General features: G+C 41.4%; 1 protein-coding gene and 2 non-coding genes across 3 annotated transcripts; 1 reads left to right on the plus strand and 2 right to left on the minus strand.

Annotated features, from left to right (window-relative positions):
* Nucleotides 1–21,488: 21,488 nt before the first annotated feature.
* Nucleotides 21,489–22,133, minus strand: LOC130963004 (uncharacterized). Its single transcript, XM_057889154.1, has one exon. It carries the CDS (start codon nucleotides 22,131–22,133, stop codon nucleotides 21,489–21,491), a length of 645 nt encoding a protein of 214 aa, XP_057745137.1.
* A 2,546-nt stretch (nucleotides 22,134–24,679) lies between these two features.
* On the plus strand, nucleotides 24,680–24,785 carry LOC130964005 (small nucleolar RNA R71). The gene has a single exon (XR_009080119.1). It is a non-coding gene; the product is annotated as a small nucleolar RNA R71 (small nucleolar RNA).
* Nucleotides 24,786–33,023: 8,238 nt separating this feature from the next.
* Nucleotides 33,024–33,131, minus strand: LOC130964442 (small nucleolar RNA R71). Its single transcript, XR_009080537.1, has one exon. It is a non-coding gene; the product is annotated as a small nucleolar RNA R71 (small nucleolar RNA).
* Between the last annotated feature and the right edge of the window lie 38,958 nt (nucleotides 33,132–72,089).

Raw genomic sequence — 72,089 nt, forward strand, 5'->3', positions numbered from 1 at the left:
ATAACACTATCTGAGTTCTGAGTTCTTATAGATGCCAATCATTCTGAACTTCAAAGGATAGAGTGAGATGCCAAAACTGTTCGGAGGCAAAAAGCTACTAGTCCCGCTCATCTAATTGGAGCTATGTTTCTTTGATATTTTGGAGTCTATAGTATATTCTCTTCTTTTTATCCTATTTTGATTTTCAGTTGCTTGGGGACAAGCAACAATTTAAGTTTGGTGTTGTGATGAGCGGATAATTTGTACGCTTTTTGGCATTGTTTTTAGTATGTTTTTAGTATCTTTTAGTTAGTTTTTAGTATATTTTTATTAGTTTTTAATTAAAATTCACTTTTCTGGACTTTACTATGAGTTTGTGTGTTTTTCTATGATTTCAGGTATTTTCTGGCTGAAATTGAGGGTTCTGAGCAAAAATCTGATCTAGAGACTGAAAAGGACTGCAGATGCTGTTGGATTCTGACCTCTCTGCACTCGAAGTGGATTTTCTGGAGCTACAGAAGCCCAATTGGCGCGCTCTCAACGGCATTGGAAAGTAGACATCCTGGGCTTTCCAGCAATATATAATAGTTCATACTTTGCCCAAGATTTGATGGCCCAAACCGGCGCTCAAAGTCACCTACAGAATTTCCAGCGTTAAACGCCGGAACTAGCATAAAATTTGGAGTTAAACGCCCAAACTGGCATGAAAGCTGGCGTTTAACTCCAGAAAAGGTCTCTACACGAAATTCCTTCATTGCTCAGCCCAAGCACACACCAAGTGGGCCCGGAAGTGGATTTTTCTGTCATTTACTCATTTCTGTAAAACCTTAGGACACTAGTTTACTATTAATAGGATCTTTTGACATTGTATCGGTACCTTATGACCTCATGACATTTTTACACGTTTCTTTGTACTTCCACAGCATGAGTCTCTAAACCCCATGGTTGGGGGTGAGGAGCTCTGCTGTGTCTTGATGGATTAATGCAATTACTACTGTTTCTTATTCAATCATGCTTGCTTCCATTCTAAGATAATACTTGTTCTTAATCCGGATGAATGTGATGATCCGTGACAATCATCATCATTCTCAACCATGAACGTGTGACTGACAACCACCTCCGTTCTACCTTAGATTAAGTAGTTATCTCTTGGATTCTTTAATCGGAATCTTCGTGGTATAAGCTAGAACTGATGGCGGCATTCAAGAGAATCTGGAAGGTCTAAACCTTGTCTGTGGTATTCTGAGTAGGATTCAATGACTGAATGACTGTGACGTGCTTCAAACTCCTAGCAGGCGGGGCGTTAGTGACAGACGCAAAAGTATCGATGGATATTATTCCGGCCTGACCGAGAACCGACAGCTGAATTCCGCTATGCTGTGACAGAGCATATGCAATCGCTTTCACTGAGAGGATGGGAGGTAGCCATTGACAACGGTGAAACCCCACATACAGCTTGCCATGGAAGGAGCCTTGCGTGCTTGAAGAAGGAGACAGTAGGAAAGCAGAGATTCAGAAGATGGAGCATCTCCAAACCTCAACCTATTCTCCATTACTGCAATACAAGTAACCATTTCATGTTCTTTTGCTTTTTACAATCAATCCTGATAATTTCTGATATCCTGACTAAGATTTACAAGATAACCATAGCTTGCTTCAAGCCGACAATCTCCGTGGGATCGACCCTTGCTCACGCAAGGTATTACTTGGACGACCCAGTGCACTTGCTGGTTAGTTGTGCGGAGTTGCAAAAGTGTGATTGCAATTTCGTGCACCACTTCTCTTGATTCCAAAGTGGTTTTGGAATATTCTCTTTCTTGCCTCTTGAAGTGGTTTGTTTTTCCTTAGGTGCCATGATCTTGATGAGTTTTAGCTCAGTGATCACAGAAAAACACACCAAACTTAGAGGTTTGCTTGTCCTCAAGCAAAAGAAAGGAAAGGAGAGGAATAGAAGGAGAGCTAGTATCGAATGGTGGATGAGAGGAGGGAGGCCGAATGTGGATTTAAAGGGAGGGGTGGGTTTTCGAAAATTCTCCTCCCCACAATCCTGGCGTTAAACGCCCAAACGCTGCATGTTTTGGGCGTTTAACGCCCATTTTTTGCCTCTCCTGGGCGTTCAAGGCCCAGCTGTTGCTTCTAGCTGGTGTTGAACGCCAGGAACTCCTTTGTCACTGGGCGTTATTTTTGAACGCCCAGGACGCTATAAATCTGGTGTTTAACGCCCAGAAGGTGCTTCTTTCTGGCGTTCAACGCCCAGAAGATGCTTCTTTTTGGCGTTTAACGCCCAGATGGCTATCCTTACTGGCGTTGAACGCCCAGTAGATGCTTCTTTTGGGCGTTCAATGCCCAAAACAGCTCTTACTGGCTTTTTTGCACCAGTGGGCTTTCTTTTTGCTATTTTATCCTGCGAATCCTTCTGTAACTTTGTGAACTCAAGCAATTGCTATTTTACCTTGAAGATAATTGACATAAACCTGTAAAAATCAATTAATTAACAAATAAGCTTTGTAAATGGCTGGGTTGCCTCCCAGCAAGCGTTTCTTTATTGTCTTTAGCTGGACTATTACCGAGCTTTAATCAAGTCTCAGTTTTGAGCATTCTTGCTCAAAATTGCTTTCAAGATAATGTTTAACTCTCTGTCCATTAACAATAAACTTTTTGTTAGAATCATTATCTTGAAGCTCCACATATCCATATGGTGACACACTTGTAATCACATATGGACCTCTACACCGGGATTTTAATTTTCCGGGGAACAATCTGAGCCTAGAATTAAACTGCAAAACTTTCTTCCCTGGCTCAAAGACTCTGGATGATAACTTCTTATCATGCCATCTTTTTGCTTTCTCTTTGTAAATTTTTGCATTTTCGAAAGCATTGAGTCTGAATTCCTCTAGCTCATTTAACTGGAGCAATCGTTTTTCTCCAGCTAACTTGGCATCAATGTTTAGGAATTTGGTTGCCCAATAGGCCTTATGTTCTAGTTCCACTGGCAAGTGACAGGCTTTTCCATACACAAGCTGGTATGGAGAAGTTCCTATAGGAGTCTTGAATGCTGTTCTGTATGCCCATAGAGCATCATCCAAGCTTCTTGCCCAATCCCTTCTATGGTTAATCACAGTCCGTTTCAGAATTCTTTTAAGTTCCCTATTAGAGACTTCAGCTTGCCCATTTGTCTGTGGATGATATGGAGTGGCCACCCTGTGGCTAACTCCATATCGAACCAAAGCAGAGTAAAGTTGTTTATTGCATAAATGAGTGCCCCTATCACTGATTAGTACTCTAGGGATATCAAATCTGCTGAAGATGTGTTTCTGGAGGAATTTTAGCACTATCTTAGTATCATTAGTGGGTGTTGCTATAGCTTCTACTCATTTGAATACATAATCCACTGCCACCAGAATATAAGTGTTTGAGTATGATGGTGGGAATGGCCCCATGAAGTCAATACCCTATACATCAAACAACTCAATCTCCAAGATCCCTTGTTGAGGCATTGATGCCAAGGCATCTTAGGCTAGTTTCACTAGCATTTTTCTTTTAGTTTTAGTTGTTTTATACATTTTCTTGAGCTTAAAGTAACCAAGAATGGTTAATTGAACAACAAAGCAATGAACCATCCAAACATTATGATTTTGATGCAATTTTCATGAGTTTTTAGTGATATTACTTGAATGCTATGAATGGATGAATTCTCATGAATTTTTGCAAGACTTTGATGCAATTGTTTGGATGATTTCAGGGAAGAAGAGGCTAGGCAAGGAAGCAACAAAAATCAATAAAGGAAGCTTGATTATTAAATGGGACGTTTAAGCTCCAGTTTAAGGTTAAACTGGAGCTTAAACGCCAAATTCATAAGAAGAAAGGAAATGCTGTAACTGGCGTTTAACCTCCAGTTTGACCTCAAACTGGAAGTTAAACGCCAGGATGAAAAATGGCACTAATGAGCATTCCACGTTTAACCTCCAGTTTGACCTCAAACTGGAGGTTAAACGTGTTCGATCCTAATTCCCTCCAGAGCTTGCTTTCTTCATTTCCAAGTTTAACCTCCAGTTTGACCTCAAATTGGAGGTTAAACGTGTTCGATATATTCACTCTCTTGGGTTGCTTTCTTCCAATTCCACGTTTAAGTTTTAGTTTGACCTTAAACTGAAACTTAAACTTCAACTTAAACACCACCATTTGAAAAGGTTTCTGGGCCAAATATATTGAAGTTTAAGTTAGCAATTGAGCACAAATACTAACTTAAACGTATTATGGTGTGAAACCCAAGTGAATATCATGGTTTATGAGATTGGGCCTGAAGAATTGATGAGTCTGGAATTCAATTTGTTGAGCCGTGTGTCATTACTTGTTTATCACTAAGTTTGCTCAATGAATGTTGCAGAATTGGATCACAGTCTCATCAGAATTATGGACCATAAACCCAAGGCAAAAGGAAATCAAGGAAAGGCCTCAAAGCCCAAGAAACACAACAGAAGCTCAATTTAGAAAGTGTATAAATAGGATAGAATTGAAGTTAGTTGAAACCCTTTGACACTTTAGAATTTTTTTCATACTGTAATTGAATTGAGAGCTATGACACACTAAACCCCTTTCATTGGGTTAGGGAGCTCTATTGTAATTCAATGAATCAATAATAGTTTTATCTTCTTCTTCAATCTTTTCTCTTGAATTTTGTTAGAAAGCTTCTCGATCTAATTCCATTGGGTAATTGTCTTGGGAAAGAAATTACCCATAATTGGAATCCTTCGGAACCTTGGGAAAGGAATGGAGGATTCATGCTAGAGAAGCTTTCTCACAGTGAATTGGATTGGGGTTTGGATGGATATTGTGACATGTAATCCTACCAAATTGTGGTTCATGAAGCTGTGTGGTATAATCAGTGATCGAGCTTCATCTCTTCTTATGAACATTTAAACCAAGGGATTGGGAATTTGTTTGTTTTTAGAGAGAATTGGTGAGCCAAGGGATTGGGATCCAATCATATAAGATTGCCAAGCAAAATTCAATGAATGCATTGGTTGAGGAAGAGATAAATGTTTTGATTCGGAGATCTCAATATCTCCTAACACCCAATGAACTCCCCATCTCTGATCTACACTTTCTATTTACATTCTGCAAATTTCAATTCATGCAATCACCCCAATTCCCTTTTAATTTCAGCAATTTAATTTCTCGCACTTTCATTCTTGCAATTTAAGATTCTGTCATTTCCATTCCTTGCAATTTATATTTTCCGCCAAATTTACTTTATGCAATTCACCTCCAATTCTTGATTCCGCTCAACTAACCAAACTTCTAATTCGAATTGCTCATTCAACCAATCCTTGTGGGATTCGACCTCACTCTATTGTGAGTTTTTACTTGACGATAACCGGTGCACTTGCCGGAAGGAATTTTGCCGATCTGTGCAATTTCCTTAATCGTAGCTATACCCAGTTATAGCATCATCAAGTTTATGGCGCCGTTGCCGGGGATTGGTTTTCGATTGACAATTCTCCAATTGGAAGTTAACTAGATTGAGCAATTTTTCTTTTCTTTTGTTAATAGTTTTTGTTTCAGTTTATTACTGCTAATTTCTGCAAATTTTAATTTGTTTTCTTTGTTTATTCACTTGTTAGCATACTAACCACTAGCTGTTTGTGATATTGCCTCACTATGGAATTTCCACTAATCTTTGGATGAGTATTGTTTGAGACTGAGCACATTGCAAAAAAGAAAGGAGTATCCATCATCTTTTGGTCAATCAAAGTTCATGAGAAACTCTCCACCACCACAGAATGATTCATGTTATTATGCTCATGGTGGGTGGGAGTATCAGGAACAGGAAACGGGGTACTTCCCAGAGCCACAAAAGGGTCCATGTTTTGGTGAATTTGATCACTACTCAAGTTGTGGCTGGGAAGATCAAAACCAAAGAGATTTCACTTATTCACACCCCATTCATCAAGAGCCATCACCTCTGAATTATCCAACCTCACCTCCTAGTTTTACATATCCAAATTCTTCATCACTTGAGCATTTCTCAGCACAAAATTCCTTCTCAAATTCATACAATTCATTTCACTATCCACAAGACTCATTCCACTACACACAAGAGTCATACTACTACCAACACTCCAACCAAGGACTCTATCAGCCCACACAAAACACATACTCCCAGCCACCATATCACAGCCAAGATAATCAACCTCATCAACCCAATCCGAACCAACAATTTCAAGATCAATTAAACAGGATAGAAAGAATGCTTGCAACCATGAGTCAAGACATAACCGAATTGAAAGCCTTTAAGGAAGAAGTAAATTCCAACTTGCAAAACCAAGGAGCTGCCATCCAGAAGTTAGAAAATCGAATTGAGTACTTGTCTAAGCAAACTCAATTAAACATGATAGAAGGAATGATTGCAACTATGGGCAGAGATGTGGCCGATTTGAAAGGCTTTAAGGAAGAAGTGATATCCAACTTACAAAATCAACGTGCTGCCATTCAAAAGCTAGAAGAACAAATTGGATATCTATTAAAGCAATTCCCTACTCACAATTCTTCTAGTGATACCATGGCAAACCCAAGGGAGGAATCAAAAGAACAAGAAAGGGAGAAAGTCAATCAAGGGAGATCACACTCCAATGAAACAGAGAGTTGCAAAGAGGAAGGGTTCATTGAACCACAAATTCAGGAAGCTTTTGATGAACAGGATACTCCAACTGTCCAACAACAACCAAGTTCTGGGATCAAAGATGTGAAGGCAGTAGAAACAAGCACCAAAATGAGGATTGTGACCGAGAAACAAAGGACCATATCCATGAAGAAGAGAAGGTCGAAGAACAATCCAACTCCTGAGCCAACAAGCAAGTTCACTCAAGCCAATCACAAGGGAAAGCTTGCTGGAAAGAGACATTCACAACAAGGGGCACTAACTAGCTCCTTTATCCACTTGAAGTCATTCCTCTTAACAAACTGGAGGAAGAGGAAGAAAGTCAGGAACAGCATGTCAAGCTAATGACAGTAAACGAGCGCTTGTTGGGAGGCAACCCAACCTGAGGTAATCCTCTTTTGCTGTTTCTTTTATTTGTTTCAATAAAAAGGTGAAGTAAGTTCTGTGCATTGCAAAGAATTAAGTTTGGTGTTTCACACCAAACAATGAATTTGTGGATCAATAATTCAAAGGGGAATGTGTGACTCTAAGTTTGGTGTTCCACCATACAGATTAACTGAACACAACAACCTTTGAATTATATGAAAAGAACAACCATTCTAAGCAATCACAGAAATGCTTAAAATCCTTAACAGCAACTTCATTCCAAGGAGAATTCAAGGATTCAAAGAGCAGAGGAGTAAGTAGGAGACTAAGTTTGGTGTTCACACACCAACTTAAGACTCAGACACTTGCCCATATATAGTGAGCTAACCATTCAAGTGCTTGAGAAGCAAGCAACTTCATCACTCCTTGCAGGAAAGGAAACAAGGATCTTAGAAAGAACATGAATCAACAACTAGGAGAAGAAGGAGAAATCAAATTGTTTCCTGGCAACAAAGAGAAAACAAGAAATCTCACAAGGTGGTGTTGTTTCTTGACCATTTTCTAAAAAAAGCAAACAAGAGCATGCTTGTTCTGGTTTAAAGTGTAATTGTTGAATCTTTTTGGAATGTGAAGTTTTTAGTATGTTTGTCTGTTTATTGCTTTGAATAAAGTGAAACGCCTAGATGTTTGGATATAACTCACCTTCTTAAACAAATGCTTGCCATGCTTGTTCTGTTTCCAAAAATAAAAGAAAAGTTTGAACAAAAGTAACTTGGCTCAATTAGTGACAAATTAAATAGCATTAAGTGGTGGTATGCATGCTTGATTGTTTAGTTAGCTCACTGAAAATTGAGTGTAGAATTATCATTTTTGTGTAGAAGTTGAATACTGTCTATGGATCTTGATGAATAAATGTCCTGGGCCATGAAAAAGAAAGAAAAAGAAGAAGAAAAGCCACTGAAAAGGGCAACCAAAAAGCAAAAGAATTAAGAAAATAAGCTAGGCACCAATGGTTTGAACTTCTGAGACATATGCCTGTGGTGTTTATGTACTAGGATCTGCTTGGATGAATAGGTTCTGTGGAGTGTTTCAACACTTGGTAACTTGGGTTAACTAACCCGGGATTATCGACCAAAAGTCCATTATCAAGAGCAACCTAAATACAAAACATTTAGTCACACAAAGAGGTGCTGGGCACCAATGTCTCAAGAAGAAATGTGAACTAAAATGCCTGTAGTGGATATGTGTAATGCACTGATAAGAAAAAGAAAATGCCAAAGGCTTGTGCAACACATGACACTGAGCAAACAAGGAGCAAAGAGCTCTAAGAAAAAGAAAAACAAAGAAAGGAAAAAGTGCCAAAGACATAAGAATAACAAGAGGCCATAGCAGTGTTTGATGGATGCAATGAAAAAGTGATAATTCTACCTGATGAGAATGAAAAAGTGATGCTGCAACTTTCTGCATAAAACCCTTCTGATGAACTTCAAGTGCTTGCTAATGTAGCCAATGTAATTGCTTCCTGTTTCATACTTTCTTCTCAAATAACTCAGGACTTGCTTAGGGACAAGCAAGTATTAAGTTTGGTGTTGTGATGCCAAGGCATCTTAGGCTAGTTTCACTAGCATTTTTCTTTTAGTTTTAGTTGTTTTATACATTTTCTTGAGCTTAAAGTAACCAAGAATGGTTAATTGAACAACAAAGCAATGAACCATCCAAACATTATGATTTTGATGCAATTTTCATGAGTTTTTAGTGATATTACTTGAATGCTATGAATGGATGAATTCTCATGAATTTTTGCAAGACTTTGATGCAATTGTTTGGATGATTTCAGGGAAGAAGAGGCTAGGCAAGGAAGCAACAAAAATCAATAAAGGAAGCTTGATTATTAAATGGGACGTTTAAGCTCCAGTTTAAGGTTAAACTGGAGCTTAAACGCCAAATTCATAAGAAGAAAGGAAATGCTGTAACTGGCGTTTAACCTCCAGTTTGACCTCAAACTGGAAGTTAAACGCCAGGATGAAAAATGGCACTAATGAGCATTCCACGTTTAACCTCCAGTTTGACCTCAAACTGGAGGTTAAACGTGTTCGATCCTAATTCCCTCCAGAGCTTGCTTTCTTCATTTCCAAGTTTAACCTCCAGTTTGACCTCAAACTGGAGGTTAAACGTGTTCGATATATTCACTCTCTTGGGTTGCTTTCTTCCAATTCCACGTTTAAGTTTTAGTTTGACCTTAAACTGAAACTTAAACTTCAACTTAAACACCACCATTTGAAAAGGTTTCTGGGCCAAATATATTGAAGTTTAAGTTAGCAATTGAGCACAAATACTAACTTAAACGTATTATGGTGTGAAACCCAAGTGAATATCATGGTTTATGAGATTGGGCCTGAAGAATTGATGAGTCTGGAATTCAATTTGTTGAGCCGTGTGTCATTACTTGTTTATCACTAAGTTTGCTCAATGAATGTTGCAGAATTGGATCACAGTCTCATTAGAATTATGGACCATAAACCCAAGGCAAAAGGAAATCAAGGAAAGGCCTCAAAGCCCAAGAAACACAACAGAAGCTCAATTTAGAAAGTGTATAAATAGGATAGAATTGAAGTTAGTTGAAACCCTTTGACACTTTAGAATTTTTTTCATACTGTAATTGAATTGAGAGCTATGACACACTAAACCCCTTTCATTGGGTTAGGGAGCTCTATTGTAATTCAATGAATCAATAATAGTTTTATCTTCTTCTTCAATCTTTTCTCTTGAATTTTGTTAGAAAGCTTCTCGATCTAATTCCATTGGGTAATTGTCTTGGGAAAGAAATTACCCATAATTGGAATCCTTCGGAACCTTGGGAAAGGAATGGAGGATTCATGCTAGAGAAGCTTTCTCACAGTGAATTGGATTGGGGTTTGGATGGATATTGTGACATGTAATCCTACCAAATTGTGGTTCATGAAGCTGTGTGGTATAATCAGTGATCGAGCTTCATCTCTTCTTATGAACATTTAAACCAAGGGATTGGGAATTTGTTTGTTTTTAGAGAGAATTGGTGAGCCAAGGGATTGGGATCCAATCATATAAGATTGCCAAGCAAAATTCAATGAATGCATTGGTTGAGGAAGAGATAAAATGTTTTGATTCGGAGATCTCAATATCTCCTAACACCCAATGAACTCCCCATCTCTGATCTACACTTTCTATTTACATTCTGCAAATTTCAATTCATGCAATCACCCCAATTCCCTTTTAATTTCAGCAATTTAATTTCTCGCACTTTCATTCTTGCAATTTAAGATTCTGTCATTTCCATTCCTTGCAATTTATATTTCCCGCCAAATTTACTTTATGCAATTCACCTCCAATTCTTGATTCCGCTCAACTAACCAAACTTCTAATTCGAATTGCTCATTCAACCAATCCTTGTGGGATTCGACCTCACTCTATTGTGAGTTTTTACTTGACGATAACCGGTGCACTTGTCGGAAGGAATTTTGCCGATCTGTGCAATTTCCTTAATCGTAGCTATACCCAGTTATAGCATCATCAGGCATGGCATAACTATGAGGTAGATTGCCAGATCATTGGCAACTGTCACAATTAAGTACAAACACTCGGGAGTCTTTATGGAGAGTAGGCCAGTAGAAGCCACATTGGATGACTCTTGTGGCTGTTCGCTCACTTCCAAAATGTCCTCCATACTGTGATCCATGGCAGTGCCAGAGGATCTTCTGTGCTTCTTCTTTAGGCACACATCTACGGATTACTCCGTCTGCACATCTCTTGAAGAGATATGGTTCATCCCAAAGATAGTACTTTGCATCCGTGATCAATTTCTTTGTTTGCTGCCTACTGTACTCTTTGGGTATGAATCTTACTGCCTTGTAGTTTATAATGTCTGCAAACCATGGTACTTCCTGGATGGCAAAGAGTTGCTCATCCGGAAAGTTTTCAGAGATCTCAGTAAGAGGGAAGGACGCCCCTTTTACTGGTTCTATTCGGGACAGGTGATCTGCTATTTGGTTCTCTGTCCTTTTTCTGTCTCTTATTTCTATATCAAACTCTTGCAGAAGCAACACCCATCTGATGAGTCTGGGTTTTGAATCCAGCTATGTGAGTAAATATTTAAGAGCAGCATGGTCAGTGTACACAATTACTTTTGATCCTACTAAATAAGATCTAAACTTGTCAATGGCGTAAACCACTGCAAGTAACTCTTTTTCTGTGGTTGTGTAGTTCTTTTGTGCGTCATTTAAAACACGACTGGCATAGTAAATGACGTGCAGAAGCTTGTCATGCCTTTCTCCCAACACCGCACCAATGGCATGGTCACTGGCATCACACATCAGTTCAAACGGTAATGTCCAGTCTGTTGCAGAAATGACTGGTGCTGTGACCAGCTTAGCTTTCAGAGTCTCAAACGCCTGCAGACACTCATTATCAAAGATAAATGGCGTGTCAGCAGCTAGCATATTACTCAGAGCTTTGGCGATTTTTGAAAAATCTTTTATAAACCTCATATAGAATCCTGCATGCCCCAGAAAGCTTCTGATTGCCTTAACATTGGCAGGTGGTGGTAATTTTTCAATTACCTCTACCTTAGCTTGATCCACCTCTATTCCCTTGTTCAAAATTTTGTGCCCAAGGACAATTCCTTCAGTCACCATAAAGTGACATTTCTCCCAGTTTAAAACCAGGTTAGTCTCTTGGCACCTCTTTAGAACAAGTGCTAGATGGTCAAGACAGGAGCTGAATGAGTCTCCAAATACTGAAAAGTCATCCATGAAGACTTCCAGAAATTTTTCCACCATATCAGAAAAAATAGAGAGCATGCACCTTTGAAAGGTTGCAGGTGCATTGCACAGGCAAAATGGCATCCTTCTATATGCAAATACTCCGGATGGACATGTGAATGCTGTTTTCTCTTGATCCTGGGGATCTACTGCAATTTGATTATAACCTGAATATCCATCCAGGAAGCAGTAGTATTCATGACCTGCTAGTCTTTCTAGCATCTGGTCTATGAATGGTAAAGGAAAATGATCCTTTCTGGTAGCTGTATTGAGCCTTCTGTAATCAATACACATACGCCACCCTGTAACTGTTCTTGTAGGAACCAGTTCATTTTTTTCATTATGAACCACTGTCATGCCACCCTTCTTAGGGACGACTTGGACAGGGCTTACCCAGGGGCTATCAGAAATGGGATAAATAATCCCAGCCTCTAGTAATTTAGTGACCTCCTTTTGCACCACCTCCTTCATGGCTGGATTCAGCCGCCTCTGTGGTTGAACCACTGGCTTAGCGTCACCCTCCAATAGGATCTTGTACATGCATCTGGCTGGGCTAATGCCCTTAAGATCACTGATGGACCACCCAAGAGCTGTCTTGTGTGTCCTTAGCACTTGAATTAGTGCTTCCTCTTCCTGTGGCTCTAAGGTAGAGCTTATGATTACAGGAAAGGTATCACCTTCTCCCAGAAATGCATATTTTAGGGATGGTGGTAATGGTTTGAGCTCGGGTTTGGGAGGTTTCTCCTCTCCCTTAGGGATTTTCAGAGGTCCTATTATTCTCTCTGGTTCCTCCAGATCAGGCTGAACATCTTTAAAGATATCATCTAGCTTTGATTCAAGACTCTTAGTCATATTGACCTCTTTTACCAGAGAATCAATAGTATCAATGCTCATGCAGTTATTTTGGGTGTCTAGATGCTGCATAACTTTGACAACATTCAACTTAAACTCGTCCTCATTGACTCTCAGGGTCACTTCCCCTTTTTAGACGTCAATAAGGGTTCGTCCAGTTGCTAGGAAAGGTATTCCTAGAATGAGAGTTACACTCTTGTGCTCCTCCATTTCCAGCACCACAAAGGCAGTGGGAAAGGCAAATGGCCCAACCTTGACAATCATGCCTTCAATCACGCCTGATGGGTGTTTAATGGAACCATCAGCAAGTTGGAGACATATCCAGGTTGGTTTGACTTCATCAGTCAACCCAAGCTTTTTGATAGTAGATGCAGGTATTAGGTTGATACTTGCCCCAAGATCACATAGAGCTTGCTTGGTACAAGTACCTTCTAATGTGCATGGTATCATAAAGCTTCCGGGATCTTTGAGCTTCTCAGGTAAGCTTTTCAGAATGACTGCACTGCATTCTTCAGTGAGGTAAACTTTCTCAGTTTCCCTCCAATCCTTCTTATAACTTAAGATCTCTTTCATGAACTTAGCATAAGAAGGTATTTGCTCAAGTGCCTTTGCAAACGGAATCTTTATTTCAAGAGTCCTGAGGTAGTCTACAAAGCGGACAAATTGCTTATCCTGTTCAGCTTGACGGAGTTTCTGAGGATAAGACATTTTGGCTTTGTATTCCTCAACTTTAGTTGCTGCAGGTTTATTGCCTACAGCCGTGGGTTGGTAAGCCTTTTTAGAGGGGTTGCTATCAGCACTTGTATGTGTATGATCTCCCACTGGTGTTTGAATGCCAGGGGTGGAAGCTGGAGTGGCGTTAGACGCCAACTCCTTACCTGTTTCTGACATCTGAACGCCAGAACTGTGCTTCCTTTGGGCGTTCAACGCCAATTCCTTGCTTGTTTCTGGTGTTGAACGCCAGAACTGAGCATGGTTTAGGCGTTCAACGCTAGCTTTCTACCCATTTTCTGGCGTTTGAGCGCCAGAATTATTCTTCTCTGGGCTCTTACTGTCCTCAGATGGATTTTGGGTAGTTTGCTCATTTCTTGGCTTCTTGCTACCTTGAAGTGAGGTATTTAATATTTTCCCACTTCTTAATTGAACTGCTTGGCACTCTTCTGTTATTTGTTTTGATAACTGCTATTCTGTTTGATTCAACTGTACTTCCATATCCATATTAGCCATTCTTGTTTCTTGTAGTATCTCCTTGAATTCGGCTAGCTATTTTCTTAGAAAATCCAGTTGCTGATTGAATTCAGTAACTTGTTCTGTAGGACTGAGTTCAACAGTTACTGTTTTAGCCTCTTCGTTGATGGAAGGTTCACTGCTTAGGTATAGATGCTGATTTCTGGCAACTGTATCAATAAGCTCTTGAGATTCTTCTATTATCTTTCTCATGTGTATAGATCCACCAGCTGAGTGGTCTAGAGAAATCTAAGCTCTCTCTGTAAGCCTATAATAGAAGATGTCTAAATGCACCCACTCTGAAAATATTTCAAAGGGGCATTTTCTTAGCATCTCTCTGTATCTCTCCCAGGCATCATAAAGGGATTCATTATCTCCTTGTTTAAAGCCTTGGATGCTCAGCCTTAGCTGTGTCATCCATTTTGGAGGGAAGTATTGATTCAGGAATTTTTCTGACAACTGTTTCCATGTCTTTATGCTAACTTTAGGTTGGTTATTTAACCATCTTTTAGCTTGGTCTTTTACAGCAAATGGAAACAGTAATAATCTGTAGACATTCTGATCTATTTTTTTATCATGTACTATGTCAGCAATTTGTAAAAATTGTGCCAGAAACTCTGTAGGTTCTTCCTGTGGAAGACCGGAATACTGGCAACTTTGCTGCACCATGATAATGAGTCGAGGATTCAACTCAAGACTACTAACTCCAATGGAGGATATACATATACTACTCCCATATGAAGCAGTAGTGGGGTTAACATATAACCCTAGAGTCCTTCTGGACTGTTCATTTCCACTTAAGTCCATGATGGAGAAAGGGGAGATGATGTGAATTTATTTTATTTATTTTATTATATAAAAAAATTTCGAAATAATAATAAAAAAATAAAATAAAATAAAGACGGCAATAAAAATAAAAATAAATAAAAATAAAAATAAAAATAAAAAAGAATTTAAAAATATTTTATGAAGATTTTCGAAAAAGTGAGGAAAGAGAAAGTGGTTAAGATATTTTCGAAAAAGATATAAATTTTTTTTAAATCTTAAAAGGATAAGATTTGAAAAATTTTGAAATTGAAATCTGAATTTTTATAAAAAAAAATTCGAAAATATGGCTTAAAAATAGTTAGAAAAGATATTTTTTTGAATTTTGAATTTTATGATCAAAGAGAAAAATACACAAAAGACACAAGACTTAAAATTTTTAGATCTAATGCTCCTTGTTTTCAAAAATTAACACCAAGAAATACCAAACTTAAAAATTTTAAGATCAAAACACAAGGAAGGCTCAAGAACACCTTGAAGAACCACAAGAACAACAAGAACAAAAGAAAGAACACCAAACTTAAAATTTTTAGAAAACCACAATAAAATTTTCGAAAATTTAAGAAAGATTAACAAGAAAACACCAAACTTAAAGTTTGGCACAAGATTTAATCAAAGAAAAATTATTTTTGAAAAAGTTTTAAAAAGAAGATACCCAATTGCTAAGAACATAAGCCAATGCTCTAGCGAATTGAAATATAAATTTAACGTGTTTTAATATTGTATAAAAATTAATATTTTTGAAAAATGATACTTTGAAAAAGCACAAGGAAAACACGAAAACACATAGAACAGGAAAAATCAAAGATCAAACAAGAAAAATTGACAAGAACAATTTGAAGATCAAGAAAAAAATAAAGAACATGCAATTCAAAAATTGAGACAAAGAAAAGCATGCAATTGACACCAAACTTAGAACATGACACTAAACTCATAAAAAAAATGAAAATTCAATTAAAGAAAAATAATATTTTTGAAAAATTTTTAAAGGGAATAATAGAAGATGCAATCCTAGTGACTCTAAACTAAAAAGACCAATTTTTCCTAATCTAAGTAACAAGAATCACCGTCAATTGTTCAAACTCAAACAATCCCCGGCAACGGCGCCAAAAACTTGGTGCACAAAATTGTGTATGCCAATATTAATGGACTATTTATCACAGCTTCACACAACTAACCAGCAAGTGCGCTGGGTCGTCCAAGTAATACCTTACGTGAGTAAGGGTCGAATCCCACAGAGATTGTTGGCTTGAAGCAAGCTATGGTTATCTTATTAATCTTAGTCAGGATACCAATAGGATTCTTTAGCCTTGATTGTAAAAGATAAATAAAAGAGTGTAAAAGGAGTAATTGTTACGCAGTAATGGAGAATATGTTGGAGTTTTGGAGATGCTTTGTCTTCTGAATTTCTGCAACATAATGCTTTCTCACTTTCATAAATGCAAGGTTCCTTCCATGGCAAGCTGTATGTAGGGCATCGCCGTTGTCAATGGCTACTTCCCATCCTCTCAGTGAAAATGGTCCAAATGCTCTGTCACAGCACGGCTAATCATCTGTTGGTTCTCGATCATGTCAGAATAAGATCCATTGATCCTTTTGCGTCTGTCACTATGCCCAACAATCGCGAGTTTGAAGCTCGTCACAGCCATTCAATCCTTGAATCCTACTCGGAATACCACAGACAAGGTTTAGACTTTCCGGATTCTCATGAATGTCGCCATCAATTCTAGCTTATACCACAAAGATTCTGATTAAAGAATCTAAGAGATACTCATTCAATCTAATGTAGAATGGAGGTGGTTGTCAGGCACACGTTCATGGATTGAGGAAGGTGATGAGTGTCACGGATCATCACCTTCTTCATAGTGAAGCGTGAATGAACATCTTAGATAGGAACAAGCATGTTTGAATGGAAAACAGAAATAATTGCATTAATTCATTGAGACGCTGCAGAGCTCCTCACCCCCAACAATGGAGTTTAGAGACTCATGCCGTCAAAGAGTATAAAATTCAGATCTAGAAATGTCATGAGATACAAAAATAAATCTCTAAAAGTTGTTTAAATACTAAACTAGTAACCTAGGTTTACAGAAAATGAGTAAACTAAGATGGATAGTGCAGAAATCCACTTCTGGGGCCTACTTGGTGTGTGCTGGGGCTGAGACTTAAGCTTCTCAAGTGTGATCGGTGTAAAACTTGTCTCTCAACAAATTCCCATTTGGCAAGTGTATCGAATTTGTCGTCAAGTAAAAACTCACAATAGAGTGAGGTCGAATCCCACAGGGATTGATTGATCAAGCAACTTTAATTAGAGGAATGATCTAGTTGAGCGAATCCATGAATAGATTTGATAATTGCAGAAATTAAAATGGCGAGAAAGTAAATGACTGAAAGTAAATAGTAGAATTGTAAATGGGAATGGGGGAATTGCTCATAAAAGTAAATTGCAGAAAATAAAGAGAATGGGTAAGATCAGAAATGGGGAGTTCATTGGGCTTAGGAGATGGTGCATTCTCCGGATCAATTTCATTTTCATCTCTTCCTCAATCAATGCACTCATTGATCTCCTTGGCAATCTTAAGTGATTGAATCACAATTTCTTGCAATTCAATCTCTCAAATCTTGATCAATAGCCAATTTCTTGGTCAATTGCTCATGAAAAGAGATTAAGTGTGGTCACTGATTATACCACATGCACTTCCCAAATCAAATGCTTAGAGGGTTATAGCCACATACCCATCCACACTCAATTTGGTCCAGCATGAGAAAGCATTTCTAGCTAATCTCTTCATTCCTCTTTCAAGGATCCGAAGAGATCCATGTTTGAATAGCTTCTTTTCCAAGATAACTATCCAATTGGATGAAGATCGAAAGCTTTCAAGTAAAATCAAAAGGAAAGATAGAAGAAGAATAAGAAAATTAGTATTGATCCATCAAATTACAACAGAGCTCCCTAACCCAATGAAAGGGTTTTAGTTGTTCATAGCTCTAGAAATCAAAATCAAAGATGGAGAATACATGATAAAGCTAGAAGTACAAAGAAAGTAAATACAAAGAGTAGTTCTCTGTCCTAGCTCCTTCTAAAAGGCTCTCTCTCTTTCAAAACTACTCCTATATATACTACTCTTCTCAGCTTCTAGTTAGCTCTTCAAGTCTTGGGCCTCTGGATCTTTGAGCTTAAAGCAGTTCCTTTCTTCAATTGGGCTTGGCTTACTTGCAGATAGATAGTGTGAAGTGGGCATAGACTTTAGCTCAAGACGTTAGGGGTTTTTATCATTTAGTGAAAATACAAGTTCGAGAACGTTAGTGACACTTAACATTGTCACTAACATTGCCATGCACCCCTTTGCCTCACGTTAAAGCCCACGTTAACTGGGTTAACATGGCTTTTAACGTTGCCTTGTTAGCCTTCGAGAACGTTAGTGACACTCAACATTGTCACTAACGTTCAAGTGTGCCCCTTCTTGCTTCACGTTAAAGCTCACGTTAACTAGGTTAACGTGGCTTCTAACGTGGCTTTTGCCAACCTTCGAGAACATTAGTGACACTCAACATTGTCACTAACGTTCAAGTGTGCCCCTAGGTCTCACGTTAGAGTCCACGTTAACTAAGTTAACGTGGCTTCTAACGTGGCCATTCTTAGCCATCCCAACATTAGTGACAATGTTGAGTGTCACTAACGTTGGCTCATTCTTCATTCCTCGTCGTTAGCTTCCACGTTAACCAAGTTAACGTGGAAGTTAACGTGGCTCTTGGGGGTTGTGTGGTTGCTCCAACATTAGTGACAATGTTGAGTGTCACTAACGTTGTCGACAACTCTCCATCTCTTACGTTAGCTCCCACGTTAACCAAGTTAACGTGGGAGTTAACGTGGCTCTTTGCACCTTAGGCCAATGCTAGTGACAGTGTTGAGTGTCACTAATGTTGGCTTCTCTTCCCCCTTTAACGTTAGAGGCCACGTTAACTAGGTTAACGTGGCTTCTAACGTGGCCATTTGTGAGCAATTGCCAACGTTAGTGACAATGTTAAGTGTCACTAACGTTGGCTCAACTTCTCTTCTCCACGTTAGAGTTCACGTTAACTTAGTTAACGTGACTCTTTAACGTGGGCATTGATGGTTTTTGAGAGTGTTTTTGGCAATCACTTTTCTCCTTAACTTTGCAAGTTACCTCCCATTCCTTGCTTCCTTTGGTCCTGAAATCAAGCAATAGAGTGCATCAAAGTTCTAGTCCAAGTCATGAGTAATGCTATATACAATTTTGTCATTAAAATCATGCAAAATCCACATGAAATAATGTAAAATGCACAATGTATGCTTGAATCAAGATCTGAGTGAATATCTGCCCAAAACTAACTTATTTCCTAAGAAAATGCATGAAATTACCTAAAAACAGTAAAGAAAAGGTCAGTGAAACTGGCTAAAATGCCCTGGCATCACAACACCAAACTTAAAGCTTGCTTGTCCCTAAGCAAGTACTGGAACAAGAGAATGATGAATGGAATCTCCAGAGAAATGAGTCATTCATGTGGAAGTCATATTACTGATTTTATGGTGGTTTCATGCATAGCAACTTAGGTTCATTCCACTACTGGCTTTCAGACCTTTATCATCTCCTAAAATACTCACTTTGTTATATCCCATGAGACCTTTATTTATTGATCCTTTTATTGTTATTTCAAGTGTTGTTTGTGTTATTTAGGCTAAGTGTTTTGTAAGGGGACAACTCTTTAGGATAAGCTTTCAGCCAACACTCCCGAACCAGTTGGATCAAGGTGCTAGGTGTTGAAGCACCCCTAAGGACTTACTTACTCAAGTCTCTCCCCCATACATACACACCACAGGCATATAGTTTATTTATTTTCTTTCCTTCAGACCTTGGTGTTCAGCACCTCTTTGGGTTACTAAATGCTCTGTGGTGAGGGTTACTCTTGATAGTGGATTTTCAGCTGATAATCCCAGGTTAGTTAACTCAAGTTACCAGGTGATGAAGCACCCCAAAGAGCTTATTCATCCAAGTAGATCCCTCACACAGGAGCACCACAGACACATGTCTTAGGGTAGACCATTGGTTCCTAGCCTTATTGCTTACTCTTTTTCTTTTGTTTTTCACTTCCCTTGTTCTTTCCTTTTTCTCTTATTAGGATCTTGTTGTTATCTTAGTCTCATGGGTATATCAAAAGTAAAGCATTCAAGATAGATAGTTGTCATCCTAACCTTGTGGTTGAACCAACTTAGCTAACTTATGACTACCCCCAAAGATTCATGAATGCACTTCCACATTATGAACTCCTTTCTGGTCTTTTAAAACATAAAACATTCCCTTCTTCAAACAAATAGACAAGCTTACAAGTAAATAAGGGAAAGATGCAGTGACACTTAAACCAGAATCACAGACCATGCTCAACAACAAGGTAGAGTAAAAAAAAAATGTTTAGGCCTCACTGGTAATCATTAATCAAGATTGCATTTGAGCTTCCAATGTTCGAACTGTAAATATATGGAATTAAGTGACAATACAACCTTCAGGTGACAACTTCTAATCGCCTTCTTTTCGTTCTCCTCTTGGTCTTTGCTTCCTTGAGCGAAGGTGCACCATAAGGTTCCTGTAAAGTTATTGGAAGTTGCTTGTTCCCAAAGCACTTGAGGAATAATTAGCTTGCATGTGCTGGTGTCTTATGAACTTGATTTGGTGTGTGAACACCAAACTTAGTTCCTTGTTTAGTACACAATCTTGCACATACGCTGATAACTCATATCTTGTTGTTAACAGAACAATGATTAACTAAAGTCTAACTACATCTAAGTGGTTTCCCTCAATTGGTTAGAGCTAGCAATGTGTTTTGGGAGCAGGTGTAATTCTAACTAGATGTCCTTTTGGTGGAACACCAAACTTAGAATTACACTGTCTCTTTTGATTGTTCTAGTGTGAAACACCAAACTTAGCTCCTTGCAATACAGGGGGAACAACTTGTGATTTTTATTGAAATGAAGATGAAAATGTCTACCTGAGGTTGGGTTGCCTCCCAACAAAGCGCTTCTTTAGCGTCACTAGCTTGACGTTACCCCCTTATTATGGTGGTTGGTAATGCTTGAAGTCCTCTCCTCTGGCTGTGGACTTGTATCCATTGGTTGTATCAATGATCTCTACATGCTCCAAGGAGAGAACTCTGTTGATGGTGAAGACCTTAGGAAACTGAGATGGTACAGTGGGGAGATTAGGGGGGATATCTGTGAAGTAGGCTGAGATTACTTTATCCCATGGAGAGAAATCTTCCGTAGGAATCTTCTTGTTCCGCCACCCCCTTGGTACCTTCTTCTTTGCCCCTGGTGCTGTTTTCTTACTCCTGGTGGCCACCTTCTTTGATGAGCTTTTGTTAATGTCCTCACAAACTTCTGGTGGCTTAGGTTCCTCCAATTTTTCCTTGACCTGTGGCACTTGCTGCTGGCCTTGTCCATCAACCCAGTGAATCTCAGGATGAGCTGGTTGTGCTTCAGTGCTTGCTTCTTCCTTTAGTATCTCATGATGCCCTTTGCTCGGTTCTTTATCCTCTTCATCTTTTTCCAGTGAGAGTTCGAAAACACTGAAGCTCAGTTGTTCATCATGGATCCTTAATATTAGCTCTCCTTTCTCCACATCTATGAGTGCTCTAGCAGTAGCTAGAAATGGTCTCCCCAATATGATTGGGTGCAGGTGACTCTCTTCCATGTCCAAGATGACAAAGTCTGTTGGGAGAAAGTATTTTCCAACTTTGAGCAACACGTTTTCCACCATTCCTACTGCTTACTTTTGAGTCTTGTCAGCCAGCCTTATGACTACATCTGTAGGTAGTATCTCATTGATCTGCAGCCTTTTTACCAGGGATAGGGGTATTAAGTTGATGCTTGCTCCCAAATCGCAAAGTGCTCTATCAAAATTTGTTTCCCCTATAGCACAAGGGGCATGAAAACTCCCTGGGTCTTTTCTTTTCGCAGGCAATTGTGTTTGAATGAGGGTGCTGCAATCCTTGTTCATCACTATAGTCTGGCCCCCCTTGAGTGAGCTCTTCCTGGGAAGTAGTTCCTTCATATACTTGATGAATGCTGGCATTTGCTGAATGACCTTGATGAATGGTATGTTCACATTCAAAGATGCAAACGAGTCTAAGAACCTTGAGTACATTCTCTTTCCCACAGCACCCTTTAGCAGTTGAGGAAATGGTACATATAGTCTCAGCAGCTCTTGTTGTGAGATTTCTGGTTCTTGTTGGTCTTTCTTCTCCTTCTCTACTAAGGTATTTTCAGGTTGTTCTGACAGCTTGCTTGGCTTGTCTTCAGTCTCCTTGTCATTTGTAGTGACCATATTGCAGTCTTCCCATCTTACTTTCTTCGCTTCACTTCTCGGATTCTTCTCCGTGTCACTTGGAAAGCTATTAGTGGGTCTGGGCATCTTCTCAGACAAATATCCCACTTGGGATTTGGTGGACGAAATTGTGATTCATTATTTTCACTTCAACAATCCAAGGTAATGGCTCCAAAGACTTGGTGCACAGAACCATGGTCCAAAATTAACTTCGCAGTTTTGCTCAACTAACCAGCAAGTGCACTGGGTCGTCTAAGTAATACCTTACGTGAGTAAGGGTCGATCCCACGGAGATTGTTGGTATGAAGCAAGCTATGGTCACCTTGTAAATCTCAGTTAGGCAGATTAAATTTGTTTATGGGTTTCAAAAATTAATAATAAAATAGAAATACTAAAAGGGATAGAATACTTATGCAGATTCATTGGTGGGAATTTCAGATAAGCGAATGGAGATACTGTATGGCTCAAGAACGCCTACTTTCCTATTGCTTCAACTCAATCTTTCTTACTCCTTTCCATAGCAAGCTGTGTATAGGGGTTCACCGTTCGACGATGGCTACTTTGTATCCTCTCTGGAAAATGGTCCTCTGCGCTGTCACTCGCATGGCTAATCGCCTGGAGGCATCACACTGGCCGAAGGCTACATCCCATCCTCGCAGTGAAAACTACGCTCACGCGCTCTGTCACAGCACGGCTAATCACTGGTTAGTTCCCGCTCCTACTGGAATAGAATCCCTTGATTCTTTTGCGTCTGTCACTAACGCCCAGCACTTGCGAGTCTGAAGCACGTCACAGTCATTCATTACCGGAATCCTACTCGGAATACCACAGACAAGGTTAGACTTTCCGGATTCCCAGGATCCTACTCGGAATACCACAGACAAGGTGAGACTTTCCGGATCCTCATGAATGCCGCCATCTATCTAGCTTATACCACGAAGATTCTGTTGTGGAATCTAAGAGATACACATTCAAGCTCGGTTGCAAGTAGAACGGAGGTGGTTGTCAATCACGCGCGTTCATAGGTAAGAATGATGATGAGCGTCACATAATCATCACATTCATCATGTTCTTGGGTGCGAATGAATATCTTGGAATAAGAATAAGAGAGATTTGAATAAAAAGTACTAGTAATTGTATTGAAACTTGAGGTACAGCAGAGCTCCACACCCTTAATCTATGGTTTGCAGAAACTCCACTGTTGAAAATACATAAGTAAAAGGTTCAGACATGGCCGAATGGCCAGCCCCCTGAATGTGATCACCAGATTCAAAATACAATCCAGGATGATAATATGATAGTAAAAAGTTCTATTTATAATAAACTAGCTCCTAGGGTTTACATGAGTAAGTAATTGATGCATAAATCCACTTCTGGGGCCCACTTGGTGTATGCTTGGGCTGAGCTTGATCAATCCACGAGCTGAGGCTTCTCTTGGAGTTGAACTCCGAGTTATGACGTGTTTTGGGCGTTCAACTCCGGATCATGACGTTTTTCTGGCGTTTAACTCTAGACAGCAGCATGTACATGGCGTTCAACGCCAAGTTACGTCGTCAAATTCCGAATAAAGTATGGACTATTATATATTGCTGGAAAGCTCTGGATGTCTACTTTCCAACGCCGTTGAGAGCGCGCCATTTGGAGTTTTGTAGCTCCAGAAAATCCATTTTGAGTGCAGGGAGGTCAGATTCCAACAGCATCAGCAGTCCTTTTGTCAGCCTTTTTCAGAGTTTTGCTCAAGTCCCTCAATTTCAGTTAGAAATTACCTGAAATCACAGAAAAACACACAAACTCATAGTAAAGCCCAGAAATGTGAATTTAACATAAAAACTAATGAAAACATCCCTAAAAGTAGCTTAAACTTACTAAAAACTACCTAAAAACAATGCCAAAAAGCGTATAAATTATCCGCTCATCAGGATTCCAGCTTCTTGATTGCTTCCCCCCGATTCTTCATACTGGCTCTCACCTCCTCTTTGAACACCTTATTGTCTTGAATTTCTTTGCATATGCTTTCAAGTAAGGTTTCAATCTTTGAGATTCTGTCATCAAATGATGGTATGTTGGGGGTAGAGGTAGAAGAGTGAGATGTGTTGCTGTGGTTTTGTTGGTATGTCCTCTGTGTGAATTGTTGGGGAGCTGTGTTGTTGGGGTTGTGACGTCTCTGATCTTGGCCTTGGTCTTGTTGATTCCCCCACCCAAAGTTTGGGTGATTCCTCCATCCAGGGTTGTAGGTCTTGGAGTATGGATCATGGTTGTATCTAGATGAATTCCCAATGTAGTTGGCTTGCTCCTGAGTGCCTTCTTCCTCTTCACTTGCTTCCTCTTGAGTTGAAGTGGTGATTGCTGCCACTTGACTTCTCTCCATCTTCTTGGTGAGGTCAGCTAGCTGCTTGGTGATGAGCTTATTTTGAGCAAGCAGAGCATCTACATTGTTCAGCTCCATTACCCCTCTAGTGTTCCCTCTTTCGGAAGCATAGAAGTAGTCATTCTCAGCTACAGTTTTAATAACATCTAAGGCTTCCTCAATGGTCTTCTTCTTGTTCAAAGAACCTCCGGATGAATGGTCTACGGCCTTCTTAGATTCATATGACAGTCCTTCATAGAAGATGTGCAGCTGCACCCATTCATTGAACATATCAGATGGACATCTCCTTGTTAGGTCTTTAAACCTCTCCCATGCTTCATATAAAGTCTCACCATCTTGTTGCCTGAAAGTTTGGACCTCAGCTCTCAGCTGATTGACTCGTTGAGGGGGGGTAAAATCTTGCTAAGAACTTGTTCATAACATCATCCCAAGTTGTCAAGCTCTCCTTTGGAAAAGACTCCAACCACTTGGTGGCCTTGTCTCTGAGAGAGAATGGGAACAACAACAGTCTATAGACGTCTGGTTGAACGCCATTGGACTTCACTGTGTCACATATTCTCAGGAAGGTGTTTAAGTGTTGGTTGGGGTCTTCTTGGACACCTCCTCCGAACGAGCAATTGTTCTGAACAAGGGTGATGAGTTGTGGCTTTAGTTCAAAGTTGTTGGCATGGATGGTTGGTTTTTGGATGCTACTTCCGCAATTCCCTGGGTTTGGGTTGATGTAAGAGCCCAAGACTCTTCTATCTTCCCCACCAGGATTTGCTCTACCTCCTCCACCATGGTTGTGCACCTCTTCCTCACAATGGTCTTCCATGGTTGTTTCAAAGTATTCTTCACAGTGTTCCTCCTCTTCTTCAGCACCCACTACACGTTTTTCTTTTGCCTCCCTTCTTAATCTTAAGAAGGTTCTCTCAGGTTCAGAATCAAAGGAAGTTGAAGCTCCGCTTCTTCTCCCTGTCATACAACCAACAGATTACAAGCAAGAAAAGTAATGCAGAAAGTATCTTGTTAGAATAGCTTGTTAGTGTCAGTGATGCAATATATCAAACAGTTAGTGGGTTAGTGAACTGAATTGTAAATAGCAAAGAAAAACTCAGAAACAGGGGAGGGGAAGAATTAAACTATGACGGAAAGCAAATTAACCAAACAGAAAATTAAATCAAACAAAATACAAATGCTCAATCTAGTGATCCTCTAATGTAATCATTGTCGATGCACAATCAATCCCTGGCAACGGCGCCATAAACTTGATCGGTATAAAACTTGTCTCTCAACAAATTCCCATTCGGCAAGTGTACCGAATTTGTCGTCAAGTAAAAACTCACAATAGAGTGAGGTCGAATCCCACAGGGATTGATTGATCAAGCAACTTTAATTAGAGGAATGATCTAGTTGAGCAAATCCATGAATAGAGTTGATAATTGCAGAAATTAAAATGGCGAGAAAGTAAATGACTGAAAGTAAATAGCAAAATTGTAAATGGGAATGGGGGAATTGCTCATAAAAGTAAATTGCAGAAAATAAAGAGAATGGGTAAGATCAGAAATGGGGAGTTCATTGGGTTTAGGAGATGTTGCATTCTCCAGATCAATTTCATTTTCATCTCTTCCTCAATCAATGCACTCATTGATCTCCTTGGCAATCTTAAGTGATTGAATCACAATTTCTTGCAATTCAATCTCTCAAATCTTGATCAATAGCCAATTCCTTGGTCAATTGCTCATGAGAAGAGATTAAGTGTGGTCACTGATTATACCACATGCACTTCCCAAATCAAATGCTTAGAGGGTTATAGCCACATACCCATCCACACTCAATTTGGTCCAGCATGAGAAAGCATTTCTAGCTAATCTCTTCATTCCTCTTTCAAGGATCCGAAGAGATCCATGTTTGAATAGCTTATTTTCCAAGATAACTATCCAATTGGATGAAGATCGAAAGCTTTCAAGTAAAATCAAAAGGAAAGATAGAAGAAGAATAAGAAAATTAGTATTGATCCATCAAATTACAACAGAGCTCCCTAACCCAATGAAAGGGTTTTAGTTGTTCATAGCTCTAGAAATCAAAATCAAAGATGGAGAATACATGATAAAGCTAGAAGTACAAAGAAAGTAAATACAAAGAGTAGTTCTCTGTCCTAGCTCCTTCCAAAAGGCTCTCTCTCTTTCAAAACTACTCCTATATATACTACTCTTCTCAGCTTCTAGTTAGCTCTTCAAGTCTTGGGCCTCTGGATCTTTGAGCTTAAAGCAGTTCCTTTCTTCAATTGGGCTTGGCTTACTTGCAGAGAGATAGTGTGAAGTGGGCATAGACTTTAGCTCAAGATGTTAGGGGTTTTTATCATTTAGTGAAAATACAAGTTCGAGAACGTTAGTGACACTTAACATTGTCACTAACGTTGCCATGCACCCCTTTGCCTCACGTTAAAGCCCACGTTAACTGGGTTAACGTGGCTTTTAACGTTGCCTTGTTAGCCTTCGAGAACGTTAGTGACACTCAACATTGTCACTAACGTTCAAGTGTGCCCCTTCTTGCTTCACGTTAAAGCTCACGTTAACTAGGTTAACGTGGCTTCTAACGTGGCTTTTGCCAACCTTCGAGAACGTTAGTGACACTCAACATTGTCACTAACGTTCAAGTGTGCCCCTAGGTCTCATGTTAGAGTCCACGTTAACTAAGTTAACGTGGCTTCTAACGTGGCCATTCTTAGCCATCTCAACGTTAGTGACAATGTTGAGTGTCACTAACGTTGGCTCATTCTTCATTCCTCATCGTTAGCTTCCACGTTAACCAAGTTAACGTGGAAGTTAACGTGGCTCTTGGGGGTTGTGTGGTTGCTCCAACGTTAGTGACAATGTTGAGTGTCACTAACGTTGTCGACAACTCTCCATCTCTTACGTTAGCTCCCACGTTAACCAAGTTAACGTGGGAGTTAACGTGGCTCTTTGCACCTTAGGCCAACGTTAGTGACAGTGTTGAGTGTCACTAACGTTGGCTTCTCTTCCCCCTTTAACGTTAGAGGCCACGTTAACTAGGTTAACCTGGCTTCTAACGTGGCCATTTGTGAGCAATTGCCAACGTTAGTGACAATGTTAAGTGTCACTAACGTTGGCTCAACTTCTCTTCTCCACGTTAGAGTTCACGTTAATTTAGTTAACGTGACTCTTTAACGTGGGCATTGATGGTTTTTGAGAGTGTTTTTGGCAATCACTTTTCTCTTTAACTTTGCAAGTTACCTCCCATTCCTTGCTTCCTTTGGTCCTGAAATCAAGCAATAGAGTGCATCAAAGTTCTAGTCCAAGTCATGAGTAATGCTATATACAATTTTGTCATTAAAATCATGCAAAATCCACATGAAATAATGTAAAATGCACAATGTATGCTTGAATCAAGGTCTGAGTGAATATCTGCCCAAAACTAACTTATTTCCTAAGAAAATGCATGAAATTACCTAAAAACAGTAAAGAAAAGGTCAGTGAAACTGGCCAAAATACCCTTGCATCACAGTGGTCGAATGGCATTCTTCTGTAAGCAAATACTCCATATGGGCATGTGAATGTTGTCTTCTCTTGATTTTGAGGATCTACTGCAATTTGATTATAGCCTGAACACCCATCCAGGAAGTAGTAGAATGCATGCCCAGCTAGTCTCTCTAGCATCTAGTCTATGAATGGTAAAGGAAAATGATCCTTTCTTGTGGCGTTATTGAGTCTTCTATAATCAATGCACATACACCAACCTGTTACTATCCTTGTAGGGATCAGTTCATTTCTTTCATTGTGGACTACTGTCATCCCTCCTTTCTTGGGTACCACTTGTAAAGGGCTTACCCAGGGGCTATCTGAAATGGGATAGATAATCCCATCCTCCCATAGTTTTATGACTTCTTTTTGGACTACTTCCTTCATGGATGGATTCAATCGTCTCTGTGGTTGCACCACTGGTTTAGCATCTTCGAGCCTAATCTTGTGCATGCACCGAGTTGGACTAATTCCTTTTAGGTCACTAATGGTCCACCCAAGAGCTGTTTTATGGGTCTTCAGCACTCGAATCAGTGCTTGTTCTTCTTGTGGCTCTAAAGCAGAGCTTATGATCACTGGATAAGTGTCACCATCTCCTAGAAACACGTATTTCAAGGATGATGGTAATGGCTTGAGCTCGAGTTTAGGAGGTCCCTCTTCCACTTTAGGAGTTTTTAATGATCCCTCCTATTCTTCTGGTGCCTCTATATCAGGCGTGTCATCCCCAAGGACGTCATCCAGCTCCTCCTCGAGTCTCTTAACTTCATCTACCTCTTCTACCAGGGGGTCGATGATATCAAGCCTTATATATTCCTCTGGGGTGTCAGGGTATTGCATGGCCTTGCAGCATTCAGTACGAATTTGTCCTTATTCACTCTCAGTGTCACTTCCCCTTTTTGTAATCAATGAGGGTCCTTCCTGTAGCCAGAAAAGGGTTTCCCTAGAATAATAGATACATTCTTTTGTTCTTTCATATTCAACACCACGAAGTCTATGGGGAACGCAAAGGGTCCAACCATTACAATCATGTCTTCAACAACTCCAAATGGAAACTTGATAGAGCCATCAACAAGCTGAAGGTAGATGTGGGTAGGCTTGACTTCTTGGATCCTTACTTTCCTTAGTAGTGATAAAGGCATCAGATTGATTCTTGCTCCATGATGAGCGGATAATTTGTATGCTTTTTGGCATTGTTTTTAGTATGATCTAGTTAGTTTTTAGTATATTTTTATTAGTTTTTAGTTAAAATTCACTTTTCTGGACTTTACTATGAGTTTGTGTGTTTTTCTGTGATTTCAGGTATTTTCTGGCTGAAATTGAGGGATCTGAGCAAAAATCTGATCCAGAGACTCAAAAGGACTGCAGATGCTGTTGGATTCTGACCTCCCTGCACTCGAAGTGGATTTTCTGGAGCTACAGAAGCCCAATTGGCGCGCTCTCAACGGCGTTGGAAAGTAGACATCCTGGGCTTTCCAGCAATATATAATAGTCCATACTTTGCCCAAGATTTGATGGCCCAAACCGGCGTTCAAAGTCACCTCAAGAAATTCCAGCGTTAAACGCCGGAACTGGCACCTAATTGGGAGTTAAACGCCCAAACTGGCACTAAAGCTGGCGTTTAACTCCAAGAAGAGTCTCTACACGAAAATGCTTCATTTCTCAGCCCAAGCACACACCAAGTGGGCCCGGAAGTGGATTTTTATGTCATTTACTCATTTCTGTACACCTTAGGCTACTAGTTTTCTATAAGTAGGACCTTTTACTATTGTACAAAGAATCTTCGGATCTTTGGAACCTTTTTCTAGAGATCTTTTGATCACTTTGGGAGGCTGGCCATTCGGCCATGCCTAGACCTTGTTCTTATGTATTTTCAACGGTGGAGTTTCTACACACCATAGATTAAGGTGTGGAGCTCTGCTGTACCTCGAGTATTAATGCAACTACTATTGTTCTTCTATTCAATTCCGCTTGTTCTTTGTCCAAGATATCACTTGTTCTTCAACTTGATGAAGGTGATGATTGACGCCCATCACCATTCTCACCCATGAACAAAGTGACTGACAACCACTCTTGTTCTACAAGCATCTGAGGCTTAGTGAATATCTCTTGGATTCTTGATAACACGATGCATGGTTGATCGCCTGACAACCGAGTGCTCGCCTGACAAACGAGCCAGCCATTCCGTGAGATCAGAGTCTTCGTGGTATAGGCAAGAACTGATGGCGGCATTCAAGAGAATCCGGAAGGTCTAACCTTGTCTGTGGTATTCTGAGTAGGATTCAATGATTGAATGACTGTGACGTGCTTCAAACTCCTAGCAGGCTAGGGCGTTAGTGACAGACGCAAAAGTATCAATGGATATTATTCCGGCCTGAACGAGAACCGACAGATGATTAGCCTATGCTGTGACAGAGCATCAGGGACGTATTTTCACTGAGAGGATGGGAGGTAGCTGCTGACAACAGTGAAACCCTACACGAGCTTGCCATGGAAAGGAGTAAGAAGGATTGGATGAAGGCAGTAGGAAAGCAGAGAGACGGAAGGGAAGGCATCTTCATGCGCTTATCTGAAGTTCCTACCAATGAATTACATAAGTATCACTATCCTTATCTTTTATATTATTTTCGTTCATCACCATATCCATTTGAGTCTGCCTGACTAAGATTTACAAGATGACCATAGCTTGCTTCAATGCTAACAATCTCCGTGGGATCGACCCTTACTCACGTAAGGTATTACTTGGACGACCCAGTGCACTTGCTGGTTAGTTGTGCGAAGTTGTGTAATGCCATGGAATTGAACCACCAAGTTCTTGGAGTTCATGACCAGGGATTATGAGAGTTGTGAAAAGTATTGTTCACAATTTCGCGCACCAAGTTTTTGGCGCCGTTGCCGGGGATTGTTCAAGTTTTGAGCAAGCTTTTGGTAACAATGCCTGGGATTGTTCAGTTTGGACAACTGACGGTTCATCTTGTTGCTTAGATTAGGCATTTATTTTTTTCGAAATTCTTGAAGATGAATTTTAGAGTTTCATGATGATTTGTTGAAATCTGGCTGGCTGAGAAGCCATGTCTAATCTGATTGGACCGAGGTTTCAACTTATCACCACAAGAGCTTGTTGATTTTCATCAATTTTGCTTTTGGAGCAGTGATCTGCTAAGGCTTGGCTGACCTTTGGTCATGTCTAGTGTTTTGGACCGAAGCTTTCTTTAAAAGCTTGGCTGGCTGTGAAGCCATGTCTAATTCCTGGACCGGAGTCTTAGACTAGCATTGCACTGATTCCTGAAATTCTCATTAAGAATTTTGATATCTTTTTCCACTTAATTTTCGAAAAACACAAAAAAAAATCAAAAAAAAATCATAAAATCCAAAAATTTCTTGTTTGATGTCTAGGGTCTCATCTTAAGTTTGGTGTCAAATGCATGTTTTTGTTATATCTTTCGAATCCATGCATGTAATTCTTTGTTTTGATCTTTAAATTCTATTGACTTGAGTATCTTGGTGTTTCATATAGTGTCAGTAGTACACAAACTGCTAAGTTTGGTGTCTTGCATGCATTGTTATTTGATTCTTGTTGCATTTTGATTATTAAAAATCCAAAAATATTTTTAATTTGTGTCTTTTCAAGTCAATGATACAAAGAATTAAAGATTCAGAACATACTGCAGAGGAATTATACAGAAAAAGCTGAGCATTCAAAAATGCCCAGTGAAGAAGACAGACTGGCGTTTAAACGCCAGCCAGGGTACCTGGTTGGGCGTTTAACGCCCAAAGAGGTAGTATTTTGGGCGTTAAACGCCAGAATGTATACCATTCTGGGCGTTTAACGCCAGGATGGTGCTAGGGGGAAGATTTTGTTTTCAAAATCAAATTTTTTCAAGTTTTCAAAGTTTTTGAAAATCAAATCTTTTTCAAATCATATCTTTTCAATCAAATGTTTTCAAAATCAATTTCTTTTCTTTTTCAAAGATACTTCCTAACAATTAATGATTTGATTGAACATTTTAAGTATGTTGCCTTTTCTGTTGAGAAAGGTTTAATGTTTGAATCATATCTTTTCTTGTTAGGCAAGTCACTAATTTTTCAAAATCAAATCTTTTAAAATTGTTTTCAAAACATATCTTTTAAAATTGTTTTCAAATCATATCTTCTCAATCACATCTCTTTAAAACTAATCATATCTTCTTAACCTCATCTTTTTCAAAATAGTTTTCAATCAAATCTTTTTGATTTCTAATTTCAAATCCTTTTTCAAAAATCACTTGATTTCTTTTTCACTTTGAATTTTCGAAAATTATCAATCAAATTTTCAAAATGTTTTCAAAATCTTTTAATTGAATTTTCGAAAATCCTCTTCCCTCTCTCTCACATCCTTCTATTTATGGAGTACCACTCCTTCTTAATGCACAATTCAAACCTTATCTAATTAAAGTTCGAATTCTTCTTCTCCTTCTTCTTTCTATTTCTCTTTTCCTCTGACACCTAAAGGAATCTCTATACTGTGACATAGAGGATTCCACATTTTCTTGTTCTCTTCTCTTTCATATGAGCAGGAGCAGAGACAAATGCATTCTTGTTGAAGCTGACCCTGAACCCGAGAGAACCTTGAAGAGAAAGCTAAGAGAAGCCAAGGCACAACTCTCTTTAGAGGACCTGACCGAATTCTTCAAAGAAGAAGAACACATGGCAGCCGAAAACAACAACAATGCCAACAATGCAAGGAAGGTGCTGGGTGACTTCACTGCACCTACTCCTGATTTCTATGGGAGAAGCATCTCTATCCCTGCCATTGGAGCAAACAACTTTGAGCTTAAGCCTCAATTAGTTTCTCTAATGCAACAGAATTGCAAGTTCCATGGACTTCCAATGGAAGATCCTCATCAGTTCTTAGCTGAATTCTTGCAAATCTGTGACACAGTCAAGACTAATGGGGTTAACCCTGAGGTCTACAGACTGATGCTATTCCCTTTTGCTGTAAGAGACAGAGCTAGAATATGGTTGGATTCTCAACCTAAAGAAAGCCTGGACTCTTGGGAAAAGCTAGTCAATGCCTTCTTGGCAAAGTTCTTTCCACCTCAAAGATGGAGTAAGCTTAGAGTGGAAGTCCAAACCTTCAGACAGAAGGATGGAGAATCCCTCTATGAAGCTTGGGAAAGATACAAACAATTAATCAGAAGATGTCCCTCAGACATGCTTTCTGAATGGAGCATCATAGGTATCTTCTATGATGGTCTCTCCGAACTATCCAAGATGTCTTTGGATAGCTCTGCTGGAGGATCTCTTCATCTGAAGAAGACGCCTACAGAGGCTCAAGAGCTAATTGAAATGGTTGCAAATAACCAATTCATGTACACCTCTGAAAGGAATCCTGTGAACAATGGGACTAATCAGAAGAAAGGAGTTCTTGAGATTGATACTCTGAATGCCATATTGGCTCAGAACAAGATATTGACTCAACAAGTCAATTTGATTTCTCAAAGTCTGTCTGGAATGCAAAATGCACCTGGCAGTACTAAGGAAGCTTCATCTGAGGAAGTAAGCTTATGATCCTGAGAACCCTTCCATGGAAGAGGTGAATTACCTAGGAGAACCCTATGGAAACACCTATAATTCTTCATGGAGAAATCACCCAAATTTCTCATGGAAGAATCAAGAGAGACCTCAACAAGGTTTCAATAACAATAATGGTGGAAGAAATAGGCTTGGCAATAACAAGCCTTTTCCATCATCTTCTCAGCAACAGACAGAGAGTTCTAAGCAGAATACCTCTGACTTAGCAACAATGGTCTCTGATCTAATCAAAACCACTCAAAGTTTCATGAATGAAACAAGGTCCTCCATCAGAAATTTGGAAGGACAAGTGGGACAGCTGAGCAAGAAAATTACTGAACTCCCTCCTAGTACTCTCCCAAGTAATACAGAAGAAAATCCAAAAGGAGAGTGCAAAGCCATAACCATGGCCAAATATGGAGAGGAAAGAGAGGAGGTGGACGCCACTGAGGAAGACCCCAATGGGCGTGCACCAATCTCCTCTGAGTTCCTCAATGAGGAACAATGGGAATCTGAGGCTCAAAATGAGACCATAGAGATTCCATTGGACTTACTTCTGCCATTCATGAGCTCTGATGAGTATTCTTCCTCTGAAGAGGATGAGTATGTCACTGAAGAGCAAGTTGCTAAATACCTTGGAGCAATCATGAAGCTAAATGACAAGTTATTTGGAAATGAGACTTGGGAGGATGAACCACCTTTGTTCACCAAAGAACTGGATGACTTGTCTAGGCAGAAACTGCCTCAAAAGAGGCAGGATCCTGAGAAGTTTTCTATACCTTGTACCATCGGCACCATGACCTTCAAGAAGGCCTTGTGTGACTTAGGGTCAAGTGTAAACCTCATGCCCCTCTCTGTAATGGAGAAATTAGGGATCTTTGAGGTGCAAGCTGCAAGAATCTCATTAGAGATGGCAGACAATTCAAGAAAACAAGCTTATGGACTTGTAGAGAATGTTTTGGTGAAGATTGAAGACCATTACATCCCTACTGACTTCATAGTCCTAGAGACTGGGAAGTGCATTGATGAATCCATCATCCTTGGCAGACCCTTCCTAGCCACAGCAAAGGCTGTGATTGATGTTGATAGAGGAGAGTTGATCATTCAAGTGAATGAAGAATCCTTGGTGTTTAAGGCCCAAATACATCCCTCTATCATCATGGAGAGGAAGCGTGAAGAGCTTCTCTCAAAACAGAGCCAAGCAGAGCCCCCACAGTCAAACTCTAAGTTTGGTGTTGGGAGGCCACAACCAAACTCTAAGTTTGGTGTTGAACCCCCACATTCAAACTCTAAGTTTGGTGTTGGGAGGTTCCAACACGGTTCTGAGTATTTCTGAGGCTCCATGAGAGTCCTCTGTCAAGCTAATGACATTAAAGAAGCGCTTGTTGGGAGGCAACCCAATGTTTTATAGTTAACTATTTTCTTTTGTTATTTTATCTTTTTTGTAGGTTGATGATCATAAGAAGTCACAAAAACAATGAAAAAAGCAAAAACAGAATGAAAAACAGGAAGAAAAACAGCACACCCTGGAGGAGAAGAAGCTGGCGTTCAAACGCCAGTAATGCTAGCTGTTGGGCGTTTAACGCCCAGTCTGGCACCATTCTGGGCGTTTAACGCCAGAAAGGGGCACCAGACTGGCGTTAAACGCCAGTAAAGGGCAACAACCTGGCGTTAAACGCCAGGAATGGGCACCAGCCCGGCGTTTAACGCCAGAAATGGCTCAAAACGTGAATTTTGATGCCATTTGGTGCAGGGATGACTTTTCCTTGACACCACAGGATCTGTGGACCCCACAGGACCCACCACCACTCTCTCTCTTCTTCCCCCATTCACCAATCACCTCAAAACCTCTTCCCCAAAAACCCTTCACCTATCAAATCCCATCTTTCTCTTCACCACTCACATCCATCCTTCATAAATCCCCACCAACCTCACCCTTCAAATTCAAACCACTTTCCCTCCCAAACCCACCCATAATGGCCGAACCATTACTCCCCCTCTCTCCTATATATACCCTCCTTCAACCCTTCATTTTCACACAACCTAAACACCCCTTCTTTCCCTTCTTGGCCGAACACACCACCTTCTCCCTCTTCCTCATTTCTTCTTCTTCTACTCTCTTCTTTCTTCTTCTGCTCGAGGACGAGCAAACATTTTAAGTTTGGTGTGGTAAAAGCGTTGCTTTTTCATTTTTCCATAACCATTATGGCATCCAAGGCCGGAGAAACCTCTAGAAAGAGGAAAGGGAAGGCAAAAGCTTCCACCTCCGAGTCATGGGAGATGGATAGATTCCTCTCAAGGGTGCATCAAGACCACTTCTATGAAGTTGTGGCCTTGAAGAAGGTGATCCCCGAGGTCCCCTTTTCACTCAGAAAGGGTGAATATCCGGAGATCTGCCATGAGATCCGAAGAAGAGGATGGGAAGTACTCACCAACCCCATTCAACAAGTCGGAATCTTGAGGGTTCAAGAGTTCTATGCCAATGCATGGATCACAAAGAACCATGACCAAAGTGTGAACCCGAATCCAAAGAATTATCTCACTATGGTTCGGGGGAAATACTTGGATTTTAGTCCGGAGAGTGTGAGGGTGGCGTTCAACTTGCCTATGATGCAAGGAGATGAGCATCCTTATACAAGAAGGGTCAACTTTGATCAAAGGTTGGACCAAGTCCTCACAATCATATGTGAAGAGGGCGCACAATGGAAGCAAGATTCAAGAGGAAAGCCGGTTCAATTAAGAAGGCATGACCTTAAGCCCGTGGCTAGAGGATGGTTAGAGTTCATACAACGCTCAATCATTCCCACTAGCAACCGGTCCGAAGTTACCATAGACCGGGCTATCATGATCCATAGCATCATGATTGGAGAAGAAGTGGAAGTTCATGAGGTCATAGCCCAAGAACTCTACAAGGTGGCGGATAAGCCCTCTACCTTAGCAAGGTTAGCCTTTCCTCACCTCATTTGTCACCTCTGTTATTCAGTTGGAGTTGACATAGAGGGAGATACCCCCATTGATGAGGATAAGCCCATCACCAAGAAAAGGATGGAGTACACAAGAGACCCCTCTCATCAAGAGATCCCTGAGATGCCTCAAGGGATGCACTTTCCTCTACAAAATTATTGGGAGCAACTAAACACCTCCCTAGGAGAGTTGAGTTCCAACATGGGACAACTAAGGGTGGAGCATCAAGAACACTCCATCATCCTTCATGAAATTAGAGAAGACCAAAGAATCATGAGGGAGGAGCAACAAAGACAAGGAAGAGACATTGAGGAGCTCAAGCACTCCATAGGATCTTCAAGAGGAAGAAAGAGCCGCCATCACTAAGGTGGACCCGTTCTTTGATTTCCTTGTTCTTTATTCTTCTGTTTTTCGAATTTTATGCTTATGTTTATCCATGTTTGTGTCTTGTGATCATTAGTGTCTTAGTGTCTATGCCTTAAAGTTATGAATGTCCTATGAATCCATCACCTTTCTTGAATAAAAACGTGCTTAATTGAAAAGGAAAGAATTGCATGAATTCTGAATTTTATAATAGTTTAATTAATTTGATGTGGTGGCAACACTTTTGTTCTCTGAATGTATGCTTGAACAGTGCATATGTCTTTTGAATTTGTGGTTCATGAATGTTGGCTCTTGAAAGAATGATGAAAAAGGAGACATGTTACTGAGGATCTGAAAAATCATTAAAAATGATTCTTGAAGCAAGAAAAAGCAGTGAATACAAAAAAAAAAGGGAGCAAACGAAAAAAAAAAAACCGAAAAAAAAAGAAAGAAAAAAGAATAAGAGTTGTGATCCAAGGCAAATAAGAGTGTGCTTAAGAACCCTGGACACCTCTAATTGGGGACTTTAGCAAAGCTGAGTCACAATCTGAAAAGGTTCACCCAATTATGTGTCTGTGGCATGTATGTATCCGGTGGTAATACTGGAAGGCAGAGTGCTTTGGGCCACAGCCAAGACTCAATAAATAGCTATGTTCAAGAATCATCATACTTTACTAGGAGAATCATTAACACTATCTGGATTCTAAGTTCCTAAAGAAGCCAATCATTCTGAATTACAAGGGATAGAGTGAGATGCCAAAACTATTCAGAGACAAAAAGCTAAAAGCCCCGCTCATCTAATTAATACTGATCTTCATAGATGTTTTTGGAGTTCATTGCATATTCTCTTCTTTTTTATCTTATTTGATCTTCAGTTGCTTGGGGACAAGCAACAATTTAAGTTTGGTGTTGTGATGAGCGGATAATTTGTATGCTTTTTGGCATTGTTTTTAGTATGTTTTTAGTATGATCTAGTTAGTTTTTAGTATATTTTTATTAGTTTTTAGTTAAAATTCACTTTTCTGGACTTTACTATGAGTTTGTGTGTTTTTCTGTGATTTCAGGTATTTTCTGGCTGAAATTAAGGGATCTGAGCAAAAATCTGATCCAGAGACTCAAAAGGACTGCAGATGCTGTTGGATTCTGACCTCCCTGCACTCGAAGTGGATTTTCTGGAGCTACAGAAGCCCAATTGGCGAGCTCTCAACGGCGTTGGAAAGTAGACATCCTGGGCTTTCCAGCAATATATAATAGACCATACTTTGCCCAAGATTTGATGGCCCAAACCGGCGTTCAAAGTCACCTCAAGAAATTCCAGCGTTAAACGCCGGAACTGGCACCTAATTGGGAGTTAAACGCCCAAACTGGCACTAAAGCTGGCGTTTAACTCCAAGAAGAGTCTCTACACGAAAATGCTTCATTGCTCAGCCCAAGCACACACCAAGTGGGCCCAGAAGTGGATTTTTATGTCATTTACTCATTTCTGTACACCTTAGGCTACTAGTTTTCTATAAGTAGGACCTTTTACTATTGTACAAAGAATCTTCGGATCTTTGGAACCTTTTTCTAGAGATCTTTTGATCACTTTGGGAGGCTGGCCATTCGGCCATGCCTAGACCTTGTTCTTATGTATTTTCAACGGTGGAGTTTCTACACACCATAGATTAAGGTGTGGAGCTCTGCTGTACCTCGAGTATTAATGCAACTACTATTGTTCTTCTATTCAATTCCGCTTGTTCTTTGTCCAAGATATCACTTGTTCTTCAACTTGATGAAGGTGATGATTGACGCCCATCACCATTCTCACCCATGAACAAAGTGACTGACAACCACTCTTGTTCTACAAGCATCTGAGGCTTAGTGAATATCTCTTGGATTCTTGATAACACGATGCATGGTTGATCGCCTGACAACCGAGTGCTCGCCTGACAAACGAGCCAGCCATTCCGTGAGATCAGAGTCTTCGTGGTATAGGCAAGAACTGATGGCGGCATTCAAGAGAATCCGGAAGGTCTAACCTTGTCTGTGGTATTCTGAGTAGGATTCAATGATTGAATGACTGTGACGTGCTTCAAACTCCTAGCAGGCTAGGGCGTTAGTGACAGACGCAAAAGTATCAATGGATATTATTCCGGCCTGAACGAGAACCGACAGATGATTAGCCTATGCTGTGACAGAGCATCAGGGACGTATTTTCACTGAGAGGATGGGAGGTAGCTGCTGACAACAGTGAAACCCTACACGAGCTTGCCATGGAAAGGAGTAAGAAGGATTGGATGAAGGCAGTAGGAAAGCAGAGAGACGGAAGGGAAGGCATCTTCATGCGCTTATCTGAAGTTCCTACCAATGAATTACATAAGTATCACTATCCTTATCTTTTATATTATTTTCGTTCATCACCATATCCATTTGAGTCTGCCTGACTAAGATTTACAAGATGACCATAGCTTGCTTCAATGCTAACAATCTCCGTGGGATCGACCCTTACTCACGTAAGGTATTACTTGGACGACCCAGTGCACTTGCTGGTTAGTTGTGCGAAGTTGTGTAATGCCATGGAATTGAACCACCAAGTTCTTGGAGTTCATGACCAGGGATTATGAGAGTTGTGAAAAGTATTGTTCACAATTTCGCGCACCACTCCAATATCACAAAGGCCTTCCTTTTGTAACCGCCTCCGAGAGTACAGGATATCACAAAGCTCCCAGGGTCTTGAAGTTTCTCTGGTAGGGTCCTCTGGATGACTGTACTGCATTCTTCTTATAAGCATTTCCAGAATAAATCTTGCCAACTACATAAGGTCCTTCCCAAGTTGGAGACCACTTACCATAAGTTTTTTACTTTTTCTTCTATAGGCAAAATTGTTTTTCACACTAAATTTCCAACTGCAAATGTCTTTGCTTTAATACGGCGGTTGTATGATTTTGACATAATCTCTTTTTGTCAAATCACCCGCTCTAAAGCTCTCAACCTTTCGTCATCTAGTTTATTGAGCTCATCATGCAAAGAATTCCAATAATCTACTACTGGTATCTCATTTTGTCTAGCCACCCTTATACTTTGCAGATTAATATCAATTGGCAACACCGCATCATGAACGTAAACTAACTTATACAGGGTGGTTGCAGTAGAACCTCTTGGAAAATTTCGGTAAGCCCAAAGAACTTGACTGCGTGTTTGGTGCCAATTTCTTGGCTGCCTTCCAATGTATTTTTTAATTAATGCAATCAAAATTTTATTCGATGCCTCTACTTGTCCATTGGCTTGGGCATAATATAGTGTAGAAGAAAGCATTTTTATATCCCTAGACTTGGCATATTCCATGACCTTTTTCCCAATAAACATGGTTCCTTGATTAGTGGTAATAGACTGAGTAATTCCAAATCTATGCACGATATGCTCCTCAATAAAATCAATTATTTCATTGTGAGTCACCTCCCTTAAAGGGATAGACTCTACCTATTTAGAAATATAATTGTTCCGAGGGTTACCTGAAACTGTAGGTCGATCTCGGACGAGATCTTCTGTACTGGTCGGAGCGGTTATGTCCGACTTGCTAGACTTGGTGGTGATGATGATCCTTTGTCACCGGAGGGTGGTGGTACCTGCAAGGGACCCCGATGCTTAAATTAGCAAGGGTATTAAGCAGGTTTTTAGTAGAATCAGAGTATGAGTTATACCTGGGTGCTCCAGTGTATTTATAATGGTGTAGAGTGACCTTTTTAGATAAGATAAGGTAGTTATCTTATCTTATCTTATCTTATCTTATCTTTGACTGGGGTCCTCGTATCTCCAAGGGAACCGCCCTTATCTCTATAGGCTTGGGATGCCTTTGGATTTGGGTCGTGTTCCTCTATTTGGGCGCTTTACTGGGCTTTCTTGGTAATTCGGCCGAGCTCTTTGAGAAGAGGTCGGATAGTCTGACCTAAAGAGGTCGGTCGCCTTGTCGCTAAATATCTCGGGTCGGATAGCTCGACCCAGGGTATGAACAGTTCCCCTGCTCGAGCTCGATCTTTCTTTTTTGAGGTCAAGTCTTAGTTTTAGGACTTCGATCCTTCTCTAGTGAAGCCGAACTCGAGCATCTTGTCGACTTCATCTTTGTAGCATTCTCCTTTTCGAATATGGAACATTTTCTTTTACTTCTTCTTTAAAAGCGCGCGCTTTTGCATTAGCGCTTTTAGCCTTGGGAATAGGCGAGGGTTTAGTACCCTCATTAATTGGTTTTTAATTGTGCCGTTTCTCTTAGCCTCTCCATTTTGAATTTTCACTTTTCAGAAAAAATGATTTCTCTTCTCCATAACTTCCCTTTTCTTTCTCTCTTTCTGTTTTTGCCTGAAGTTTGCAGTTTTTGCTTTTCTTACTGCAACGCTGCTTGGCGATTATTTAGTGCTTTCATTATTGTGAAAGGGCGACTCCTGATTCCATTTCCTACCTTCAACTTCGTCGAAGCTTTTGGCTTTCCCAGGTTGGTTCTTCTTTCTGCTTTTTTACTTCCTTCGTTGCTTTGCATTCAGTTTTTGGTAAAGTTTGATTTTGCTGTGATGCATGTTGTCACTGAGGCTTTTGAAAGATTGTTCCTTTGATGTCTTTTCTCCCTATTGGTAACTGTGATGACTTTGGGTATGAACAGTAACTTTGCTGATGAAATTTTGTAGAAAGTAACGATTTTTTATGGATCGTTTTGATTTTGTGTCATTTGCCCGTTTGGGGGGGTCGGTTTCTTTGAAAAAGGTGGCGTCTTTGATGACTTCCTCTTGATACGTTTTGCTGCTTGGTAGTTTCGTTTGCTGATAAGCTGAGACTGTGAATTTCAAATGTAGTTATTTTGATGACTTTATTTGATTTGTAACTTTCTGGGGTAATGACTTTCTTTTCTTCTCAGGATGTCACTTTTTGAGAGAGGGCTTTTCTTTGTCTTTGCTGAGAGTTTTGTTGGGATGTTAGTCTTGTAGGTTTTTCTGAGTCCTTGTTTTGTTAACTGCCTCCAAAGGATGCCCCTGGATCTTTTTGGTGTGGGTCCTGGGGTTTCCTTTTCGTTGCCTGTAGTGCGCTGGATTATATTGTCCGAGTTGTTTTGCTTTTGTCCGAGCTGTTTTTGAGTAATCCAAGCTTATTTTCTTATTGTAGGACTAGTTGACCTCATGTCTTCTCGCAAAAATATTGTTTGAGACATCTTCCCAAGTCCCTGAGGACATGGATGATTGGGTGGATTCTATGGTTCTTTTGTGTGTTTCGTTGGTTGACTCAGAGTTTTGTCAGCAACTTAGGCAATTTCATAGGATTTGTGGTAATGGTAGTAATGAGAAGAACTATGAGCTCGTATCTCCAACTTCTGAGGAAAGGGTCTGTTTTTCTACCCAAATTGCTGGAGAGCGCCCCTTTTTCTATGCATACGACTTCTTTTTTAGTCAAATGAATATTACCCTTCCTTTTACCCCTTTTGAGACCAACCTATTATGGTCTTGTAATGTAGCTCCATCCCAACTTCACCCAAATTCCTGGGGTTTTATAAAAATCTTTCAGTTGCTGTGTCGTGAGCTTGGTATCCCTGCTTCACAATCCCTCTTCTTTTATTTTTTCGTTTTGACAAAGCCTGGGGTGGTTAAGAAGAAAGCCGCTTGGGTCTCTTTCCGAGCTTCCCAGGGGAAAAAGATTTTCTCCATGTTTGATGAATCTTTTCGTGATTTCAAAAATTACTTTTTTAGGGTCCGAGCTATTGAAGGAGCTCGGCCCTTTTTCTGGATGAAAATGATGAGCCCACCTTTCCCTTGGAATGGCAAAAGAATGTAATGGTTTCTAAATATACGTGGGAGATGTTAGATGAGGCTGAGCAAGCTTTTGTGACTGTGCTGAAAGAAAACTGGGGGCAACCTCCCCATCTCGACACAAAGAAATTCTTAGCAAACCCCTCTCTCCTCCGAGCTGAACTAGGTAGTGGTCAATTCTTCTTTTGGTTTTGCTTGTTTTGTCAAGTTTATCTCTTATAAGATCTTTTCTGATTCGTAATTTGTTTTCCCGCTGTGATATTTATTTGTAGAGATGATTAAAAATAACGAATCCATGAAGGCCTTTAAAAGGGCAAGGAAGGCTACTGCAGCTCAAAACGTCTCGGCCAAGCCGGCCGGGGAGGGGTCTTCTCAGGTTTCGTCGAAGCCTTTGGTTCCGAGCTCACCCGAACCGAGGAAGATGATCTCTACTCCTCGGGTTCGTTTGGTTGATCCTTCACTAACTTCTGCTGCTACCTCTCTCCTACCAGCGCTCCTCCTCCAAAAAGACCCCGGACTGTCGAGCCTTTTAATCTAGATGCTCTCGACTTTAATGCTATCGGGTTTGTTGATCAACAGATTGCTTCTTATGGTGTCATGCCTACTGATGATGTATCCATTCTTCATCATTTGGATTTTATCACTCGGAGTGGCATTAAACTGGCACACATGGGAGCAGCTTTATACCGGACCGCTCAAGATCTTCCTATCCATGCTACAAAGGCCTTTATGGAGGAGGCAAAATCAGAGTTTGACCAGATTAAGGGTTTGAATGAGGAGCTTGAGGTGAAAGTGACCAAGCTGGAGAAGGAGTTAGAGGGGGAAAAGACTCGAGCTATTGGTCTGGTGACCGCTGTGCAATTAGCTGAGGACACAGCGTTAAAACATAATGATAGCTATGTTACCACCTATAGAGAGATGATGGATCTCAGGAATAGCTTGGAATCTGTCCGGGCCAATTATACCAAACTTCAAGGTCACCTTATAGGCAGTGTTAATGCTGCTTATGAGAATTTGAAGGAGCAAGTTCGAGTTCTTGCACCGGAGCTTGACCTTTCCCATTTTAGCCTGGACAACATTGTTAGGGATGGTAAGATTGTTCCTTGACGAGAGGACTTTTGCTAGTTTAGAATTTCATAAAAATAATTGCGTTGTAAGTATAACTTCTAAACCAACAGAAAATCCTTTCGTACAAAATTTTTGTTTGTCACAAGTAACAAACCCAATAAAAATAAATAACCAAAGTATTCAAACCTCGGGTCGTCTTCTCAAGGAATTACAGGGAAGTATGATTTATTATTGATTATGGAAAATAGTATTTTTGGATTTTGAAAGGTTAGAATAAGAGAAATAGATTGCAGGGAATTAAATCCATTAGCAAAGAAAAACTCTTGGCAAAGTATGAAAATTAGAATTCCTATCCTAGTTATCCTTATCAGTGATGATGATAATTATATTTTTGCTCCCACTAAGTCAAGTGGTTAAATCAATTTAACACCTAAAGTCCTAGTCAACTCATAAGGAAAGACTAGAGTTATATGAGTCTAAATCAATCAGCAAGGACACCAATTATCAATCACGATGAGTTTGACAACTCAAGAGTTACCAATTAATCAACCAAAGCCAAGAATATAGAAAGCTAAGTAAAAATCATATAACTAAAATACCTCAAATTTAAATAGAAAATTAATCTAAACATAAAGAGTTCATAAACCAAATTGAGAAAATAAGTAAAAGGAACATTGAACCTAAAAATTGAGAAGAAGAAATCCTAATTCCTTTAAGAGGAATCCTAATCCTAAATCCTAAGAAAGATGAGAGAACCTCTCTCTCTAAAAACTACATATAAACCTAAAATTATGTGTATGATCTGATCTCCTTGAGTCTCTGCATGTTCTCTGACTTTAATCTGTGTTTCTGGGCCGAAATTTGGGTCAAAATGCGGCCCAAAATTGTCTCTAGCGCATTCTGTAATTATTGCAGATCGCGCATGTCACGCGTACGCATCATCCACGCGTACGCGTCATTCAGCGTTTTTCTTGCCACGCCTACACGTCGTCCATGCATTCGCGTCATTCGTGCAGCTTCCAATCCACGTGTTCGCGTCAGGCACGCGAGCGCGTCACTGCGATTTCCTCCATTTCGTGCAGTCGCATGAGCCATGCGTCTGCGTCGCTTCTCGCTGGTCATCTCCTTAATTTCTTGTGTTCCTTCCATTTTTGCAAGCCTCCTCTCCATTCTCTAAGCCATTTCTGCCCTATGAAGCCTAAAACACTTAACACACAGATCACGGTATCGAATGGTATAAAGGAGAATTAAAATTCATAATTAAAAGATCTATAGGAAGCAAGTTTTCAATCATAGAACTAAACTAGGAAGGAATTGTAAAATTATGCAAATCATATGAATAAGTGGGCAAGAATTTGATAAAAACCACTCAATTAAACACAATATAAACCATAAAATAGTGGTTTATCAACCTCCCCACACTTAAACATTAGCATGTCCTCATGCTCAGCTTAAGGAGATAAAACAAATGAGTAGGGAAAAGCAAGACTCATGCAATGCAACCTATGAATGTGAATATAATTACATGATAAAATGATTCTACCTACTTGGTGAAAAAGTAAATAAATCTTTCAAGAACAAATATGAACTGGATTTCACTAATTCAAATCACAAAATAAAGTACAAATAACTTGCAAGAAGAAAATAGCTCATGAAAGCAGAGAACGTAGAATCAAGCATTGAACCCTCACTGGAAGTATATACACTCTAATCGCTCAGGTGTTTAAGGTTTGATTCTCTCAATTTTCTACTGGTGCACGAAATTGTGATCACTACTTTTCACAACTCAAATAATCCCTAGTAATGGCTCCAAAGACTTGGTGCTCAATACCATGGCATAAACACAACTTCGCACAACTAACCAGCAAGTGCACTGGGTCGTCCAAGTAATAAACCTTACGCGAGTAAGGGTCTATCCCACGGAGATTGTTGGTATGAAGCAAGCTATGGTCACCTTGTAAATCTTAGTCAGGCAGACTCAAATGGTTATGGATGATATATGAATAAAACATAAAGATAAAGATAGAGATACTTATGTAATTCATTGGTGAGAACTTCAGATAAGCGAATGGAGATGCTTTGTCCCTTCCGTCTCTCTGCTTTCCTACTGTCTTCATCCAATCCTTCCTACTCCTTTCCATGGCAAGCTGTATGTTGGGCATCACCGTTGTCAATGGCTACAGTCCCGTCCTCTCAGTGGAAATGTTCAACGCACCCTGTCACGGCACGGCTATCCAGCTGTCGGTTCTCGATCATGTCGGAATAGAATCCAGTGATTCTTTTGCGTCTGTCACTAACGCCCCACAATCGCGAGTTTGAAGCTCGTCACAGTCATTCAATCATTGAATCCTACTCAGAATACCACAGACAAGGTTTAGACCTTCCGGATTCTCTTGAATGCAGTCATCAATTCTAGCTTATACCACGAAGATTCCGGTTAAAGAATCCAAGAGATATCTACCCAATCTAAGGTAGAACGGAGGTGATTGACGGTCACGCGTTCATAGATGAGAATGATGATGAGTGTCACGGATCATCACATTCATCCAGTTGAAGAACAAGTGATATCTTGGAACAAGAACAAGCCGAATTGAATAGAAGAACAATAGTAATTGCATTAATACTCGAGGTACAGCAGAGCTCCACACCTTAATCTATGGTGTGTAGAAACTCCACCGTTGAAAATACATAAGAACAAAAGTGATCATTATTTTCGGCCCCAGAGAGGGAACCAGAAGAACCAAGATGAAAAATACAATAGCAAAAGGTCCTACTTATAGAGAACTAGTAGCCTAGGGTTTACAAAGATGAGTAAAAGACATAAAAATCCACTTCGGGCCCACTTGGTGTGTGCTTGGGCTGAGCATTGAAGCATTTACGTGTAGAGACTCTTCTTGGAGTTAAACGCCAGCTTTTGTGCCAGTTTGGGCGTTTAACTCCCATTCCTGTGCCAGTTCCGGCGTTTAACGCCGGGCATTCTTGAGCTGATTTGGAACGCCAGTTTGGGCCATCAAATCTCGGGTAAAGTATGGACTATTATATATTGCTGGAAAGCCCAGGATGTCTACTTTCCAACTCCATTAAGAGCGCGCTAATTGGGCTTCTGTAGCTCCAGAAAATCCACTTCGAGTGAAGAGAGGTCAGAATCCAACAGCATCTATAGTCCTTTTCAGCCTCTGAATCAGATTTTTGCTCAGGTCCCTCAATTTCAGCCAGAAAATACCTGAAATCACAGAAAAACACACAAACTCATAGTAAAGTCCAGAAAAGTGAATTTTAACTAAAAACTAATAAAAATACAATAAAAACTAACTAAAACATACTAAAAACAATGCCAAAAAGCGTACAAATTATCCGCTCATCACAACACCAAACTTAAATTGTTGCTTGTCCCCAAGCAACTGAAAATCAAATAGGATAAAAAGAAGAGAATATACTATGGACTCCAAATTATCAATGAAACTTAGCTCCAAATTAGATGAGCGGGACTAGTAGCTTTTTGCCTCCGAACAGTTTTGGCATCTCACTTTATCCTTTGAAATTTAGAATGATTGGCTGCTTTAGGAACTCAGAATCCAGATAGTGTTATTGATTCTCCTAGTTAAGTATGATGATTCTTGAACACAGCTACTTTATGAGTCTTGGCCGTGGCCCAAAGCACTCTGTTTTCCAGTATTACCACCGGATACATACATGCCACAGACACATAATTGGGTGAACCTTTTTAGATTGTGACTCAGCTTTGCTAGAGTCCCCAATTAGAGGTGTCCAGGGTTCTTAAGCACACTCTTTTTGCCTTGGATCACAACTTTATTTCTTTCTTTTTATTTTTCTTCTCTTTTTCTTTTTTCGTTTTTCTCCTCTTTTCTTTTTTTTTTGTATTCACTGCTTTTTCTTGCTTCAAGAATCATTTTTATGATTTTTCAGATCCTCAGTAACATGTCTCCTTTTTCATCATTCTTTCAAGAGCCAACAATTTTAACATTCATGAACAACAAATTCAAAAGATATATGCACTGTTCAAGCATACATTCAGAAAACAAAAAGTATTGTCACCACATCAAAATAATTAGGCTAGTTTTAAGGATGAATTCAAAATCATGTACTTCTTGTTCTTTTGTGATTAAAACATTTTTCATTTAAGAGAGGTGATGGATTCATAGGACATTCATAACTTTAAGGCATAGACACTAAGACACTAATGATCACAAGACACAAACATAGATAAACATAAGCATGATTTTTCGAAAAACAGAAAAATAAAGAACAAGGAAATTAAAGAACGGGTCCACCTTAGTGATGGCGGCTTGTTCTTCCTCTTGAAGATCTTATGGAGTGCTTGAGCTCCTCAATGTCTCTTCCTTGCCTTTGTTGCTCCTCTCTCATGATTCTTTGATCTTCTCTAATTTCATGGAGGAGGATGGAATGTTCTTGGTGCTCCACCCTTAGTTGTCCCATGTTGGAACTCAATTCTCCTAGGGAGGTGTTAATTTGCTCCCAATAGTTTTGTGGAGGGAAGTGCATCCCTTGAGGTATCTCAGGGATTTCATGATGAGTGGGATCTCTTGTTTGCTCCATCCTTTTCTTAGTGATGGGCTTGTCCTCATCAATGAGGATGTCTCCCTCTATGTCAACTCCAACTGAATAACAGAGGTGACAAATGAGATGAGGAAAAGCTAACCTTGCCAAGGTAGAGGACTTGTCCGCCACCTTATAAAGTTCTTGGGCTATAACCTCATGAACTTCTACTTCTTCTCCAATCATGATGCTATGGATCATGATGGCCCGGTCTAGAGTAACTTCGGACCGGTTGCTGGTGGGAATGATTGAGCGTTGGATAAACTCCAACCATCCCCTAGCCACGGGCTTGAGGTCATGCCTTCTCAGTTGAACCGGCTTCCCTCTTGAATCTCTCTTCCATTGGGCACCCTCTTCACAGATGTCTATGAGGACTTGGTCCAACCTTTGATCAAAGTTGACCCTTTTAGTATAAGGGTGTTTATCTCTGTGCATCATGGGCAAGTTGAATGCCAACCTTACATTTTCCGGACTAAAATCTAAGTATTTCCCCCGAACCATTGTAAGCCAATTCTTTGGGTCCGGGTTCACACTTTGATCATGGTTCTTGGTGATCCATGCATTGGCATAGAACTCTTGAACCATTAGGATTCCGACTTGTTGAATGGGGTTGGTAAGAACTTCCCAACCTCTTCTTCGAATCTCATGTCGGATCTCCGGATATTCACTCTTTTTGAGTTTGAAAGGGACCTCGGGGATCACCTTCTTCAAGGCCACAACTTCATAGAAGTGGTCTTGATGCACCATTGAGATGAATCTCTCCATCTCCCATGACTCGGAGGTGGAAGCTTTTGCCTTCCCTTTCCTCTTTCTAGAGGTTTCTCCGGCCTTGGATGCCATAAATGGTTATGGAAAAACAAAAAGCAATGCTTTTACCACACCAAACTTAAAAGGTTTGCTCGTCCTCGAGCAAAAGAAGAAAGAAGAGAGTAGAAGAAGAAGAAATAGAGGAGATGGAGGTGGCTTTGTGGTTCGGCCAAAGGGGGGAGAAGTAGTGTTTAGGGTGTGTGAAAATGAAGGAGTGAAGATGGGTTTATATAGGGGTGAAGAGAGGGGTAGGGTTCGGCCATTATGGGTGGGTTTGGGTGGGAAAGTGGTTTGAATTTTTGAATGGTAAGGTAGGTGGGGTTTTATGAAGGATGGATGTGAGTGGTGAAGAGAAAGATGGGATTTGATAGGTGAGGAGTTTTTGGGGAAGAGTGGTTGAGGTGATTGGTGAATGGGTGAAGAAGAGAGAGGGTGGTGGGGTAGGTGGGGATCCTGTGGGGTCCACAGATCCTGAGGTGTCAAGGAAAAGTCATCCCTGCACCAAGTGTCGTGCAAAAATGCACCCTTTGCCAATTCTGGCGTTAAACGCCGGGCTGGTACCCATTTCTGGCGTTTAACGCCAGGTGCTTGCCCTTTTCTGGCGTTTAACGCCAGTCTGGTGCCCCTTTCTAGCGTTAAACGCCCAGAATGGTGCCAGACTGGGCGTTAAACGCCCATTTGCTAACTTCACTGGTGTTTAAACGCCAGCAAGTTCTCCTCCAGGGTGTGCTGTTTTTCTTTCTGTTTCAATTGATTTTGTGACTTCTCATGATCATTGATGAGCGGATAATTTGTATGCTTTTTGGCATTGTTTTTAGTATGTTTTTAGTATGATCTAGTTAGTTTTTAGTATATTTTTATTAGTTTTTAGTTAAAATTCACTTTTCTGGACTTTAATATGAGTTTGTGTGTTTTTCTGTGATTTCAGGTATTTTCTGGCTGAAATTGAGGGATCTGAGCAAAAATCTGATCCAGAGACTCAAAAGGACTGCAGATGCTGTTGGATTCTGACCTCCCTGCACTCGAAGTGGATTTTCTGGAGCTACAGAAGCCCAATTGGCGCGCTCTCAACGGCGTTGAAAAGTAGACATCCTGGGCTTTCCAGCAATATATAATAGTCCATACTTTTCCCAAGATTTGATGGCCCAAACCGGCGTTCAAAGTCACCTCAAGAAATTCCAGCGTTAAACGCCGGAACTGGCACCTAATTGGGAGTTAAACGCCCAAACTGGCACTAAAGCTGGCGTTTAACTCCAAGAAGAGTCTCTACACGAAAATGCTTCATTGCTCAGCCCAAGCACACACCAAGTGGGCCCGGAAGTGGATTTTTATGTCATTTACTCATTTCTGTACACCTTAGGCTACTAGTTTTCTATAAGTAGGACCTTTTACTATTGTATAAAGAATCTTCGGATCTTTGGAACCTTTTTCTAGAGATCTTTTGATCACTTTGGGAGGCTGGCCATTCGGCCATACCTAGACCTTGTTCTTATGTATTTTCAACGGTGGAGTTTCTACACACCATAGATTAAGGTGTGGAGCTCTGCTGTACCTCGAGTATTAATGCAACTACTATTGTTCTTCTATTCAATTCCGCTTGTTCTTTGTCCAAGATATCACTTGTTCTTCAACTTGATGAAGGTGATGATTGACGCCCATCACTATTCTCACCCATGAACAAAGTGACTGACAACCACTCTTGTTCTACAAGCATCTGAGGCTTAGTGAATATCTCTTGGATTCCTGATAACACGATGCATGGTTGATCGCCTGACAACCGAGTGCTCGCCTGACAAACGAGCCAGCCATTCCGTGAGATCAGAGTCTTCGTGGTATAGGCAAGAACTGATGGCGGCATTCAAGAGAATCCGGAAGGTCTAACCTTGTCTGTGGTATTCTGAGTAGGATTCAATGATTGAATGACTGTGACGTGCTTCAAACTCCTAGCAGGCTAGGGCGTTAGTGACAGACGCAAAAGTATCAATGGATATTATTCCGGCCTGAACGAGAACCGACAGATGATTAGCCTATGCTGTGACAGAGCATCAGGGACGTATTTTCACTGAGAGGATGGGAGGTAGCTGCTGACAACAGTGAAACCCTACACGAGCTTGCCATGGAAAGGAGTAAGAAGGATTGGATGAAGGCAGTAAGAAAGCAGAGAGACGGAAGAGAAGGCATCTTCATGCGCTTATCTGAAGTTCCTACCAATGAATTACATAAGTATCACTATCCTTATCTTTTTTGTTATTTTCGTTCATCATCATATACATTTGAGTTTGCCTGACTAAGATTTACAAGATGACCATAGCTTGCTTCAATGCTAACAATCTCCGTGGGATCGACCCTTACTCACGTAAGGTATTACTTGGACGACCCAGTGCACTTGCTGGTTAGTTGTGCGAAGTTGTGTAATGCCATGGAATTGAACCACCAAGTTTTTGGAGTTCATGACCAGGGATTATGAGAGTTGTGAAAAGTATTGTTCACAATTTCGCGCACCAAGTTTTTGGCGCCGTTGCCGGTGATTGTTCAAGTTTTGAGCAAGCTTTTGGTAACAATGCCTGGGATTGTTCAGTTTGGACAACTGACGGTTCATCTTGTTGCTTAGATTAGGTATTTATTTTTTTTTCGAAATTCTTGAAGATGAATTTTAGAGTTTCATGATGATTTGTTGAAATCTGGCTGGCTGAGAAGCCATGTCTAATCTGATTGGACCGAGGTTTCAACTTATCACCACAAGAGCTTGTTGATTTTCATCAATTTTGCTTTTGGAGCAGTGATCTGCTAAAGCTTGGCTGACCTTTGGTCATGTCTAGTGTTTTGGACCGAAGCTTTCTTTGAAAGCTTGGCTCTAGACTAGCATTGCACTGATTCCTGAAATTCTCATTAAGAATTTTGATATCTTTTTCCACTTAATTTTCGAAAAACACAACAAAAAAAATAAAAAAAATCATAAAATCCAAAAATTTCTTGTTTGATGTCTAGGGTCTCATCTTAAGTTTGGTGTCAAATGCATGTTTTTGTTATATCTTTCGAATCCATGCATGTAATTCTTTGTTTTGATCTTTAAATTCTATTGACTTGAGTATCTTGGTGTTTCATATAGTGTCAGTAGTACACAAACTGCTAAGTTTGGTGTCTTGCATGCATTGTTATTTGATTCTTGTTGCATTTTGATTATTAAAAATCCAAAAATATTTTTAATTTGTGTCTTTTCAAGTCAATGATACAAAGAATTGAAGATTCAGAACATACTGCAGAGGAATTATACAGAAAAAGCTGAGCATTCAAAAATGCCCAGTGAAGAAGACAGACTGGCGTTTAAACGCCAGCCAGGGTACCTGGTTGGGCGTTTAACGCCCAAAAAGGGTGCATTTTGGGCGTTAAACGCCAGAATGGATACCATTCTGGGCGTTTAACGCCAGGATGGTGCTAGGGGGAAGATTTTGTTTTCAAAATCAAATTTTTTTTCAAGTTTTCAAAGTTTTTCAAAATCAAATCTTTTTCAAATCATATCTTTTCAATCAAATGTTTTCAAAATCAATTTCTTTTCTTTTTCAAAGATACTTCCTGTTCCGAGGGTTACCTGAAACGTGCAGCTCGGTCTTCCGGCAAGGCCCGAGGTGGTGGGTCTGAGACCCGAGCTGGTTGTGCTGAACGGCGGGGGGTTGTACCTGCAATGACACTCCGATGCTTAAGTTAGCATGGGTCCAAGCAGATATCAAGTAGAATTAGAGTATGAGTTATACCTGGGTGCTCCAGTGTATTTATAGTAGTTGGCTGCGATCATCCCTGGATAAGATATTCTTATCTTATCTTATCTTTTGGGAGATTCATCTCTATCTTTGCGGAACCGCCTTTCCCAGGCCCTTTCGGCCTTTAGGTTTTGGGCTTAGTTCCTTCTGATGGGCCTTTCTTTGGCCTGTTTGTCCGAGGTCCGACCTCGAACGTGGGCCTTGGGTCGAGGTCGGGCCTTCTATCAGCTTTACCGAGTTTGGAGAGCTCGGTCAGGGTATGAACAGTGCCCCTGCCCGAGTTCGTCTTTTTTCGGAAGGTCGAGCTCGGGCATAGTAGTTTTTTCAAAATTTGAAAACGGTCGTTTTCAGCATTTATTGCTTGTTACCGTTTCTTCCTCGATTTCCGTGCGGCGCTCTGTGGAGGCTTTATTTATTTGCCCCTTTCTTCATTTTTCTTTGTTTATTCATCACTTCTTTTCGAGCATCTTCTCTTCTTTCTCTCTGTTCTTCGTCTTCCATTTTTGTGCGTTTTTTCAGAGTTCTTTTCTGCGCCGCCGTTTTTCCTTTCGTCGGAGCTCGTCGCTTTCTTCTTTTCCAGGTTTGCTTTTTTCGCTTTTATTCTTCGTACGCTTCTTTTTTCTGATATCTTCTATGCCCGGGTTGCCCCGAAAAGAGGCGCCGCTATTGCTTTGTATGTGTGTGTGGGGGGACTCTTTTCTCCGATCCATTTTTGTTATTCGAGTTGCTGCCTTCTTGTTTGTAAAAGAACTTTGCTTTCTTTTGTTTTTGTTGAATTTGGTTTTTCTGCCTTTGTGTGATTTTTGTCTTGCTGTTGTATTCTTTCTTTGTAGGCAAGATTTTTTTATGTCTCGAAAGGTGTTTCAAGCAATGTCGACCAAGATTCCGAGTGGTCTAGGTTGGGTAGATCCTGCTCCTTTAAGGATCCCGTCTGTTGTAGATTCTGAGTATCTGATTAGGTTCCGTAGGGAGTGTAGTATTTGTGAGAACAGGGAGTCTGAGCGGGATTACGAGTTAGCAGCCCCGGAGTCCGAGGAGAGGGTATGTTTTCCGCCGTTAGAGAGTTCCGAGAAACTTTTCTTCTATGCTTATGATTGTTTCTTCTCCAAGCTAGGTGTCTGTCTTCCTTTCACCGACCTGGAATCCGAGGTCCTTTGGTCTTGTAACCTTGCCCCTACACAACTCCATCCGAACTCTTGGGCGTTTTTAAAGCTTTTCCAACTTTGTGTCAGATTTTAGGCGTCTCCCCTTCTGTTTCTCTTTTTTCTTATCTGTTTGTACTGACGAAGCCGGGGTCGGGTGCTGGGAAGGTGTCCTGGGTTTCGTTTAGGGCTAACCAGGGTAGGAAATTTTGCACTTTGTATGATGAGTCGTTTCACGATTTCAAAAACTATTACTTCAAAGTCCGGGCTGTTGGAGATGTCCGACCTTTTTTCTTAGATGAGAGTGGGGAGCCTTCGTTTCCTCTTTGTTGGCAAGAGAGTGTGGTGTCGGTTAAGTACACTTTCGAGAGTCTAGATGAGGTGGAACAGGCTTTCGTTGGTGTGTTGAGCAGTCTTATGGGGTCGGGCACCTTACTTGGATACGAAGAAAATGTTGGGAGATCCAAGCCTTCTCCGTTCCGAGTTAGGTAGCTCCCGACCTCTTTTTGAGATTTCATTTTCATATTTTGACTTTGTTTTGATCTTTCTGTTTGATAACCTCTTTGTTTCGTTTCTGCAGAGATGTCTTCTCAGGCTGATTCTATGAAGTTTCTCCGTCGAGCGAAGAAATCTGCGGCATCTCGGAATATCGAGGCTGAAGCTTTTCCCCGACCTTCTCCGCAGAAGACTACAATTGGTGTTCAGACTCGGTCGAAGACCATTCCGGTCCCTCAGTTCCGAGCTATAACTCAGGATCCTCCGACCTCCGGACCCGGTCAGCTTTCCCCGACCTCGACCTCGGGTCCTCCCCCCAAGAAACAGAAGACTTCCCGAGAGCCTGCTGGTTTCAATGACAAGGATTTCGATGCTCTCGGTTGGGTTGAGCAGCACATTCTTCCTCAGACTTTTATTTCTACTGATGATGCGTCCATGGAGCATCACTTTCAGTATATGGCGCGGAGTTGTGTTCGGATGGCTAGCCTTCATGCCGCCATTGCTCGGGAGTTTAAGAAAGCTCCCCTTGGGGCGACCAGCTCCCGACTTGAGAAGGCCCGGTCCGAGCTTGATAAGGTTAGTCAGCTGAAGGATGCTAGGATTGCCGAGCTGGAGGAGTCTTTGGAGGAAGAGAAGACTAGGGCTACCGCGGCTGTGGCGGTGGCGAGGACGTCTGAGGAGATGGCGAGGGTGGCGACGGAGAACTATACCAAGCTGTATGCTGAGCTTGTGGAGACGAAGGAGAAGCTGCAATCTGCTCGGGATGAGTTTATGAGCTGGAAGATAATGTGGCCAAGGGTATGGATGCTATGTTTGTGAATTTGAGGGATCAGGTCCGGGTTCTTGCTCCCGAATTGGATCTCAGTTTGTTCAGTACGGATAACATGGTTGTGGAGGGAAAGATTGTTCCTGCCCCTGTTGAGGATGAGGTTCCGATGTCCGACCCCAAGGCTCCGGTGTCCGACCCCGAGGCTCCGGTCGTGAACCCGACTTCACCTTTGGCCGAGGATAGAGTTGGTATGGAGGTTCCAAGCGATGGTGCTGTTCCTGCAGTCCCGATATCCATGTTTCAGCCAGGTGTTGATGCGGAGTCTGGAAAGGGCCTTGATCCTCTGTAATTTTTTGTACTTTTTGTGCTTTTGCCCGACCTGTGGGCTTTTTGTTTTTGGATGTTTTCTGCAAACATTTTGGACACCTGTTCTGCTATTTTAGCTACTCTTGTAGCTTTATTATGCCATGCTTTGTGTTTCGATTGTCTCGTTCCGCTTTTATGCTTTTTAGTTGTTCTCGGGTAACAACTTTTTAGCTAGCGTTTTGACTTCTCGCTTTTTGCTTTTTTAGTTGTTTTTGGGTAACAACTTTTTAGCTAGCGCTTTGACTTCTCGCTTTTTGCTTTTTAGTTGTTTTTGGGTAACAACTTTTTAGCTAGTGCCTTGACTTTCTCGCTTTTTGCTTTTTAGTTGTTTTTGGGTAACAACCTTTTAGCTAGCGCCTTGACTTTCTCGCTTTTTGCTTTTTAGTTGTTTTTGGGTAACAACTTTTTAGCTAGCGCCTTGACTTTCTCGCTTTTTGCTTTTTAGTTGTTTTTGGGTAACAACTTTTTAGCTAGCGCCTTGACTTTCTCGCTTTTTGCTTTTTAGTTGTTTTTGGGTAACAACTTTTTAGCTAGCGCCTTGACTTTCTCGCTTTTTGCTTTTTAGTTGTTTTTGGGTAACAACTTTTTAGCTAGCGCCTTGACTTTCTCGCTTTTTGCTTTTTAGTTGTTTTTGGGTAACAACTTTTTAGCTAGCGCCTTGACTTTCTCGCTTTCTGCTTTTTAGTTGTTTTTGGGTAACAACTTTTTAGCTAGCGCCTTGACTTTCTCGCTTTTTGCTTTTTAGTTGTTTTTGGGTAACAACTTTTTAGCTAGCGTTTCTCGAAGTCCTGGTTCTTTGCCAGCTTCTTTCTTGGGTCCGAGTTTACTCTCGGACATCGGGATCCTTGAGTACCCCTTTGGTCAGGTCCGACTTCGTTGTTTGGTCGGCCTTTTTTAAGTTATTTTTGTAACTTCTTTTCTATTTGGCTTTTTGAGCCATTTCAGAGTTACTTTTATAACTTCTCACATTAATTTGAACCTCGTCGCTTCATCTTTGCCGACCTCGTATGGCCTTTGGCAAATGATTTTTGCGTTTTGCCGAGCATAAATTAATGCGCCTTGGTGGGGTACTTTTTAGGATATGCTTTATAACGAGAAAGAGAAAATAAAGAAATTTGATTAGTATTAAAAAGAAGAATATGTACAAAGTGTTTACCCTTTTGACTAGGTCGGGTGTCCTACTTAACCGGGTGTCTCATTAAAAAACCCTCGTGGGGAAAAAGAGTACACCTCGGGTTAAGTTTTTCTAGCTGTAGTATCGTCTTAGGTTACAGGCGTGCCAGGTTCTGGGCAGCTCATTGCCTTCTAGGTCGGATATCTTGTAGTAGCCTGTCCCTAAAACTTCTGTTACTTTGTAGGGCCCCTTCCAATTTGCGGCTAGCTTTCCTTCTCCCGATTTTGTGTTCCGATGTCGTTTCGGATTAAAATCAGGTCGTGAGTGGAGAAGCTTCGTTTTATCACCTTTCGGTTATATCTGAGGGCCGTTCGTCGTTTTAAGACTTCTTCTCTGATTCGGGCTCTTTCTCGGACCTCGGGTAGGAGGTCGAGTTCTTCCCTTTGTGCCTGAGGGTTGCCTCCTTCGTTGTAGAAGATGGTTCTGGGTGATCCTTCGTCTATTCGACGGGAATCATTGCCTCCATTCCGTAGGCTAGTCGGAATGGGGATTCTCCTGTTGTAGAGTGCGGGGTTGTCCGATATGCCCATAATACCTGGGGGAGTTCATCGGCCCATGCCCCTTTGGCCTCTTGGAGTCTTCGTTTTAACCCGGCCAAGATGACTTTATTTGCGGCCTCTGCTTGTCCATTGGCTTGCGGGTGTTCGACCGATGTGAACTGCTGTTTGATTTTTAGCTCGGCCACCAAGTTCTGAAAACTTGTGTCTGTGAACTGTGTTCCATTGTCTGTTGTGATGGAGTAGGGGACTCCGAACCTCGTGACAATGTTTTTGTATAGGAATTTACGGCTTTTCTGAGCCGTAATAGTGGCTAAGGGTTCAGCCTCGATCCACTTTGTGAAGTAGTCGACCCCTACTATGAGGTACTTGACTTGCCCCGGTCCTTGTGGGAATGGGCCGAGTAGGTCGAGTCCCCACTTTGCGAAGGGCCATGGTGCGGTGATGCTTATGAGGTCTTCGGGCGGTGCTTTGTGAAAATTGGCGTGTTTTTGGCAGGGGGGGCATATTTCACAAACTCTGCCGCGTCTCTTTGCAAGGTCGGCCAGTAGAACCCGGCTCTGACTATTTTCTTGGACAGGGCCCGGGCTCCGAGATGGTTCCCACACATGCCTTTGTGGACTTCTTCGAGGACGCTCTTCGTTTCTGTGGTCGGACGCACCTCAGGAGGGGGTTTGAGAATCCTCTTCTGTATAATACGTCGTGGATTAACGTGTAGTTCTGGGCGTCTTTTGTAAGCCTTTTAGCTTCTTTTCTTTCGGCGGGGAGAGTTCCCGATTTCAGATAGTTGAGTATGGGGGTTATCCATCCTTGTTGTTGCCCGGATATATTTAGTATTTCTTCCTCCCTTAACACGGAGGGGGATTGTAGAGTTTCTTGGAGGAGACTTCTGTTGTTCCCTCCGGGCTTGGTGCTAGCAAGTTTTGAGAGGGCGTCTGCCCGGGCATTTTGCTCCCGGGTATGTGCTGGATTTGTATTTCCGGGAAGTGTCGTAATTGCGCCTGTGTTTTGGTCTAGGTATTTTTTCATAGTAGGGTCTTTGGCCTGGTAGCTTCCATTTACTTGTGATGTGACGACCTGGGAGTCGCTGAAGATCGTGATCCTCTTTGCTCTGACCTCTTCGCTAGTTTTAGTCCCGCTAGTAGGGCTTCGTATTCGGCTTGGTTATTTGAGGCCTGGAACTCGAATTTTAGGGATAGCTCAATCCGTGTTCCTTGATCGCTTTCGAGTATAACACCGGCCCCGCTTCCTGTTTTGTTTGAGGATCCGTCGACATACAGATTCCATGAGAGTGGGGTTCCCGGGGTCTCAGTGTATTCTGCGACGAAGTCGGCTAGGTATTGAGATTTTATGGCAGTCCGGGCTTCATAGTGGAGGTCGAACTCGGACAATTCCACCGCCCATTGTAGGATTCGTCCTGCCATGTCTGTCTTTTGTAGGATGTGTCTCATGGGTTGGTTTGTCCGGACTTTGATGGTGTGGGCTTGAAAGTAGGGGCGGAGTCTCCGAGCTGTGAACACTAGTGCATAGGCGAATTTCTCTATTTTCTGATAGTTTAATTCGGCCCCTTGTAGTGCTTTGCTTACGAAGTATATGGGTGTTGCCCCTCCTCATTTTCTCGTATTAGTGCCGAGGCGACTGCCCGATGTCCGACCGACAGGTATAGTACGAGCTCTTCCCCTTTTAGAGGTCGGGTTAAGATTGGTGGCTGCCCGAGGAATTCCTTGAATTCTTGGAAGGCCTTTTCGCATTCCGGGGTCCAAGAGAAGGGTTTCCCTTTCTTTAGGAGTGAGTAGAGAGGGAGTGATCTTATCACTGATCCTGCTAAGAATCTTGATAGGGCGGCTAGTCTCCCATTTAGTTGTTGTACTTCTTTGACACACGTCGGGCTTTTCATATTGAGTATTGCTTGGCATTTGTCCGGGTTTGCTTCGATGCCTCTCTGAGTCAGCATGAAGCCTAAGAACTTCCCGGCTTCTGCGGCGAAGGTGCACTTGTCGGGTTAAGTCTCATGTTGTGTTTCCGAGGGTGTCGAAGATACTGCTGAGGTCGGCGACCAAGTTTCTGCCTTCTTGTGTCTTTACTAGCATGTCGTCGACGTACACCTCTAGCTGTAGCCCGATGTGTTCTGAGAACACTTTGTTCATTAGCCTCTGGTAGGTTGCCCCTGCGTTCTTCAGCCCGAAGGGCATTACTACGTAGCAGTAGTTTGCCCTTGGGGTTATGAACGAGGTCTTTTCTTGGTCGGGTCCATACATCGGGATTTGATTGTATCCCGAGTATGCATCCATGAAGGAGAGGTATCTGTAGCCCGAAGCGGCATCGACTAAGGCGTCGATGTTCGGTAGTGGATATGGATCTTTGGGGCAGGCTTTGTTGAGATCCGTGTAGTCGACGCACATCCTCCATTTTCCATTGGGCTTCTTCACTAGGACCACGTTTGCGAGCCATAGGGGGTACTTTACTTCCCTAATGAACCCTGCATCTAGTAGTGCTTGCACTTGTTCTTCTATTGCTTGCATGCGTTCGGGCCCGAGCTTCCTGCGTCTTTGTTGGACAGGTCGGGATCCCGGGTATACTGATAGCTTATGGCACATCAGGTCGGGGCTTATGCCTGGTATATCGGAGGCTTTCCAGGCGAAGAGGTCGGAATTCTCCCTTAAGAGGGTTGTGAGTTCCTCCTTTAGGCCTGCCTCGAGGTTTGCCCCTATGTTTGTTACTTTCTCGGGTGTGTTCCCGATCTGGATCTTTTCGGTCTCTCCTTCTGGTTGTGGCCGAAGATCTTCTCGGGCTTGGACTCGCCCGAGTTCTATTGTGTTGACCTCTTTCCCTTTTAGGCTCAGACTTTCGTTGTAGCATCGTCGTGCTAGTTTTTGGTCGCCTTTTAGGGTAGCGATTCCCTTTGCGGTAGGGAACTTCATACAGAGGTGTGGGGTCGAGACTATAGCCGCTAGTCTGTTTAGGGTTGGTCGTCCAATGAGGGCATTGTATGCTGAAGTGACGTCGACTACAATGTAGTCGATGCTTAGTGTTTTGGTTTGCTCGCCTTTTCCAAAGGTAGTGTGTAATGAGATGTATCCCAAGGGGGGATCGGGGTATCTCCTAGTCCAAACAGGTCGGTGGGATAGGCTTTTAGCTCTTTTTCTTCGAGTCCGAGCTTGTCGAAGGCTGCTTTGAACAGGATATCTGCTGAGCTTCCTTGGTCGATCAGGGTTCGATGTAAGTTGGCGTTGGCTAGGATGATGGTGATCACCATAGGGTCGTCGTGTCCGGGTATTATTCCAAGAGCATCTTCTCGGGTAAATGAGATAGTAGGTAACTCGGGTAAGGGGCTGTCTTCTCGGACATGGTAGACTTCTTTGAGGTGTCTCTTCCGTGAGGATTTGGATGTCCCTCCCCCTGCGAAACCTCCGTTTATCATGTGTATGTGCCTTTCAGGAGTTCGCGGGGTTCGTGTTTGCTCGGCCCGATCTTCGTTATCTCCCCGTCTTCTCTTTCTGGTTTCTTCTCCTTTCTCAGCTATGTATCTGTCGAGTTTTCCCTCTCTGGCTAGCTTTTCTATAACATTCTTTAAGTCGTGGCAGTCGTTAGTATAGTGGCCGTAGAGTCTGTGATATTCGCAGTACTCGGACCGATCTCTTCCTGCTCTCTTGTGCTTCAGAGGTTTTGGGTGGTGGGATCTTCTCGGTGTGGCATACTTCTCTGTAGACGTCTACCAGGGAGACTCGGAGGGGAGTGTAGCTGTGGTATTTTCGTGGCTTGTCCGAGTTGGATTCTTCTTTCTTTTTCTGTTCCCGATCTCGATCTCGGGGCGGGTAGGTTGACTCCTTCCTGGAAGAGTCTCTCAGCTGGGAGGTTTCTTCCATGTTGATATACTTTCCTGCCCGTTCTTGTACTTCGTATAAGGAGGTCGGGTATCTTTTGGATAGGGATTGGCTAAACGGTCCTTCTTTTAGGCCGTTTGCTAGTCCCATGATGGCTGCTTCCGTGGGCAAGTGTTGTATGTCCAGGCAGGCCTTGTTGAATCGCTCCATGTACTCTCTGAGGGTTTCTTGGTTGCCTTGTTTGATCCCGAGTAGGCTGGGGGCATGTTTTGCCTTGTCCTTTTGAATAGAGAACCTTGTAAGAATTTTTTGGTCAGGTCTTCAAAGCTGGAGATTGATCCTGGTGGCAGGTTGTCGAACCACTTCATGGCTGACTTAGTGAGAGTGGTGGGGAAGGCTTTGCATCGAATCGCGTCGGAGGCGTCGACTAAGTACATTCTGCTTCTGAAATTGCTGAGGTGATGACTTGGATCGGTGGTGCCGTCGTAGAGGTCCATATCTGGTGGTTTGAAGTTTCGCGGTACCTTCTCTTTCATGATCTCTTGTGTGAAGGGATCATGGTTGCTTTCGGGAGTGGTGCCGTGTTCCGTCCGATCTTTTAGGTTGGCCTCTATCTTCCGCAGTTTTTCTTCCAATTCTCTGCGTTTGCGAGCTTCCCTTCTCAGATCCTGTTCAGTTTCCTTCTGCTTCTTTACGTCCTCTTCGAGTTGTCTCAGCCGGCTTTGTTGTGCCCGAACTGTTTCCAGAATCTCCGAACTTTTTTCTCTTTTGGGATTTTGTGGATCTTTGTCTGGGGGTGATGTCTTTGGGCGATTCTGTTTGTTTCCTCCTGGAGTGTGTGGTGATAGAGGGCTGTCCGGCCGTTCTCCGGTGTCAACTTCCTCTTCTTGTTCTGATGTAGCGTGGTTATTGTTGGGAGGGTCGTCCGCCATGGTAAAGGGATGACTTCCAGGTCCCCGGCAACGGCGCCAATGTTCCGAGGGTTACCTGAAACGTGCAGCTCGGTCTTCCGGCAAGGCCCGAGGTGGTGGGTCTGAGACCCGAGCTGGTTGTGCTGAACGGCGGGGGGTTGTACCTGCAATGACACTCCGATGCTTAAGTTAGCATGGGTCCAAGCAGATATCAAGTAGAATTAGAGTATGAGTTATACCTGGGTGCTCCAGTGTATTTATAGTAGTTGGCTGCGATCATCCCTGGATAAGATATTCTTATCTTATCTTATCTTTTGGGAGATTCATCTCTATCTTTGCGGAACCGCCTTTCCCAGGCCCTTTCGGCCTTTAGGTTTTGGGCTTAGTTCCTTCTGATGGGCCTTTCTTTGGCCTGTTTGTCCGAGGTCCGACCTCGAACGTGGGCCTTGGGTCGAGGTCGGGCCTTCTATCAGCTTTACCGAGTTTGGAGAGCTCGGTCAGGGTATGAACACTTCCTAACAATTAATGATTTGATTGAACATTTTAAGTATGTTGCCTTTTCTGTTGAGAAAGGTTTAATGTTTGAATCATATCTTTTCTTGTTAGGCAAGTCGCTAATTTTTCAAAATCAAATCTTTTAAAATTGTTTTCAAAACATATCTTTTAAAATTGTTTTCAAATCATATCTTCTCAATCACATCTCTTTAAAACTAATCATATCTTCTTAACCTCATCTTTTTCAAAATAGTTTTCAATCAAATCTTTTTGATTTCTAATTTCAAATCCTTTTTCAAAAATCACTTGATTTCTTTTTCACTTTGAATTTTCGAAAATTATCAATCAAATTTTCAAAATGTTTTCAAAATCTTTCAATTGAATTTTCGAAAATCCTCTTCCCTCTCTCTCACATCCTTCTATTTATGGAGCACTACTCCTCCTTAATGCACAATTCGAACTTGGTGCACGAAATTGCAATAACACTTTTGCAATCCCGCACAACTAACCAGCAAGTGCACTGGGTCGTCCAAGTAATACCTTGCGTGAGCAAGGGTCGATCCCACGAAGATTGTCGGCTTGAAGCAAGCTATGGTTATCTTGTAAATCTTAGTCAGGATATCAGAAATTATCAGGATTGATTGTGAAAAGCAAAAGAACATGAAATGGTTACTTGTTTTGCAGTAATGGAGAATAGGTTGGGGTTTTGGAGATGCCCCATCTTCTGAATCTCTGCTTTTCTACTGTCTTCTTCATCAAACACGCAAGTCTCCTTCCATGGCAAGCTCGTATAGGGTTTCACTGTTGTCAGCAGCTACCTCCCATCCGCGCAGTGAAAGCTAATGCACACACTCTGTCACAGTGCTGCCAATCACCGGTTTGGTTCCCTCCCCTACCGGAATAGAATCACTCTTTTGCGTCTGTCACTAACGCCCAGTAGGTTACAGGTTTGAAGCACGTCACAGTCATTCGATCATTGAATCCTACTTAGAATACCACAGACAAGGTTTAGACCTTCCGGATTCTCTTGAATGCTGCCATCAGGTCCTGCCTATACCACGAAGATTCCGATTAAAGAACCCAAGAGATAACTACTTAATCTAAGGTAGAACGGAGGTGGTTGTCAGTCACACGTTCATGGTTGAGAATGATGATGATTGTCACGGATCATCACATTCATCCGGATTAAGAACAAGTATTATCTTAGAATGGAAGCAAGCATGATTGAATGAGAAACAGTAGTAATTGCATTAATCCATCATGACACAGCAGAGCTCCTCACCCCCAACCATGGGGTTTAGAGACTCATACTGTAGAAGAAAACGTGTACAAAATGTTATGGGGTCATTAGGTACTGATACAATGTCAAAAGATCCTATAAGTAGTAAACTAGTATCCTAAGGTTTACAGAAATGAGTAAATGACAGAAAAATCCACTTCCGGGCCCACTTGGTGTGTGCTTGGGCTGAGCATTGAAGCTTTTATGTGTAGAGACGTTTTCTGGAGTTAAACGCCAGTTCTCATGCCAGTTTGGGCGTTTAACTCCAAGTTTTATGCCAGTTCCGGCGTTTAACGCTGGAATTTCTGAGGCCGGATTGCTACGCAGGTTTGGGCCATCAAATCTTGGGCAAAGTATGGACTATTATATATTGCTGGAAAGCCCTGGATGTCTACTTTCCAATGCCGTTGAGAGCGCGCCAATTGGGCTTCTGTAGCTCCAGAAAATCCACTTCGAGTGCAGGGAGGTCAGAATCCAACAGCATCTGCAGTCCTTTTCAGTCTCTGGATCAGATTTTTGCTCAGAACCTTCAATTTCAGTCAGAAAATACCTGAAATCACAGAAAACACACAAACTCATAGTAAAGTCCAGAAAAGTGAATTTAACTAAAAACTAATAAAAATATAATAAAAACTCAACTAAAACTACCAAAAACATACTAAAAACAATGCCAAAAAGCATATAAATTATCCGCTCATCACAACACCAAACTTAAATTGTTGCTTGTCCCCAAGCAACTGAAAATCAAAATAGGATAAAAGAAGAGAATATACTATAGACTCCAAATATCAAAGAAACATAGCTCCAATTAGATGAGCGGGACTAGTAGCTTTTTGCCTCCGAACAGTTTTGGCATCTCACTCTATCCTTTGAAGTTCAGAATGATTAGCATCTATAAGAACTCAGAACTCAGATAGTGTTATTGATTCTCCTAGTTAAGTATGTGGATTCTTGAACTCAGCCAGTGTATGAGTCTTGGCTGTGGCCCAAAGCACTCTGTCTTCCAGTATTACCACCGGATACATGCATGCCACAGACACATAATTGGGTGAACCTTCTTAGATTGTGACTCAGCTTTGCTAGAGTCCCCAATTAGAGGTGTCCAGGGTTCTTAAGCACACTCTTATTTGCCTTGGATCACAACTCTTATTCTTTTCTTTTCTTTCTTTTTTTTTTTCGAAATTTTTTTTTTCACTGCTTTTTCTTGCTTCAAGAATCACTTTGATGATTTTTCAGATCCTCAATAACAATTCTCTTTTTCTTCATTCTTTCAAGAGCCAACAAATTTAACATTCTTAAAACAACAAATTCAAAAGACATATGCACTGTTCAAGCATTCATTCAGAAAACAAAAAGTATTGTCACCACATCAAACTAATTCAACTAGTTTCAGAGATAAATTTCGAAACCCTGTACTTCTTGTTCTTTTGTGATTAAAGCATTTTTTCTTTTAAGAGAGGTGATGGATTCATAGGACATTCATAACTTTAAGGCATAACTTTAATTTTATTAATTATGAATTAAAAACAAGACTCAAAAATAGATATAGAATGAGACTAGAAAACGAAAAATAAAAACAAAATAAAGGAAAATAAAAAAACGAAAAACAGAGGCTCCTAATGATAGAGGTTTTCACAGAGTTAGGACTCAACAACCTTAATATTGAGAAGTGGATGCTCCCTCAGCTTGAGAGGAGAGCTTTTGGCGTTTCAACTCTTGGAGTTCACGCCCCTGCTTCTCTTGTTCCTTCAGCAATTTGCAGAGCATGCAGTTCTGATTCTGCTGTTCTTCCTTCAGTTGCTCCATAGTCTCTTGCAGCTTGTTAATAGATGCTTCTAGGCTGGACCAGTAGTCAATTCTTGGGAATTCAGGGAGGAATTCCTGCGCCCTCTCTTGATGGAGTTGTCTTGCACTTGTCCTTCCATTGACTTCTTGGTGATTGGGTGTTCAATGGGTATGAACTCATCTACTCCCATCTTCACCCCAGCCTCTTTACAGAGCAAGGAAATCAAGCTTGGGTAAGCCAGTTTGGCCTCAGTGGAATTCTTATTTGCAATGGTGTAGATCTCACAAGCAATCACATGATGAACCTCCACTTCTTTTCCAGCATAATGCAATGATCATCACTGCTCTCTTGATGGTGACCTCAGAACGGTTGCTAGTGGGCAATATGGAACGCCCAATAAAGTCTAGCCACCCTCTTGCAATTGGCTTGAGGTCTCCCCTCTTGAGTTGGTTTGGGACACCCTTTGAATTGGTTATCCATTTAGTCCCAGGGAGGCATATGTCCTCTAGAACTTGATCCAACCCTTTATCTACTCTCACCATCCTCCTATTGAAGGAATCAGGATCATCTTGTAGTTGAGGTAGTTTAAAGATTTCTCTTATTTTGTCCAGATGGAAGTACATAACTTTCCCTCTGACCATGGTTCTGTGGGTATGGTAAGCGGTTCCAGTCATTCTTTGCTTATCTGTTAGCCACAGATTTGAGTAGAATTCCTGAACCATGTTCCTTCCAACCTTTGTCTCAGGATTGGTCAGAACTTCCCAACCTCTGTTTCGAATTTGCTCTTGGATCTCCGGATATTCATCTTCTTTCAGATCAAATTTAACTTCCGGGATCACTGACCTCAGACCCATTATTTTGTGATAATGGTCTTCATGTTCTTTGGTTAAGAACTTCTCTTCATTCCAAAGATTCTTTGGATTAGTCACTTTCTTTCCTCTTGAGTTGGTTTGTTTTCCCTTGGGAGCCATGATCTTGATAGATGTTGGCTTAGTGATCACGGAAAAGCACACCAAACTTAGAGGTTTTGCTTGTCCTCAAGCAAAAAGAAAAGAAAGAAGAGAGAGAGAGAGAGAGGAAATTCGAATGGTGTGAGGAAGGAGGGTGAGGAACGTTCATTTATAGAGTGGGGGGAGGAGAATTTCGAAAACAAAAGAGAGATTTGAAAGGAAATTTGAAAAGATTTTGAAAAAATTTGAGAAAAGGGTGAGTTTTTGAAGAAGATTTGAGATTATTTTGAAATAGATTTGAAGAATGGTTTTGATTTGTGAAGATTGAAAGTGAATGATGAAAGGTTGAAGTGCATTTATGTAGAAGATTATGGGTAAAAAGAGGAAAGTTTGAAAAAATTTGAGTTGAAAACAAAAATGTGGTCCCCCCACCTTTCTGGCGTTAAACGCCCAGAATGGTACCCATTCTGGCGTTTAACGCCCACTTGGCACCCTTTTTGGGCGTTTAACGCCCAGCCAGGTACCCTGGCTGGCGTTAACGCCAGAAAACCTTCCTCACTGGGCGTTTTTCTGAACGCCCAGTGATGCTGCACACCTGGCGTTAAACGCCCAGAATGGTACCCATTCTGGCGTTTAACGCCCAGAATGGTACCATTACTGGCGTTAAACGCCCAGAATGGTACCCATTCTGGCGTTTAACGCCCAAAATGCACCTTACTGGCGTTTTTTCGCCAGTAAGCTCATTTTCTCTGCTTTTTGAGCTGAATCCTTCTGTAACTCTGTGAATTCCTTCATTTTTTGATATTTGCCTCTGTAAGAACTAATCATATACCTTCCTAATGACTGGGTTGCCTCCCAGCAAGCGCTTCTTTACTGTCTTTAGCTGGACTTTCACTGAGAATCACTCAAGTCTCAGTTTTGAGCATTCCTGCTCAAATTTCCTTCAAGATAGTGCTTGATCCTCTGTCCATTAACAATGAACTTCTTGTCAGAATCAATATCCTGAAGCTCAACATATCCATATGGTGATACTCCTGTAATCACTACGGACCCCTCCACCGGGACTTGAGTTTTCCTGGAAACAATTTGAGCCTGGAGTGAAGAGCAGAACTTTTTGTCCTGGCTCAAAGACTCTGGTTGACAATCTCTTGTCATGCCACTTCTTTGCCTTTTCCTTATAAATTTTTGCATTTTCAAAGGCGTTGAGTCTGAACTCCTCTAGCTCATTTAGCTGGAGCAGTCTTTTCTCACCAGCTAACTGTGCATCCATGTTTAGGAATCTGGTTGCCCAGTAGGCTTTATGTTCCAGTTCCACAGGCAAATGACAGGCCTTCCCATACACCAGTTGGTATGGAGAGGTACCTATAGGAGTCTTAAATGCTGTTCTGTATGCCCACAGAGCATCATCCAAGCTCTTTGCCCAATCCTTTCTTCGGGCCATTACAGTCCGTTCCAGGATTCTTTTTAGCTCTCTGTTAGAGACTTCAGCTTGCCCATTTGTCTGTGGATGATACGGAGTTGCCACTTTATGGCTGATTCCATATCTAACCATAGCAGAGTACAGCTGTTTATTGCAGAAATGAGTGCCCCCATCACTGATTAGCACTCTGGGGACGCCAAACCTGCTGAAAATGTTTTTCTGGAGAAATTTCAGTACGGTCTTAGTATCATTAGTGGGTGTAGCAACTGCTTCTACCCACTTAGATACATAGTCCACTGCCACCAGAATGTAAGTGTTTGAGTATGATGGTGGGAATGGCCCCATGAAGTCAATTCCCCATACATCAAACAGCTCTATCTCTAATATCCCTTGTTGAGGCATGGCATATCCATGAGGCAGGTTACCAGCTCTTTGGCAACTGTCACAGTTATGCACAAACTCTCGGGAATCTTTATAGAGAGTAGGCCAGTAGAAGCCACATTGGAGGACTTTAGTGGCTGTTCGCTCACTTCCAAAGTGTCCTCCATACTGTGATCCATGGCAGTGCCATAGGATCCTCTGTGCTTCTTCTCTGGGTACACACACTGCGGATCACTCCGTCAGCACATCTCTTAAAGAGATATGGTTCATCCCAGAGGTAGTACTTGGCATCTGAAATTAATTTCTTTCTCTGCATGTAACTGTACTCCTTGGGTATGAACCTCACAGCTTTATAGTTTGCAATGTCTGCAAACCATGGAGCTTCCTGAATGGCAAATAGTTGCTCATCTGGGAAAGTCTCAGAAATCTCAGTAGAAGGGAGGGACGCCCCAACTACTGGCTCTATTCTGGACAGATGATCAGCTACTTGATTCTCTGTCCATTTTCTGTCTCTTATTTCTATATCAAACTCTTGCAGAAGCAACACCCATCTGATAAGCCTGGGTTTTGAATCCTGCTTTGTGAGTAAGTATTTAAGAGCAGCATGGTCAGTGTACACAATCACTTTGGATCCTACTAGGTAGGATCTAAACTTGTTAATGGCATAAACCACTGCAAGTAATTCTTTTTCTGTGGTTGTGTAATTTTTCTGTGCATCATTTAAAACACGACTAGCATAATAAATGACATGCAGAAGTTTATTATGCCTCTGTCCCAACACTGCACCAATGGCATGATCACTGGCATCACACATTAATTCAAATGGTAATGCCCAATCTGGTGCAGAGATAACTGGTGCTGTGACCAACTTAGCTTTCAGGGTCTCAAATGCCTGCAGACACTCATTATCAAAGATAAATGGAGTGTCAGCAGCTAGCAGATTACTCAGAGGTTTGGCAATTTCGAAAAATCCTTGATAAACCTTCTGTAAAATCCTGCATGTCCAGAAAGCTTCTGATTGCCTTAACATTGGCAGGTGGTGGTAATTTTCAATTACTTCTACCTTTGCCTTATCCACCTCTATTCCCCTGCTTGAAATTTGTGCCCAAGGACAATTCCTTCAGTCACCATAAAGTGACATTTCTCCAGTTTAAACCAGGTTAGTCTCTTGGCATCTTTTCAGGACAAGTGATAGGTGGTTAAGACAGGAGCTGAATGAGTCTCCATATACTGAAAAGTCATCCATGAAGACTTCCAGAAATTTCTCTACCATATCTGAAAAGATAGAGAGCATGCACCTCTGAAAGGTTGCAGGTGCATTGCACAGACCAAAAGGCATTCTCCTATAGGCAAAACGCCTGAAGGGCAGGTGAATGCTGTTTTCTCTTGGTCCTGAGGGTCTACTGCAATTTGGTTGTAGCCTGAATAGCCATCCAAAAAGCAGTAATAATCGTGGCCAGCTAGTCTTTCTAGCATTTGGTCTATGAATGGTAAAGGAAAATGATCCTTTCTGGTGGCTGTATTGAGCCTTCTGTAGTCAATACACATGCGCCACCCTGTGACTGTCCTTGTGGGAACCAGTTCATTTTTTTCATTATGAACCACTGTCATGCCTCCCTTTTTGGGAACAACTTGGACAGGGCTCACCCAGGGGCTATCAGAAATAGGATAAATAATCCCAGCCTCCAGTAATTTAGTGACCTCTTTCTACACCACCTCCTTCATGGCAGGATTTAGCCTCCTCTGTGGTTGGACCACTGGTTTGGCATTATCCTCCAATAGGATCTTGTGCATGCATCTAGCAGGGCTAATGCCCTTAAGATCACTTATGGACCACCCAAGAGCTGTCTTGTGTGTCCTTAGCACTTTAATCAGTGCTTCCTCTTCCTGTGAATTTAAAGCAGAGCTTATAATCACTGGAAAAGTATCACCCTCTCCCAGAAATGCATATTTTAGGGATGGTGGTAATGGTTTGAGTTCAGGCTTAGGAGGCTTATCTTCCTCCTGAGGAATTTTCGAAAATTCCTTTGCCTCCTCTGGCTTTTCCTGATCAGTTTGAGCATCTTTGAAGATGTCCTCAAGCTCTGATTCTAGGCTTTCAGCCATATTGATCTCTTCTACCAGAGAGTCAATAATGTCAGTGTCCATACAGTCCTCTGGTGTGTCTGGATGCTGCATAGCTTTTACAGTATTCAACTTGAACTCATCCTCATTGACTCTCAGGGTTACTTCCCCTTTTTGTACATCAATGAGAGTTCGTCCAGTTGCTAGGAAGGGTCTTCCTAGAATGAGAGTTGCACTCTTGTGCTCCTCCATCTCCAGCACCATAAAGTCAGTTGGAAAGGCAAATGGCCCAACCTTGACAATCATGTCCTCTATTATGCCTGATGGGTGTTTAATGGAACCATCAGCAAGCTGGAGGCATATCCTGGTTGGTTTGACTTCTCCAGTCAACCCAAGCTTTCTGATAGTGGATGAGGTATTAGATTTATGCTTGCTCCAAGATCACATAAGGCTATCTTGGTGCAGGCACCTTCTAATGTGCAGGGTATCATAAAGCTTCCAGGATCTTGAAGCTTTTCTGGTAAGCTTTTCAAAATGACTGCACTGCATTCTTCAGTGAGAAACACTTTTTCAGTTTCTCTCCAATCCTTCTTATGGCTTAAGATCTCTTTCATGAACTTAGCATAAGAGGGTATTTGCTCAAGTGCCTCTGCAAACGGAATCTTTATTTCAAGAGTCCTTAGATAGTCTGCAAAGCGGGCAAATTGCTTATCCTGTTCCGCTTTGCGGAGTTTCTGAGGATAAGGCATCTTGGCTTGATATTCTTCAACCTTAGATGCTGCAGGTTTATTCCTTACAGAAGTGGTTGAAGAAGCCTGTTAGGGGGATAATCATCAGAACTCTCAGGTGCCTATTCTCCTTGGGCGTTTGACGCCAGGAGTGGATGAAGTTTGGGCGTTAAACGCCAACTTCTCCCCCTTTTCTGGCGTTTGAACGCCAGAACTGGGCAGGGAATGGGCGTTTAACGCCAGCTTTCCTCCCTGTTCTGGCGTTTGAACGCCAGTATTGGGCAAGGAATGGGCGTTTAACGCCAACTTTCCTTCCCTTTCTGGCGTTTGAACGCCAATAATATTCCTCTCTGGGCTCTTACTGTCCTCAGAGGGATTTTGAACAGTGGCTTGGTCATCCTCTGTCAACTGTTCCTTAATTGACTTCTTGCTCTTTTAAGCAGTGGCATTCAGTGTTTTCCCCTCCTCAGTTGAACTGCTTAACATTCTTCTGTTATTTGTTTAGATATTTGCTGTTTTGCTTGATTCAACTGCAGTTCTATGCTCTTGTTAGCAACCTTAGTATCATGGAGCATTTCTTTAAATTCTGCTAACTGTTCTGTCATCAGGAGCAATTGTTGATTAAGCTCATTCATCTGTTCTTGAGGATCAGGATCATTGACTACTGCCATGACCTCTTCTTGTGGAACGAATTCCTTGCTAGAATATAAGTATTGGTTTCTAGCAACAATGTCTATAAGCTCTTGAGCTTCTTCAATTGTCTTTCTCATGTGTATAGATCCACCAGCTGAGTGGTCTAAAGACATCTGAGCTTTTCTGTAAGCCCATAATAGAAGATGTCTAACTGTACCCACTCTGAAAACATTTCAGAGGGGCATTTTCTGAGCATACCTCTATACTCTCCCAGGCATCATAAAGGGATTCATTATCCTTTGTTTAAAGCCTTGGATGTCCAGCCTTAGCTGTGTCATCCTTTTTGGAGGGTAAAAATGATTCAGGAATTTTTCTGATAACTGTTTC

This window comes from Arachis stenosperma, chromosome 2 (assembly GCF_014773155.1).
Source record: "Arachis stenosperma cultivar V10309 chromosome 2, arast.V10309.gnm1.PFL2, whole genome shotgun sequence".
NCBI classification, from domain to species: domain Eukaryota; kingdom Viridiplantae; phylum Streptophyta; class Magnoliopsida; order Fabales; family Fabaceae; genus Arachis; species Arachis stenosperma.

Coding starts and splice junctions, on each gene's coding strand:
- LOC130963004 (XM_057889154.1), bottom strand. CDS start 22,133: ATGCCCAGACCCACTAATAGCTTTCCAAGTGACACGGAGAAGAATCCG.